General features: G+C 54.9%; 2 protein-coding genes and 1 pseudogene across 2 annotated transcripts; 2 read left to right on the forward strand and 1 right to left on the reverse strand.

The window, feature by feature from the left end:
* Window positions 1-1,191: 1,191 nt before the first annotated feature.
* LOC134509526 (olfactory receptor 14A16-like) lies at window positions 1,192-2,004 on the reverse strand (the record flags this gene model as incomplete). Its single annotated transcript, XM_063322069.1, has 1 exon — window positions 1,192-2,004. A coding segment is annotated over one exon (813 nt), but the record flags the coding sequence as incomplete, so codon positions are not given.
* A 14,073-nt stretch (window positions 2,005-16,077) lies between these two features.
* On the forward strand, window positions 16,078-32,931 carry LOC134509527 (olfactory receptor 14A16-like; annotated as a pseudogene).
* Window positions 32,932-42,365: 9,434 nt separating this feature from the next.
* LOC134509537 (olfactory receptor 14A16-like) lies at window positions 42,366-43,238 on the forward strand (the record flags this gene model as incomplete). The annotated part of the gene is made up of 1 exon (XM_063322079.1): window positions 42,366-43,238. A coding segment is annotated over exon 1 (873 nt), but the record flags the coding sequence as incomplete, so codon positions are not given.
* Window positions 43,239-70,412: the final 27,174 nt, after the last annotated feature.

A 70,412-nucleotide genomic window follows, 5' to 3' on the forward strand; every position in this document is an offset into this window, starting at 1 on the left:
CTCCAGGAGACCTGGCTCTGCCCCACATGCCCACTGGAGCACGTCCTCACATGGTCACACAGCGCCGCTAACATTGGGGTTTTCCTCTCCTGGGCACTTGCCACACCACTCCAGACCCACCCTGTCTCTCTCCCACCTTCCCCGCCATCTGCCCAGCCCAGCCCAAAAGAGCCCCCTGGTCTGGGCTGGCCCCACAGCAGTGCTCCCCACAGGGAACTGCAGAGCTCTGGGCACTCCCCCCACAGCCCCAGCCCCTCTGAAGGGCACCACAGCTGCTGGGGGCAGAGAGGGCTCTCAGCCTCCCCATCACCCCAGGGCTGGAGCTGGCCCCAAGGGCCAGCAGAGGCCACTCGCTCTCTGGCTCTCCTGCCTTCAGCTGCAGCTGATCCCCAGCCCAAACTGCCTTTGCCCCGCTCTGCCTCCCCGCCTGCCCTGCTCCCCAGGACAGCAGGAGACTCCTGGCCCTGGGGCTCCTCAGGCAGCTCCCGCATCTCTCCAGTCTCCTTTCCCTCTGCCTGATGCATCTTCACTGCCTCCCACGGCCCTGCAGAGTCCTGGCTTGTGGGTACCTGGATTTAGTGATTTGTCCTGGGGGGACCTATCTCTGAGACTTAAACTCTTCTGTGTCTCCATTCACTTCCCATCCCAGAGAACATGGAGTGTCCCCGTCCTCTCCTGACCACTCCAGATTCCTTTCCACATGGATTGAAATCTGCCATCAGCCCCATCATACCTGTGACAGCCTGAGAAATGTTACTGGGAGGTCATGTACCGTCTCCACTGCCCCTCTACACCAAGAAGAGAGCCTTCAACTAAGTCTCGGTGTCTAAAATATGCCAGTGCTACTGTGACATTGTTTCCCAAAACAAGGTGGAAAGACACTTGGAAAGTCCAGTTCCTTAGGCTTGTTCGCAGCCAAAACCATATCAAGCAGACCCAGCCATCAGGCACCACACTCAGGAGATCCCCTTTTCTTGCAGAGATGCTCTTAGGGAGGAAAGAGGTGACACATGGTTCTTCAAGAATGAGACAGAACAGGAAAGAGCCTCAAGAGAAGTGCTATGAACCCAAGCAATTACTTCAAAGGATAATTATCAGAGAAAAAAATAATGGCTGAAGCCTGGCCTAGAGTAAACTTATAGCATGACACAGAGAACGGGAGGCACATTACTTTTACTGCCTCAGGATCCATCAGATGAGTTTCTTCAGGGCATCCTTGAGCTCCCGGTTCCTCATGCTGTAGAGGAGGGGGTTCACTGCTGGAGGCACCACCGAGTACACAACAGCCATCACCACATTGAGGGATGGGGAGGAGATGGAGAGGAGCTTCAGGTGGGCAACCATGCCAGTGCTGATAAACAGTGAGACCACGGCCAGGTGAGGGAGGCAGGTGGAAAAGGCTTTGTGCCGTCCCTGCTGTGAGGGGATCTTCAGCGCAGCTCTGAAGATCTGCACATAGGACACCACAATGAAAATAAAACACACAAAGAATAAACAGGCACTAAATACAATTAGCTCAACTTCCCTGAGGTAGGATTGTGAGCAGGAGAGCTTGAGGATCTGGGGGATTTCACAGAAGAACTGGTCTAGGCCATTGCCTTGGCAGAGAGGTATTGAAAATGTATTGACCGTGTGCAGGAGAGCATTGAGAATGCCACTGCCCCAGGCAGCTGCTGCCATGTGGACACAAGCTCTGCTGCGCAGGAGGGACCCATAGTGCAGGGGTTTGCAGATGGCTACGTAGCGGTCATAGGCCATGACGGTGAGAAGACAAAAGTCTGCTGACATCAAGAAGGCAAAGAAAAAGACCTGGGAAACACATCCCATGTAGGAGATGTCCCTGGTGTGCCAGAGGGAGTTGGCCATGGCTTTGGGAACAGTGGTGGAGATGGCACCCAGGTCGAGGAGGGCGAGGTTGAGGAGGAAGAAGTACATGGGGGTGTGGAGGCGGTGGTCACAGGCTACGGCAGTGATGATGAGGCCATTGCCCAGGAGGGCAGCCAGGTAGATGCCCAGGAAGAGGCAGAAGTGCAAGAGCTGCAGCTCCCGCGTGTCTGCGAATGCCAGCAGGAGGAAGTGGGTGATGGAGCTGCCATTGGACATAGTTTCCCTCTGCACATGGGGGCCTGTCCAAGGAGGAAAAGACAGTGAAGAGTGAGGACAGACAGGTCCGAGTAGAACCTGTTGCACTGGTCACAGTAAAGCCCCCCAAATGACCTCCGTCCGTCCAGGAAGGCGTTTGTGCAGATCCTGGTGTGATGCCTGGTTTGTGCTGGCTGAGGGTGCAATGGGGAGCAGGGGACTCTGCTGTGGGCTCCAGAGGAGTCAGTCGTGCTGTGCAGCAAGAGGGAGAGAGGAACCAGGAGTGATTGCAGGGTAACTCTACCCCCGATATAAAAGAGCTTTTGAGCACTGTCACTCCCAGGTCCCCTGGCTGCAGAACAGAGCTGGGGGGGTTGTTTTGTTTATTTTGCTCCGGTTACCCCTGGCCCACTTGAGGAGTCATGTTTGAAGGTAGAAATCCCTGGCATTTCTGCTACCCTACGAGTGCTATTGTGAGAGTCCTGGGAGGGAGTAGGACAGACCCTTAGTGCCGAAGGAGGAGAGCTGGTCTCTCCATCCGTCCTGCTCTCAGCTGCTTTTTGCCAGCCCCGCTTTGGTCTGGAGGATGATCCCACGGAGAGCAGAGGAGTCCAGTTCCAAAGTGCAGATCTCCAAACTCCCCTCCCCAGGGAAGAGCTGTCAGCTTTTGGATGCCCAGAAGATGGGGGGCCCTTTCTGGGAGTTACCTTTATCCCCACCCCATGGACTGCATTGCCTAGAGACCCAGAGGTTAGAAGAGGCCTTGGGCACCAGGGACACATCTGCATGGCAGGACCTGCAGGGTCAGTTGCTGAGCTGCTGATGAAGCCCCCACCCCAGAGAGACTGAAATCAAAGAAGCAGCAGCAGCAGCAGCAGGGACGGGTGGAGAAGCAAGGAGCAATGCCCCGATGCTTCTGCCAAGGGAAACAAGGCCAGGGAGGGACAGAGGGTGCTCAGGAGAGTCCCTTCTGCTGCAGCTACGGCCACAGATGAGGCAGCTGCTGCCCTGGATCCCACGTCCTTGAGGGCAGAAGCTCACTGGGCAGGGTTAGAGTTGGCACTGGCAGGAGGCAGAGTTCCTCTGAAGCACCGGGACCCTGTTCTGAAGGACAGCCCTGGGCACCCCTGCCTGCACACCCGCCTTCATGCCCATGCAACCATCCCCAGGAGAAGGCAGCCACCGTGTCCTGTCCCTCTGACGGTGCTGCAGGGAAGCCCTGCTCTGCAGCACACCCTTCTCCTCCTCTACACCAGAGAAAGATCCCACAGGCCGTGGGCTACGACAGCTTTATGAGAACCCTTCAGGATCGGCAGTGGCATTGCCCTGCAGCCTCACACTTACCGTGCAGAGGGCTGGGAAGCTTCCTCCCACAGTGAGCTCTCAGCTCTCCTCCCAGTCACGACTGCCTTCACGCTCTCTCTGCATTGATGGTCCCATCCTCGCTGCCTGCAGGCAGTGCCCTCAGCCCTGCTGCCCATTGCACAGGAGCTGCTCCTGGGCAGAGCTGTCTCTCTGCAGCACTGGTTGCCATGAGCTTCCTCCATCCCAGGAGGTGGGCTCAGCAGAGGAGCAGCCCAAGGCATTTTAATGACCCCTCGGGTGGGTTTGGGGTAGAGTCCCTGAACCTCAGACACTGAGAGGAAGTTGAAGAAACCGCTCAAGATGACAAACTCAGATGTAAACTCCGAGGTTTCTTGAAGTGTTAATGGGTCCCACTGAGGACCATTACCAACAAAGCCTCCCCAGGGGCTCGTTAGAGCAGAAAACTGGAGGCAATAATGACAGGTAGGTAAAGGGAAATTAAAGGTGGCTCTGATGCTGAGCAAACCTGAAGGTGTTACTCCTTCGGTGTCCCATACCTGCACCTCTTTCTTTGAAGGCACCCAATTGTCTTTTTGATTTCGCCCCAATATCTCACTACCCTTACTGGTATCTCTCCATCCTCCCTGGCTGTTCTGGGAAAGACAAAGCCATGGGCTGGTCCAGCCTCCCCCTGAGTGTCCTCTTGTACCACAGCACTGCCCTTGGAGTGACAGTTTCTTCTGGTCATTTCTGGTCTCAACCTCCCAATCCAAACTTTGTGGCATCCTTCCTTTCTCCTGCTTTTTTTTCCACCATGAAGAAAAGCTCCGGCATCTCTGAAACCACCCTTCAAGCAGTTACAGGTTATGACTGTGACGCTCTGAGCCCCCACTTCACCAGGCTGAAGGAGACCAGGACCCTCAGCCTCCCTTCACGGGGCGTGTGCTTGAGGCCATGAATCCCATATTGGCAGAGCTTCTCTGGACACTCTCCATTCCTCCCCACTTGTCTAGAACAGGAAGCCCCAGTGAGGGGCACACGAGCCCCGAGGTGGCCACTCCAGGTTTCAGTGGAGTGAGATGACAGCTCCCCTGGTGTGGGTGACCCACACTCCTCCTAATGCAGCGTCCTCCCTACAATACGGACCACCTGTCCCCTACAATACCACCTCCAATATAGAAACACCTGCCTTTGAGGTTTCAAAGATCATTTGGTACCAATAATGCACTACTTTTTGCAAAAAGAGATACATCTCAATTGTATTGGTTAGCCTTTATGTCTGTTTAGAATCACAGAATCTTAGAATGTGTTGGGTTGGAAGGGACCTCTAAAGGCCATCTAGTCCCACCCCCCTGCAGTCAGCAGGGACATCTTCAACTAGATCAGGTTGCTCAGAGCCTCATCAAGCCTGGTCTTGAACACCTCCAGGGATGGGGCCTCCACCCCCTCTCTGGGCAACCTGGGCCAGTGTCTCACCACCCTCATGGTAAAGAACTTCTTCCCAATGTCTAATCTCAACCCACCCTGCTCTAGTTTAAACCATTGCCCCTTGTCCTATGGCTACATGCCTTTGCAAACAGCCCCTCCCCCGCTTTCTTGTAGGCCCCCTTCAGGGACTGGAAGGCTGCTCTCAGGTCTCCTCATAGCCTTCTCTTCTCCAGGCTGAACAAGCCTAACTGTATCAGACTGTCTTCGTAGGAGAGGGGCTCCAGCCCTCAGATCATCTTTGTGGCCTCCTCTGGACCTGCTCCAACAGGTCCATGTCCTTCTTGTGCTGAGGGCTCTAGAGCTGGACACACTACTCCAGGTGGGGTCTCATGAGAGCAGAGGAGAGGGGCAGAATCACCTCTCTGGATCTGCTGGCCACAGTTCTGTTGTTACAGCCCAGGATGCGATTGGCCTTCTGGGCTGCAGGCTCACGTTGTTGGCTCATGTCCAGCTTTTCATCTACCAGTACCCCCCAGGCTTTTTTCCGCAAGGCTACTCTCTATCACATCATCCCCCAGCCTGTATTGATAACCAGGATTGTCCCGACCCAAGTGTAGGACGTTGCACTTGGTCTTCTTGAACTTCATAAGGTTTGCTCAGGCGCACCTCTCCAGCTGGTCCAGGTCCCTCTGGATGGCATCCTGTCCCTCTGGGCTGTCAACTGCACCACTCAGCTTGGTGTCATCAGCAAACTTGCTGAGGCTTCACTTGATCCCACTGTCTATGTCATTCACGAAGATATCGAATAGCACTGGTCCCAAGACAGATCCCTGAGGGACACCACTTTTCACCCCTCTGCATCTGGGCATCGAGCCATTGACCACTACTCTCTGGATGCGACCCTCCAGCCAGTTGCTTATCCACCGAACAGTCCTCCCATCAAATCCGTATGGCTCCAACTCAGAGAGAAGGATGTTGTGGGGGACCACGTCAAAGGCCTTGCAGAAGTTCAGACAGAGTATATCCATTGCTCTTCCCTTGTCCACTGATGCAGTCACTCCATTGGAGAAAGCCACCAGGTTGGTCAGGCAGGACTTGCCCCTGGTGAAGCCATGCTGGCTCTCTCGAATCACCTCCCTATCCTCCATGTGCCTTAGCATAGCTTCAAGGAGGATCTGTGCTGTGATCTACCCAGGCACGGAGGTGAGGCTGACAGGGTGGTAGTTCCGGGGTCCTCCTTTCTACCCTTTTAAAAATGGCTGTAATGTTTCCCTTCTGCCAGTCACCGGGGACTTTACCTGACTGCCATGACTTTTCCAATATCATGGAGAGTGTCTTGGCAACTTCATCAGCCAATTCCCTCAGGACTCTGGGGTGCATCAGGCCCCATGGACTTGTGTATGTTCACGTTGCTCAGGTGGTCACAAACTTTGTCTTCACTTACAGTGGGAGGGACTTTGTCCCCCAGGTCCCCGTCTTGAAGTCCTTCAGCTTGGGAGGTGTGAGGAGAGAGGCTGCCAGTGAAGACTAAGGCAAAAAGTTGTTCAGAACCTCAGCCTTCTCCTTGTCTGTTGTTACCAGTTTGCCATTCTCAGTCATCAGGGAGGGCACGCTTTCTTTAACCTTCCTTTTCTGGTTTGACCAGCAGGTCCCAACTCAGCCATGCTGGTCTCTTCCCTTTCTTGCTTGATTTCTTACACCTGGGGATCGAGAGCCCTTGTGCTCTATGGAAAGTGTCCTTGAACATCTGCCAGCTCTCTTCTGCCCCCTTGTCCCGGAGGACCATTTCCCAGGGGGTCCTATTGACTAACTCCACGACGATCCGGAGGTTTGCTTTCCTAAAGTTCAAGGTCCTCACTACGTCCTTGTCTGACACGTATCCCTTAGCACTGTGAACTCCACCAGTGCGTGGTCACTGCACACCAGGCTGCCTCCAATCTTGATATCCCCAATGAGCTCACTCGCATGGGTGACTCTCAGGTGCAGTATGGCATCCCCTCGGGCAGGGCTGTCTATTTCCTGTCTTAGGAAGTTATCGTCGAGGCACTCCAGGAACCTCCTGGATTGTCTACGGCTCACCGTGTTACTTTTCCAGCGGGTGTCAGGGTGGTTGAAATCCCCCAGCAGGACGAGGGCCTTCGAGCGCGATGCCTCCTGTAGCTGCAGGAAGAAGGCTTCATCAGCAGGTTCCCCTTGATCAGGCGGCCTGTAGTAGACACCAACCACCAGGTTCCCCTTGTTGCCTCGGTCTCTAATGCCTACCCATAAGCTTTTGACTTCCTCTTGGCTGCTCTTTAGGGACATCTCTTCACACTCTATCCCTTGCTTAACAGAGAGGGCAACACCTCTGCCCCTCCTTCCTCAACAGCTTGTAGCCATTGATAGCCACACTCCAGCCACAGGATTCGTCCCACCAGGTTTCAGTAATGGCCACTAGGTCATAGCTTTCCAGCAGCATGGTAGTTTCCAGCTCCTCCTGTTTGTTACCCATGTTGCGTGCGTTTGTGTAGAGGCACTTCAGCTGGGCTGTTGCCTGTGTTACCTTCTTAGAGGAGATCACCTTGAGGTGTTTCACGCGTGTTTCCATGTTGACTCCAACAACCTCAGAAGCCCCTGGCTCGTCTCTGTAAGACTTTGACTATGATGCAGTGTCCCCAGCATGCCTCTGGGCAACAGGTCAAAGGCCCATACTAGTGCCCCGTCCCTCTAACCCTGACGTGTTATCCCACAGCTGGTCACAGACCAGCCTGATATTATCATCCCCCTCCCCCTTCACATCTAGTTTAAAGCCCTGTCGATCAGCCCCACAATCTCTTGAGCAAAGACCCTCTTCCCCCTTTGAGAAAGGTGTCTCCCAGGTGATGCCAGCAAGCCCGATGCTGTGTAGGCCATCCCATTGTCAACAAAAATGAAATTGTGGCGGTGACACCAGCCATGGAGCCATGGATTAATAGACTGGATCCGTCTGTTTCTTCCAATGTCACTGCCTGCAACTGGAATGAGTGAGGAAAAAATAACCCACGTCCCAGATTCCCTCACCAACCTTCCCAAGGCCCTGAAGTGCCCCTTGATTGCTCTTGGTCTGTGAGTCGCAGCTTCCTCTCCACCTAAAAGGAAGATCAATAATGGGTAGTAGGCTGAGGACTGTATCAAGCGAGGAAGTTTCCTGGTGATGTCCTTCACCCAGGCTCCAGAAAGACAGCAGACTTCTCTATGAGGAGGATCTACCCGGCATATTGGACCCTCTCATATTACCCGGCATATTCCCTCTCAGGTCTCCAACAAGGAGACCCCCAACAAAGGAGTCACCAACGAGCATAACCCTTCTTTTCTTCCTTGGGGTTGTGGTTGTGATACGGGCTGTACACCATTCTGACTGTGGAGACATCTCTGGTGTGGATTGCCCATCATCCAAATCTTAATTTGACTGGCCTTCCTCAACCAGAACCTCAGATCTGTTCTTCAGAGGTACCGGGGTGGGGGACATGGTGGGCAAGGAGGGAGTTCGCCTGCTGCCCCGACCATGAATTTCCCTCCATTCACTCTTTTCATTTAGGCTTCTGCCTTCTGCCTGACAGGGCAGGATACAGGGGTCCCTGGATCCCGGTGACTTTCTGATAGGTGCTCCTGCTTCTGTTTCAAGGAGGGCAGAGCCTGGCTCCACCAGTCCTTTTCTTGTTCAGCCTCCCTAATGCTCCTTAACCTTTCGACTTCCTCTCACAGCTCTGACACCAGGCTGAGCAGATGGTTCACCTGTTCACAACGCACACAGCAGCTGTTACAGCTGCCCCGCGTTACCAGTGAAAGGCTCTGGCACCCCCTGCAGCCTGTGACCTGGACGGCTGTATGTTCCTGTGGGAGCTCTCTCTGGGTTCCCACATCCATCCTGGCTAAGGTTGAGAGCACGACCTTCTGCCGGGTGGAGAGCAGAGCTAAACTCCATCCGAGAGGGTGATGACCGCCTTGTTGTGGTGCTCCCAGGTGACGCCCTGGGTGATGCCCATGTGCTGCGTGCTTACTCAGTGCGCAGTGACCAGGTCGCTGTGCTCCCAAAAGGCTTCTTTTATGAGGGGGGAAGTGGTCCCAGCGAGTACGCCTCCTTTAGATCTGCCGCCCGTGCTGCTGGCTCTGCCCACAGCTCCTCAGCAGACAACCCACGAGCGGCCGGTTTCCGGCACAGGCTGGCCGCTTTTCCTCACTTCAAAAAGCCCCCAAAGGAGCCCCTCGCTGGCCCTTTTTGCCATGATTCCCTTCCCCAGTGCGGACTTCCCTGCACAGAGATGGTCACCTCAGCGACTTTCTGTGTGTGCAATTCAATTTAGAATACTATTGTAAGTCTTGTGGTTGCGAGTGTCTGATTTAATTCAGGAAAGTGTCGTACCTGTCCCGTGAACCTTTCCTTTTTTGAATCTTTAAATATGTCACTGTGGTGGTTATAGCAAATTTTGATAAATCACTTTGAGAACTGGCAAATGATGAAGTATTGTTAGAATCATATGACTTAACCCCGTGTTACTAAATCTGAAATTGGTGCCACCTCAAAGTGGGGCAGGATCCCAAATCAACATTCACAACGAGACTGGACATGAGGAGAAGGAAATGTCCCATGAAGGACACTGCTGTGACTGCTGAGGTCACCCAGAGGGAGCCTGGATCAGCGCAACGCTGGGTGTTCCAAGGACCAGGCAGGGAGGAAGAAGAGCTGTCAGGAAAGGCGAGGAGATGCCCCAGTGGGAGCAAGGGGAGGAAAGAGGTTGGGTGTCCACAGCCCGCAGGTCTTTGTCCCCTTGGCTGTGGCTGTTGTCTTTGCTACCAAGGCCTGAAAGGAGACACCTTAATCTCATGGAACCGGGGCCTCACTGCTTCCTCGCACCCCCCAGGGAGGCCGGGAGGTGTGGTGCCGTTGTCCTTCACTCGGCATTGCCTACCCCACACCTCACTGCCCCAGAAGGAGCCCTGAGCCAGTGTGAGGGACAGGATCCCCCTTCCCAGGGCTGGCCGCTTGGCGGGATAAAATACATCAAGGCTTTACTCAGCATCAGCTCCACCTGCACAGTGCCTTTGCCTCCCTGTAATCACAGCCTCCAGTTGCCTGCTCGAACAAATCCATGGGGAGGCTTGGTCTGTCATGGCCCTCAGTGGGGACAATTAATGCTCCAAGACACTTTGGCGTTTGCTTCGGACTTGAATTCCTGCACAGGTTGTTCAAGCTCCTCCCAGTATCTGGCATTCCTGGGCTCAGCAGCAAATACCCCATGGGGCTCGTTAAAGTGCAGAAAGCCCTAAGGAGCCACAGCTCTTCCATGATTTTCTTCAGGGCTTCTAGCCTGGTACAGCTCAGTGGAGAGGTCTCAGGAGTCTACTTAAAGCAGAAGGTTTCAAGAAGCACGTAATAAAAAGGTAATTTTTCATTTGGAAAGGGCTTTTCATTAGTCTTTTTATTTTTTCCAGAGGAAATGCTTGCAGCTTTCTCCAACTGATACTGAACCAGAGGGTCTCCTAAGGAGGACTGGAGAGGTAGCAACTGCCATCTCCTCGAGGTCCCCCACTCTATGGACAACTTGCCCCCCCACCTCCTCCTCCCCACCGTTTCTCTTGGGGCTGCCTGGGACTTGCATTCTTTTCCTACATCAGACTTGTGCGCTGAGTCTGCAGGTGAATGTTCACAGCTCCTTTGCACCAATTCCTGCCCGATTCCCCCGCAGACTTGGCTGTAAATAGACAAGGGATTCTTATTCAATTTGAACAGCCAGAAGGACAAAATGATACCAATGAATTGAAGAAACCCAATGCATTCCTCCACTATATGCCAAGGCCAAGCCTCCAATAAGCTCCACCTTCCTCAAACCACCACCATGAAAGAAATATGTTGGAGAGATTGATAGGAAGTTCTAAATATACGCACCGTTAGTGAGTTGGCTAAAGAGACAGTGTGGCAGATTAAGTAAACTTTGCCTTATTCTTGGCCAAATTTCCATCCCAGAGCCTTGTCACCAACTCATGTCTCTAGTGATGTCCCTGCCCATGTTACATTATGTGCTTGTTAAACAAAAGTTTTCTTCTCCAGCAAACTCGGGCAAAACTCTTCCTTGGAGACAGTCTCTCCTCAAAGTCCCCTTGCAACCATACGGTGAATTGAGATGCAAGAATAAACTCATTACAGTTCCTTCACGTTAACGAGCTCCCAGGGGAAAGTCACGCAGTGTGGAGGGCCCTGGCAGGAATAAAGAGCCTTGGAGGTTCAGCAGGGTCTGCTGAGGGCTGTGGCTGACGAAGCTGCTTCAGGAAATTGAAGCGTGCCTCCCTGGGGGCTGGTTGGAGCAGAAAACCAGAGGCAGTGATTTCAGGGTGACAAAGAAAGGAGGCAGAGACATCCTGTGTGCTGTAGCCCCCTGGATGTGCCCTGCCAAGCCAAGGGGCCCAGTGCTAATCCCCAGCTCGTTGCAATGGGGATGCTTTTGGTCATCACCACATGAGCTTTCCCTCTGCTCACCACCAGGGCCCATACACGCCGAGTGCCTTCCACACTCTTGCCCCTCAGACTCGGCACGACGCAGCTCCCCCTAAGCCTTTGCCTGGACCCTAACCCTAATCCCTCACCTGCAGCTCTCCTCTGTAGCCCTTCCCTGAACACCAACGCCAAAGCTGAAACCCTCACCACATGCCTCATGCCTAAAGCTGTTAGAGCGGGTCAAGAGATGGATCACCAACAGTCATTGGAGGGCCAGAAGACCTCTCCTAGGAAGAAAAACTGAGAGAGCTGATGTTGTTGAGCCTGGAAACAAAAAAGGTCCAAGGAGACCTTCTTATATCTTTTCAGTGTACGGTGGTGGCTTATAAGAGAGAGAGAGAGATTTTACCAGGGCCAGTAAGTAATGACAGGACAAGGGGCAACAGCTTTAAACTGAAAGAGGGTCGATTTAGATTGGACATAGGGAAGAAATTTTTCACAATGAGGGTGGTGAGACACTGGAAAAGGTTGCCCAGAGAAGCTGTGGATTCCCCATCGTTGGCGGTGCTCAGGGTCAGGTAGGGCGGGGCTTTCAGCATCCTGATTGAGTCGCAGATGTCCCTAAAAAACGGGGATTGGACTACATGACCTTTAAACGTCCCTTCAAATCCATGGCATGCTGGGACACTATGAGAGCAGATGTGGCCACACCACTGCTGAGTCAAGGGGGACAATAACTGCCCTTTTCTGGGTGTCCACGGCCCTTCTAACACCACCCCATATCCAGCTGGCCTTAATGGTGCTGAGCCTTTACCAGAGGCTCACATGGCATCCCTCAAAATGCCCAGGCCCCTCTCCTCAGACTCACTCCTCACCTCGTCCTCTCCCACTTTGCCCCTTCTCCTTGAAAAACTTGAGCAGGTTTCTGTTGGCCACATCCCCAGGTGTCTCAAGGTCCCTGCGCACTGAAGCTCCAGAACATCAGCATTTAAATTGCATGTGCAGATGGCTCATGCTGAGTCGTGGTTCCTCTAACAAGACAACTTGAGTAGCTGTAGGACAGCAGAGGTAAGAAAAGGGGTTACTAGTGTCATGGATGACATGAGGAGGGTGGAAAGTGCCACTGCCACCATCTCAGAAACACCAAGGGAAGGGCCAACAAGGAAACGGTGAAAAAGAGTTGGCTCTTTGTATGGGATGCGATGAGGATGATCCAAGAGAAGAACTTGACAGTGGAAAAAGAGTGGAAAAGGGCATGAAATCAGAAGAGAAACATCAAATTGCCTTGGTTGGGAGGGACCTTTCAGATCACCTAGTCCAACCACCAACCTAACTCTGACAAAAGCCATCACTAAACCATAGCTCTAAGCACTATGTCTGCCCGTCTTTTAAATACCTCCACGGATGGTGCCTCAACCACCTCCCTGTGCAGCCTGTTCCAATGCTTAATAACCCCTTCAGTTTAAAAACTTTTCCTAATATCCTGTATAAACCACCCGTCACACAACTAGAGGCCGTTTCCTCTTGTCCTATAGCCTCTTACTTGGAGAAACAGACCGAGCCCCATCTCTCTGCAACCTCCTTTCAGGGAGTTAGAGAGTTAGAAGGTCTCCCCTCAGCCTCCTTTTCTCCAGGCTAAACAAGCCCAACTTCCTCAGCCACTCCTCATAAGATTTATCCTCCAGATCCCTCACCAGCTCCGTTGCCCTTCTCCGCACCTGCTCCAGCACATACGTGTCTTTTTTTGTGGTGAGGGGCCCAAAACTGGACACAGTACTCCAGGTGGGGCCTCACCAGTGCCAAGTACAGGGGGACGATCACTTCCCTACTCCTGCTCACCACACTGTTCCTGATACAGGACAAAATTGGGTTGGCCTTCTTGGCCACCTGGGCACACTGCTGGCTCATATTCAGCCGGCAGTTGACCAACACCCCCAGGTTCTTTCCTGCGGGGCAGCTCTCCAGCCACTCCTCCCCAGGCTTGCAACGCTGCATGGGGTTGGTGTGACCCAAGTGCAGGACCCGGCACTTGGACCTGTTGAACCTCATACCACTGGCCTTGGCCCATCGATCCAGCCTCTCCACATCCCTCTGCAATGTGTTCCTACCCTCAAGCAGATCGACACTCCCACGCAACTTGGTGTCATCTGCAAACTTACTGAGGGTGCACTCAATCCCCTCGTCCAGATCACTGAAAAAGATCTTAAAGTGAACTGGCCCCAATACCAAGCCCTGGGGAACAAGCATCAGGGTGACCTTCTGCACACAAACATTAACAGCTGACCAAAGGGAGCTTGAGTCCAGGGGCAGCTGGAGAAACGCTGGGATTTGGCCAACAGAAATTCTTGAAGTCTTTCAAGGAGAAGTGTCCAGTCCTGCATCCCGGGGAAGAATAACCCCAATGCAGCAGGACAGGCTGGGACCTGATGTGCTGAGCAGTGACCCTGCGGAGACGGGGCTGGGCACCCTGAGGGACGCCTCATGAGCCAGTGGTGCACGCTCACTATGAACAAGGCCGGCTGCCTACGGGGCTGCAGGAGGAGGAGCGTGTGCCCCCCAGGCAACTTGAGTCACCTTCCCCTTTGACGCAGCACTGCTGTGGCCCAACGCACACAGCTGTGTCCCAGCGTGCGGCTCCCCATTTTGGAGAAGTGGAGAGGACCTGGAGAGTGTCCAGAGGAGGTCTGCCAACATGGGCTTTAGGGCCCAGTGCACGTGCGCTTGGTGGAGACGCTGAGGGACCTGGGCTCCTCTGGCAGGGTGGCTCGGGGTAGTATTGGAATAGCCTGAAACTGGCTGAAGGGATGTTTGTGACATGATGGATCTTTTCTTTGGTGGGAAACAGCAGGAGAAAGAAATAATGCAACAAAGGGCAGCTTGGGAGGTGGAGACTGGACACCAGGAGAAAGAAATGCCACTGCAAGGGCAGTGCTGTGCTGCAACAGATCACCCAGAGGGAGTCGGGATCAGCCCAAGGCGTTGTGTTTCAGGAACAGCCAAGGACGATAGAGAGAGATGAGTAAAGGCAGTGAGACGCTGAGGGGAGAGCAAGACGGGGAAGCAGGGGGTTGTCTGCAGCCTGCAGGGGAAGAGGAGCAGATGTGGGACACCATAGCACAGACGGGTGCAGACGATCAAGGGAGTTGGCAAGGCTGAAAGCCCCCAACAGTGCTTATGTCTTTCTCCTCTTGGCTGTGGCTGTTGTCTGTGCCACCAAGGCTACCAGAAGACACCTTATCCTTACAGCACTAGGGCCTTAGCGCCTCCTCTTCCCCACCCGGGAGCCGTCATTCTGTCTTTCTGCCCTTGGCATTGCACGTCCTCCCATCACAATGCCCCAGGAAGAGCCCTGAGCTGTGCTTGTGGGGCAGGATCTCCCTTCCCAGGGGCTGGAGGCCAGGGCTTGGCCCTTTGCCTTCCTCTCACACGTTCAGCATTAGCCAGCGTCAGAGACACCTCTCCAGTGCCTTTGCCTACCTGCCCTCACCGCCTCCAGTTCTCCCTCGAACGAGCCCCCAGGAGCCTTTGGCAGTAATGGCCCTCAGTGGGACCCATTAACGCTCCAAGGAACTTTGGAGTTTGCAGCTGACGTTGACTTCTGGAGAGGTTTCATCAGCTTCCCCTGTGTCTGAGCTTCATGGACTCAGCACCAAAACCACCAGAGAGGGCATTAAAATGCCTTGAGCTGGTCCTCTGCCACTAAACTGTTCCAGGCACCTGGGATGGAGGAAACTCATGGCAAAGAGCTCCTCTGCAAAGCGGGAGAGGAGACGAGCAGGCAGAGAGAGGTTAAAGGCAGCTGGGAGTGGGAGGACACTGAGAGCTCACAGAGAGAGAAATCTTCACAGCCCTCGACACGGTAAGTCGTGTCGTACAGGGCAATGCCGCTGCAGTTTCTGCAGGGATCTCCTAAAGCTCTCATAGCCCAAAACCTATGGGATCTCTCTCCTGTGTAGAGCAGGAGGACACGCCCAAGATCAGAGATTCTCTGCTGCACCATCAGACGGAGCAGACATTTCACAGGGACTTTTCCAGAAGCACCTCAAGGCAAGCGCTACCTGGGAGTTGTCCTGGTTTCAGCTGGGAGAGAGTTCATTTTCCTCCTAGAAGCTGCTGTGTTTTGGATTTAGTATGAGACTAATGATGATGAGACATTTTGGTTGAGTTGTTGCTAAGTAGTGTGTATGTTAAGTCAAGGACTTTTTCAGTTTCCCATAGAAAACGAGAGGGAGCAGAGGCAGGACAAGCTGGGCATAGGAATATTCCATACCACAGACGTCATGCTCAGTATAGAAATGGGCGTTGGCTGGGTGGCAGGAATCCGTGTTTGGGTTTGGAAGGCAGGCAATGGGAAGAGATTTGCTCAGAGCTGTCCTGACTTGTGAGTGTGCTTTCCTCCTTTGGCAGTACCTCAGGAACAAAGGGATCCGATGTCCAACGGCAGCTCCATCACCCACTTCCTCCTGCTGGCATTCGCAGACACGCGGGAGCTGCAGCTCTTGCACTTCTGCCTCTTCCTGGGCATCTACCTGGCTGCCCTCCTGGGCAATGGCCTCATCATCACTGCCGTAGCCTGTGACCACCGCCTCCACACCCCCATGTACTTCTTCCTCCTCAACCTCGCCCTCCTCGACCTGGGCTGCATCTCCACCACTCTGCCCAAAGCCATGGCCAACTCCCTCTGGGACACCAGGGCCATCTCCTTCTCGGGATGTGTTACACAAGTCTTCCTGTTTGTCACCTTGATGTCAGCAGAGTTTTATCTTCTGACAGTCATGGCCTATGACCACTACGTTGCCATCTGCAAACCCCTGCGCTATGGGTCCCTCCTGGGCAGCAGAGCTTGTGTCCACATGGCAGCAGCTGCCTGGGCTTTCTCTATGCTGTGCTGCACACAGCTAATACATTTTCAATACCTCTCTGCCAAGGCAATGGCCTAAACCAATTCTTTTGTGAAATCGCCCAGATCCTCAAGCTCTCCTGCTCAGACTCAGACTACCTCAAGGAAGTTGGGCTTATTCTACTCAGTGCCTGTTTAGTCTTTGCATGTTTTGTTTTCATTGTGCTGTCCTATGTGCAGATCTTCAGGGCTGTGCTGAGGATGCCCTTGCAGCAGGGACAGCACAAAGCCTTTTCCACCTGCCTCCCTCACCTGGCCGTGGTCTCCTTATTTGTCAGCACTGGCATATTTGCCCACCTGAAGCCCCCCTCCATCTCCTCTCCATTTCTAGACCTAGTGGTGTCACTGCTGTACTCGGTGGTGCCTCCAGCAGTGAACCCCCTCATCTACAGCATGAGGAACCAGGAGCTCAAGGATGCCCTGAGGAAACAGACCCAATGGATCCTGCACCATCAACAGTAATTTTCTTCCCCTTTCTTTCATAGTGTTCAAATCACGTTTCAGAGAAATCTCAGCTTTTTTTTTTTTTTCCTGATAATCATACTTAGAGGTAATTGCTTGGGATCATAGCACTTCTCTTCAGGCTCTTTGCTGTTGTGTCTCATCCTTGAAGAACCATGTGTCACCTCTTTCCTCCCTAAGAGCATCTCTGCAAGAAAAGGGGATCTCCTGAGTGTGGTGCCTGATGGCTGGGTCTGCTTGATACAGTTTTGGCTACGAACAAGCCTAAGGAACTGGACTTTCCAAGCGTCTTTCCACTTTGTTTTGGGAAATAATGTCACAGTAGCACTGGCATATTTTAGACACCAAGACTTAGTTGAAGGCTCTCTTCTTGGTGTAGAGGGGCAGTGGAGACAGTACATGACGTCCCAGTAACATTCCTCAGGCTGTCACAGGTATGATGGGGCTGATGGCAGATTTCAATCCATGTGGAAAGGAATCTGGAGTGGTCAGGAGAGGACGGGGACACTCCATGTTCTCTGGGATGGGAAGTGAATGGAGACACAGAAGAGTTTAAGACTCAGAGATAGGTCCCCCCAGGACAAATCACTAAATCCAGGTACCCACAAGCCAGGACTCTGCAGGGCCGTGGGAGGCAGTGAAGATGCATCAGGCAGAGGGAAGGGAGACTGGAGAGATGCGGGAGCTGCCTGAGGAGCCCCAGGGCCAGGAGTCTCCTGCTGTCCTGGGGAGCAGGGCAGGCGGGGAGGCAGAGCGGGGCAAAGGCAGTTTGGGCTGGGGATCAGCTGCAGCTGAAGGCAGGAGAGCCAGAGAGCGAGTGGCCTCTGCTGGCCCTTGGGGCCAGCTCCAGCCCTGGGGTGATGGGGAGGCTGAGAGCCCTCTCTGCCCCCAGCAGCTGTGGTGCCCTTCAGAGGGGCTGGGGCTGTGGGGGGAGTGCCCAGAGCTCTGCAGTTCCCTGTGGGGAGCACTGCTGTGGGGCCAGCCCAGACCAGGGGGCTCTTTTGGGCTGGGCTGGGCAGATGGCGGGGAAGGTGGGAGAGAGACAGGGTGGGTCTGGAGTGGTGTGGGAAGTGCCCAGGAGAGGAAAACCCCAATGTTAGCGGTGCTGTGTGACCATGTGAGGACGTGCTCCAGTGGGCATGTGGGGCAGAGCCAGGTCTCCTGGAGAAGGAAGCGAGTCATTGTCCTGGTTCTGGCAGGGACAGGGTTAATTTCCCCGGGCTCCATCAGGGACACAGGTATTCCATGCCATGTGAGCCATGGCCAGGCAGAGCTGCCAGAGGAGGGGCCAGGAAGTCGCTGCTGGGGAGCGGGCTGGGGCGTCCCGGGTCCGGTTGGTGAGCGGCGGTTCCGTAGTCGTGTTTGTACATTCCTCTGTCCGTGTTATTGTTGTTGTTTTCTTGTTCCCTTTGCTCTTCTGTTAAACTGCCGTTGTCTCAACCCACAAGTTCTGCCTTTTTTCTTCCAATTCTTCCCGTATTGGGAAGGCCCAAGCGAGCGGCACTTAGTTCCTTGTTGCCGTCTGAGGCCAAACCACGACAGTCCTTTTTTGGCACCCAACGTGGTGCTCGAAGGGTTGAGATAACAACAGAATCCAACTAGAGCTTGGAAAAACGAATTTGTTGTATGCACTTATTGTATTAGGTAAATAGTCACTGGTCACCATGTTGCTTGGTTTGTTCTCGTGGCTGTGTCATGTAAATTCCTCTGTGGCTTATGTACTCCCTGCAATGCTGTTTATCACCTCTGGGAGAGGGATCAGGATTGTCATTTTACTGTCCTGTGTGATATCGGCTTAGGATATGAGAACATCACTTGTTAGACAGTTACTTGGGGGCGTTTAAGTGGCATTGCTGTCCTGTCCGTACCTTGGGCACCGTCTCTCACAATTTATTAATAATTACACCCAGTCTGTGGGGGAAACGGGGGGACACTTTCCCCAGCTCTTTTGCCTCCCTTTTCTCCTTCGGGTCAGGTATGACAGCTTTTGAGAATTTTGAATATCCTTGGGATGCTCAAACCAGCCTGGTCCTATTGTTATGTCTGCTGAATGTGTTCCAGGTCCTGTTCAGGGTTAAACGACTATTTAAGACGACCACCCAGAGACCTGCTCCGAGGCTGGACAGTCAGGGGTGGCACGGCATGTGGGAGAACACGGGCAGGTACCTAGAGAACTTCTCGCCTCCAATGGTCTGGGACTTCACCCCTGAACAATTACAGGACCCTGACAGAGTGGTAGAATATCTGAAGGGAAAATGCTGTGGCTATTCTGGAGAGGCACAACTCACCGCACTGTGCTGGGCCCTGGCCAGTATCTACCAGGCCCTGCTCAGTGTTACGCAGCACCCTCAGGGGGAAGAGATGGAGACCAGGACGACAGACACTGCAGCTACTCCAACCCCTGCGACAGAGACTGCGGCTACTGCAACCCCTGCGACAGACACTGCGGCTCCTCCAACCCCAGTGGCAGCCACTGCCACTGAACCAGGGAACCAACCCGCGCCAGTATCAGTTGCCCCCATACAGAAGAAGAAGTACATGAAGAAATCAGTTCTCTTAGTAAGGGATAACGATGAACCAGGGCCATCACGAGAACAGGAGGAAGAGGCAGAACCAGAGATAATTACTCGATCCCTATCCTTGAGTGAGCTGCGGGATATGCGAAAAGATTTCAGCCGACATTCAGGCGAGCACATTGTCACCTGGATGATGCAGACTTACCCACAGACCCTGATGAGGTGCAATGCACAAGGCCCATGTGGCGGAAGTTTGTACGGAGCGCACCATCATCATATGCCAACTCACTGGCAGTAATGGAATGGAAAGGCGAAGAGGGACCAATGGTGGATGAGGTGGCTGGCCGGCTCCGGCCATATGAAGAAAGTCTCTCTTCCCGCCTTGTCTCAGCTGTGGAGAAACTGTCGCGGAAGGTCCAGCAACTTGAAGAGAATATGTCCTACTCCCCACCTGTATGGGCCAGCATCTCAGCTATTAGGAGCAGGCGTTTCCCCACTCAAGAGAGAGAGTACAGAGGGTACACACCACGAGGCACCCTGTGGTTCTACCTGCGTGACCACGGGGAGGACATGAGGAAGTCGGATGGACAACCTACTTCGACCCTGCGGACACGGGTACAGGAGTTGCAAGGAAGGACAACCACAAAAGAGGATCCCTCCAGGAAAAGTGCCGCCTTGGTTTCCAGGGGGCAGTTCCCCAGACAGAGCAGAAGGCCTGATCTTACTTCTGATCCTCTTGAAGGAACTTCCAAGTCATTTCTGCAAGAAGTGAGTAACGGATACTATGACCAGGATTAGAGGGGCCCTGCCTCCGACAAGGGGGAGGAAAGGGACAACCGGGTTTATTGGACGGTGTGGATTCGATGGCCTGGCACATCAGACCCACAGGAGTATGAGGCTCTAGTGGACACGGGTGCACAGTGCACCCTAATACCATCAAGCTACAGAGGGGCAGAACCCATCTGTATTTCTGGGGTGACAGGGGGGTCCCAAGAGCTGACTGTACTGGAGGCTGAAGTGAGCCTAACTGGGAATGAGTGGCAAAAGCATCCCATTGTGACTGGCCCAGAGGCTCCGTGCATCCTTGGTATAGATTACGTCAGCAGAGGGTATTTTTATGTGGGTATTTAATGGATGTGATCAACAACATAGCAGCTATGTCTCCACCAACTAGTAAAAAGGAAACACAAGCTTTCTTAGGCATTGTGGGGTTTTGGAGAATGCATATCCCACATCACAGTCTAATTGTAATCCCTCTCTATCAAGTAACCCGGAAGAAGAACGATTTCAAATGGGGTTCTGAGCAGCGACAAGCTTTTGAACAAATCAGACAGGAAAGAGTCCATGCAGTGGCCCTGGGGCCAGTCCCGGCAGGACAAGACGTTGAAAACGTGCTCTACAGCGCAGCCGGGGAGAACGGCCCTACCTGGAGCCTCTGGCAGAAAGCACCAGGGGAGACCCGAGGTCGACCCCTGGGGTTTTGGAGTTGGGGATACAGAGGATCCAAAGCCCGCTACACTCCAACAGAAAAAGAGATCTTGGCAGCATGTGAAGGGGTTCGAGCTGCTTCTGAAGAGGTTGGTACAGAAGCACAGCTCCTCCCAGCACCTCGACTGCCGGTGCTGGGCTGGATGCTCAAAGAAAGGGTCCCCACCACACATCATGCAACTGGTGCCACAGGGAGTAAGTGGATTGCACTGGTCACCCAGCGAACTCGAATGGGAAACCCCAGTCGCCCAGGAATTCTGGAGGTGATCACGGACTGGCCAGAAGGCAAGGATTTCGGAATGTCACCAGGGGAGGAGGTGACGCGTGCGGAAGAGGCCCCACCATACAATAAACTGCCAGAAAATGGGAAGAAAGATGCCCTGTTCACTGCTGGGTCCTGCCGGATTGTGGGAAAGCATGGAAAGTGGAAGGCTGCTGTGTGGAGTCCTACACGACAAGTTGCAGAGGCCAGTGAAGGACAAGGTGAATCGAGGCAGTTTGCAGAGGTGAAAGCCATTCAGCTGGCTTTGGCCATTGCTGAGCGAGAAAAATGGCCGGTACTTTAACTCTACACTGACTCATGGATGGTGGCAAATGCTCTGTGGGGGTGGCTACAGCAGCAGAAGCAGGGCAACTGGCAGCGCAGAGGCAAACCCATCTGGGCTGCTGAACTATGGCAAGATATTGCTGCCCGGATAGAGAATCTGGTTGTGAAAGCACGCCACGTAGATGCCCATGTACCGAAGAATGGGGCCACGGGGGAACATCAGAACAAGCAGCAGGTGGATCGGGCTGCTAGGATTGAAGTGGCTCAGCTGGATCTGGACTGGCAACATAGGGGTGAACTATTCATAGCTCGGTGGGCCCATGACTCCTCAGGCCATCAAGGAAGAGATGCGACATATAGATGCGCTCATGACTGAGGGGTGGACTTGACCATGGACACTGTTGCACAGGTCATCCATGAATGTGAGACATGCGCTGCAATCAAGCAAGCCAAGCGTTTGAAGCCTCTTTGGTATGGAGGGCGATGGCTGAAATACAAATGCGGGGAGGCCTGGCAGATTGATTATATCACACTGCCACAAACCCGTCAAGGCAAGCGCCGTGTGCTCACAATGGTGGAAGCAACCACTGGATGGCTGGAAACATACCCTGTGCCCCATGCCACTGCCCGGAACACTATCCTGGGCCTTGAAAAACAAGTCCTGTGGCGACATGGTACCCCAGAGAGAACTGAGTCGGACAACGGGACTCATTTCCGAAACAGCCTCATAGACACCTGGGCCAAAGAGCATGGCATTGAGTGGGTGTATCACATCCCCTGTCACGCACCAGCCTCTGGGAAGATGGAACGATACAATGGGCTGTTAAAAACTACACTGAGAGCAATGGGTGGTGGGACTTTAAAACACTGGGATGCACATTTAGCAAAGGCTACCTGGCTAGGTAACCCCAGGGGATCTACCAATGGGGCTGGCCCTGCCCAATCAAAACTTCCACGTACCGTAGAAGGGGATAAAGTCCCCGTAGTGCTCATGAAGAATATGCCAGGGAAGACAGTCTGGGTCAGTCCTGCCTCAGGCAAAGGCAAACCCATCCGTGGGACTGCTTTTGCCCAAGGGCCTGGGTGCACTTGGTGGGTGATGCGGAAGGATGGGCAGCTCCGATGTGTACCTCATGGGGATCTGATTTTGGGTGAGAATAGCCAATGAATCAAATTGTGTGTTGTTAATTGCCAAGTAACACTGTCACTGTATGTCCTCATTACTATAATTGCTGTCAGCTGTACTAGGAGTAAGGCACAGGGGTGATGGGATCAGAACTGACCTCAGCAGGTGGTGCCCAGAAACTGTCCTCAAGATCTACATCTTCAGCCCACGGACTGTGTGCATGAGCCACACCGGGTGCACCAGTCACAAGCTCCGACAATACAGCATGCAAGAGGCCAGCACCACCCAGCATCTCACCTGCCCTGAGAGACTGTTCTAACAGATGGAGCCCAGAGCCATGGATGAAATGAACTCAACGGACACTTTGGAGGGATGGCCCATAGACTAAGGGCATTATATCTGCATGAATATATAGGTATATATATACATGACAGGGGAAAGTGGTGGCAATTCACTGGAACCTGTAAGATGTGGGCATGGCATAGATGGTCTGGAATAAGGGGTGGATAATGTCCTGGTTCCGGCGGGGACGGGGTTAATTCTCCCCAGGACGCAGGTATTCCATGCTATGTGAGCCATGCCCACCCTGAGCTGCTGGGGGAGGGGGCAGGACATCTCTGCTTGGAGCGGGCTGGGGCGTCCCGGGTCCGGTCAGGGAGTGGCGGGGAGCGTCGGTTCCATAATCGTGTTTGTACATTCCTCTGTCCGTGTGGTGGTTGTTGTTTTGTTGTTCCCTTTGCTGTTCTGTTAAACTGCCTTTCTCTCAACCCAAGAGTCTTGCCTTTTTTCTTCCAGTTCTTCCCGTATTGGGAAGGCCCGAGTGAGCGGCACGTGGTTCTTAGTTGCCATCTGAGGCTAAAGCACGACAGTGGGCTGTTGGAGTTGCTCATGAACTGCTTGGAAAAAGGGACAAATTAGGAAGAGCGGAGCATTCCTGGTGTGCAGAATGGCTAGGTCCCAAAGAGCAGCTGTCAGCACGGCATGGTGATGAAGAAACTTTCTCGTGTTGGGAGGAGAGGGAGAAGTGGCTACGTGGCCCTGCTCGCCCCATCACCCCCATGGGGCTGGTCCCACCACATCGAGTCCCAGCATCAGGTTGTTCTTGTCTGCTTCCACCTTCGCCATGAGGGCGTCCACTCGGCGGTGGGACGGGTGACAATGGACAATGCAGCGTCCCCGTTGGTAGGTGGCTGCGGGGGGCGGGGCGTCGCCTAGCAACAGGGGACGCTGCCTTGTCCCTTGTCACCCGTCCCGTGTTGGTGTGACCACTCTGCTGCGAGGAGCCAGCAGAGGAGGAGGAGGAAGAAGAGGAGGAAGAGGAAGGCTTCAAGTGCCCATCCCTTCCAGCCATCCCGGGCCCCCCCTCAGGCAGAAAGGTTCCCATCCCCCTCAGGTGCCTCCATGGCTTTGGGCAGGGCAGCAGCCATGGCCCAGCTCAGCCTGTACCAGCTGCTGGACGAGGCCATCGGGACGCCCGAGCTCGGGGCAGTCAACTTCATGGCGTTGCGCAGCCTGCTGCTCGCCATGCTCGGGCACCTGGGCCTGCGGGACCTGCCTGCCCAGAAGCAGGGGGACAGCCTGACCCTGCTCTGGGAGGGGGACCAGCCTGCAGAGGCACCCCCTGTGCTGGAGAAGGAGGGCGACAGGGCCCAGGACAGGGGGCAGCAGCCCCAGGAACCGGGGCAGTGGCTGCCTGGGAAGGACTTGCTCCAGGAGAGCACGAGCAGCCCCCCGCTGGCCTCCGTGGCCACCGACGTGGGCTGGATGAGGGACAAGATCAAAGCCAACGAGAGCGGCATCTCCAAGGTAGAGGCTCTTGCCCATCCCCTGGCTGCTCCCCTGCACGACACCCCATCCTCCGGGGTCCAGCCGCCGTTGTGCTGCCCTTAGACCAAGGGCTGGTATAAGCCTGAGCTGAGGGTGGCACGTGGGGCTTCAGTGAAGGAAAGGGGTGAAGTCTTGGGGAGGAAAAGCTGGGGCCGAAATGCTGCTCCGCTTGCTCTGGGTCTTCCCCACGTTGCCGTCAGCCGGTCCTGGTGGGGCCGATACCCAGCGAGTCCCTGGTGCCCTTGGCTCCCTTGGATGGAGGCTCGGCACCCTGGAGGTCCGGCCCCACCACCCTCTCCAGCCCTCTCTTCCCCGCTCCTGACCTTCAGCCGGTACCGCATCCACTCCTGGGGCAGCTGAGAGGCTCATGGGCCTCATCTCCCACCGCTTGCCCACGGGCTAAAGCCGGCACTGGTGGGGACCGGAGAGGGGCCTCACCCTGCATGGTGCTGAGCCACGGGGGACCATGCATCGCCAGAGCATCCCCTGTGGGGAGAGCTAAGCTCGGGCTGAAGGAAAGAGCCACCGTCAGCACTGCCGGGCCAGGTCCTGCCAGGGCTGGGACACCGCGGGAGATGGCGGCAGGGAGGGTTCCCCGCGCAGCTGGAGATGATGGTGGCCGCTTGGCTAGCAGTGGCTGCTGCTGCCCTGGCCAGGCTGTGCTCGAGGGGGCTGCAGCGGCTCTTTGCCCTTTGGATGGGCTGCAGGGATCTCACTGGGAGCCTGGCAGGGGCAGCAGGGCTGGGGGCGTCCCTGCTGAGCCGGGCCGTGCAACGGGCCCCCCCGGGGCAGGGGTGGGGGTCTCTGGGGAGCTGCTGCCCCATCTCAGCTCTTGAAGATGCGATGGATGGGACGTGCTGCCCGCGCTGCCCTGCCAGCCTGGCACTGCCCCCCGGCTCTGGGCAGGCCACAGCGGCGGCAATGGTCCTGGTCCCCAGGGACCCTCTCCTGGGGCTCACCCCCACCACCCCTTTCTGCCAGGCCACAGCTCTCTCCGAGGAGCTCCTCCAGGAGATGGGCGCAATGAAGGAGGCGCAGTCCCACCTGGAAGAGGAGCTCCGGGCCATGCAGGAGGCCCTCGGCTTGGTGAGCTGCCGCCAGTGCCCCGAGAGGGAGCTGGACCCTCGCCCCCTCCCTGCCCCTCTCCCCATCACCACCCCAGCCCCTGCCCCGCGGCCATCAGCCCTCCCTGTCCCCCAGCAGGAAGGGCACCAGGAGGGCAGAGTGGGAAGGATGTCCCAAGGAGGGCAGCAGGGCAGCTCAGCCACCCCCACCCAGAGCTCCCCACCCTCTGCCCGCCAGCACGGCCCCAGGGAGGGTAGAAACGGGCACCGCTGCCTGCAGCTCAGGCTGGGGCGAGAAGGAACTGTGGCCATCACCCAAAGGGATGCTCAGGCGCTTTGGAACCAAAGAGCCATCAAAAAAGACACCTGGGGGCTGGGAAGGAGGGCGAGAAAGCTCTGCCCCGCGCAACACAGCCACAGCCCCCGGGCACAGCCCTTCCCAGCGCCCCTCTCTCTTGTGCCCAAGGCAATGTGGGGATGCTCCTTTGAAATGTGCTCCCACAGCCAGACTGGTGTCCCTGTCCTCTCCCTGCTCCAGGGGAAACTCCAGGACGCCGCCAGCCAGCTGCCAGGCCCCCGTCACAAGAAGTGTCGTGGTGAAGTATGGCCGCGGGGGGTCCTGGATCCTGCACTGAGACAGGAGGTAGCTGTGTCCCCAGCTCCCCTGGGGGGACCATCCCTCCTGTGCTGGGGCATGGTCCATGGGTGGTGGGTGCTGGGCAGTGATGCTGGGGGGTCCTGTCCCCGAGGGGGCCGTCCCTGCCAGCTACGTGGCCGGGCTGAGCCCTTGATCCCTTCCTTCCCCAGAAAAGCCTGAAGGAAATGCGGAGCCTCAGCCCAGTCCCGCAGGAGGTGCGCAGCATGGTGGGCTGGGAGGTGCTGGGGGGTGGCTCGCCTGGTGGGCAGCGAAGCAGAAGGGGGAGGAGGAGGGGGCAGATGCCAGCATTTGGCACTGTGAGATGGTTTCCAAATCCCGCCGGGGGCTGCTGCTCCTGAAACACCAGCGCAGCCCCTTGGGCTGGGAAGCGGGTCTGGGCAGCAGGCCTGGAGCACCGAATGCCCTTGCTGGAGAGCAAAAGGCCTCGCTGCCGTGGCCCGGGGAGTCAGGGAGGGTTTGCCGCTCCCCAGGCTCGACTGCTCAGACGCTGCCGGCCCAGAGGCCAGCAAAGCACTAAGGGGGCTGGGGAGGTTGCGGGAGGCTGTGGCCGTGGGCCCCGGGGCTCTGTGCGGGGGGGGCAGCCTTTGCCTTGGGGCTCTCGTGGTGTCCTTGAGTTTGGCCCCGGGAGGCGGTGCCTTGGAGACAGGCAGTGGGGACATGGCGGGGGGGCCTGGGCTCTGTCCTTGCCGCTGCATGGCTGCCTGTAACCCTGCTCCCCTTGGCCTCCTCTTCCCAGGAGGGCAGTGGCAGCCTTTCTTCCCCCACCGAGTCCCCCCAGGCGGACGTGGACACCCAGCACGGGGCAAGCTCTGTGCCGGGGATGGAGGAACCAGGGGCACAGCCTGTGCCCAGCGCAAGCAAGGGGGCTCCCGGGACACAGCCTGGCTCCGAGGAGACGCAAGCAGGGACACACAGAGCACCAGTGAGCCCTGAGAAGGCGGCAGGCGCTCCTTCAGATGGCAAGAGCATTTCTGATGCCAGCGCCACAGCCCCCAGGATGCAGCCAGAGGCCCCTGGCACTCCGAGCACCACACAGGGGACGGAGCCAGGATCCCCCGGCACCCAAATCACCACCCCGGGCATGCAGCCAGCGTTCCCTGGCATCAAGACCACCAGCCCAGGAGAGAAGCCAGGGTCCCCTGGCACCTGGACCGCCACCCCAGGGGTGCAGCTAGGATCCCCCGGCACGTCCCATTTGCAAGAGCCAGCAATGCCCTGGGGGTCCTCAGCCTCCAGCAGTGCCTCTGGCCATGGCATGGAGACGGTGGAGGCTCTCCGCCAGTCTGGGCAGCTTGGCCACCCGAAGGAGCAGGTGGCCCACCTGGAAGCCACCAAGTCAGACCACGCCGAGCGTGAGCAGAGGCACCTGCTCTTCCCGGAGGGAGGTAGGAACCCTGAGGGGGCTGGTGGGGGGTGTTTAGCGTGGGAACACCCTGGGCTGGGGGCTCATCGTGCTCAGAGCCTGGCCCCAAGGGCGAGACCCCCTCACTGACAGCATGTCCCCTTGGACCATGTCCCTCTAGATGACAACAGCATCGCCCTCCGGGGTCAGGTGTCCTCCCTGCAGAGCCTCGCCAGCGAGCTGCAGGAGGTGAAGGAGAAGGTGAGCCGGTGGCAGTGCCCGAGGGGGCTGCAGGGATGCCAGGGGGGATTTGGAGAGGGAGGGGGCAGCCAAAGGGCCCCCCCCGGCAAAGGGACAGCACGGGGTGCCATGCCCTGACTCTGCCACCACCGCCGTTCCCAGATCAGGCAGCTGGAGGATGCCCTTGGAAAGTCGTGGGTGGCTGGAGCGGACTGGAGAGCAGATGGCAGCGACCAGATCGCCCTGCAACTGGGGTAAGAGGACGGGAGAGGGTTTGCTACCCCATGGGGCTGCAAGGGAGCACAGTGGCTGGGAGCATCCCAGTCTGGGGGGCGAGGGACACCCCCTTGAGTGGCCCTGATGAGGCTCAGCCTGCCTGTGCACCCATCTTGCTGGCCAGGTCCATGCTGCAGGAGACAAAGCAAGAGGTGTTGGAGCTGAAGGAGCTGGGACTGGAAGACTTAAAGCGAGAGGTGCTGGAGCTGAAGGACCTGAGACTGCAGGAGTTAAAGCAAGAGGTGCTGGAGCTGAAGGAGCTGGGACTGGAAGACTTCAAGCGAGAGGTGCTGGAGCTGAAGGACCTGGGACTGGAAGAGTTAAAGCGAGAGGTGCTGGAGCTGAAGGACCTGGGACTGGAAGACTTCAAGCGAGAGGTGCTGGAGCTGAAGGAGCTGGGAGTGCAGGAGTTAAAGGAAGAGGTGCTGGAGCTGAAGGACCTGGGACTGGAAGAGTTAAAGCGAGAGGTGCTGGAGCTGAAGGACCTGGGACTGGAAGAGTTAAAGCGAGAGGTGCTGGAGCTGAAGGAGCTGGGAGTGCAGGAGTTAAAGCGAGAGGTGCTGGAGCTGAAGGACCTGGGACTGCAGGAGTTAAAGCAAGAGGTGCTGGAGCTGAAGGAGCTGGGACGGCAGGAGTTAAAGCAAGAGGTGTTGGGGCTGAAGGAGCTGGAGTTACAGAAGATAAAGCGTGAGCTGAAGGAGCTGGGAGAACACCAGCACATGACCGAGGCCACGCTGAGGCAGCTGGTGACAGAGGTGGCCGAGCTGATGCAGGCTCAGGTGAGGTCTAGGGGGAGTGCTCCCACTGCCCGCCGGCTGGGTGGGGGGGTCCTGGCAGGGTTCCCGGCCACGGCCCCTGGCCGGCTGCAGCCATCGAGCCTCCACAGCACCTTGGCTTCTTGGCTGCATCCATTCCATCTGAGAGCCGATCCCTTCTCCCCTTCCTGCAGCAGGACAAGCTGAAGGCGATGGAGAGCGCAGGGCAGGAGCAGGCAGAGGCGCAGGCAGCATGCCCTGCCTGCTGTGGGGACACCGGAGCGCAGGTGGGGCAGCTCCTGCAGCGCTACGAGAAGCTCCAGGAGGTGGTGGACTCCCTGATGTCCCGGCGGGCGGTGGGCAAGGTGCCGAGGCAGCTGCCGAGGCAGAGCCAGGTAGGGAGATGGCGGCATGGGGGGCTTGGGAGGGGGCTGCCGGGACTCCCCTGGCTGGTCGTGCTGTGCTGTAACATGGGGGAGCCCCTCGCTGCTCCCCACATTGCCTTGTACAAGTCAGCAGCACGGAAGGAAATGAAAGCCTTGGTGCAAATGTCCTGCTGGCACCGAGAGCCTTTGGCCACCGGCCAAGTAACCTGGCTCTGTCGCCACGGGGCAGCCAGTCCCCCCTTGCACAGCACCGCCCTGTCATCTTCCTCCCGGCAGCAGGATGAGGAGGTGCTGAAGCGCGTCCAGGCCACCCTTGGGCAGGTGCAAGGCAGCTACGAAAAGCTCAGCTCCGTCGTGGGGAACCTCCTGCGTGACAGTCAGCGGCAGCAGCAAGATACCAAGGTGGGTGGCTGAAAGGCCCACGGGGTCAGAGCATCCTCCAGGCAGAGCCTGGGCACCACAAGGAGTTTGTCCCTTTCCCGCAGGTTTTTAAGGGGGGTGGGAGGTGGATGGGGGGCGCTGAGCTGGCCGGGAGGCAGCTGCGACGCTGCCGTGGCATCATGGGGTGCTTTCTGTGTTGGCAGGCTCTGTTCCAGTCCCTGGAGAAGCTGGTGAAGGGCAAAGCGGACAAGAATGACCTGATGCTGGCACTCGATGTGGTATGGCCTGGAGGGTCCCCAGCAGCAGCCAAGGGGGTCCCAGGCAGGGTGACAATCACCCCTTGTCCCTTGGGTGCTTGGTGGCAGAACCTGCCGGGGGGAGGGAAGATTTCCAGACTGGCTGCGCGTCCCTCGCCAGGTCCCTCTGTCTCCCCACGGGTCCCTTTGGCGGCTGGCACCAACCCCATGGGGGTGATGGGGCAAGCAGGGCCACGTAGCCACTTCTCCCTCTCCTCCCAACACGAGCTGGCCCTGCCTAGGCTACCTTCGTCCTTTCCCCACCGCTCTCCTGCCCTTCCCTCTTGCTAGAAAGCAGACAAAACCAGCCTGGCTGGCAAAGTCAACCGCAGCGAGTTCGACACAAGGATGGAGCGGCTGACTGAGATGCTCGAGGAGGTGCTGAGCCGGCAGACGGGCCAGGAGAAGGTCCAGCAAGAGCTTAGTGAAGAGGTGGCCTCCAAGGTGAGGGGTGTCTCGTCTCTGCCACGCAAAACCTGCTCCTTCAGGGCTTGGCATCCCTCCGAGGATCCCTCTGCCAGCTGTCCCAGCCGGGGACCACCACGTCCCATCCCGGGGCAGCTGGCTGAGGGGGGGCACCTGTCCACAGCTGGACCGCCAGGAGCTGGGGGCTCTGCAGAAGCAGCTGGAGGGGCACTGGGAGAGCAACCTCAAGCAGCTCCAGGAGGGCTCACAGGCAGGGGCTGATGATGCAGCTGGCATTAAGAAGTGAGTGCACTGGGGACGGCGGCGGCTTCAGGGACACCTCGCTGCTGCCTGCGAGCTGCCTGCCTGTGTCCCCCCCAGGAGCTCACCCAGCCCTTTTCTCCCCACTCCAGCCCGCTGCTGACCCATTTCCACTGCCTGTCCTGCGACCGGCCCCTCGACATGTCGGTGCCTGGCCCGTGAGTAGCACCTGGCGCTGTGGGCGGGACGGGGGGGCGATGGGTGCTGGCAGTGCCCCGCCGTGCCAGGCACAGGGGTTCGGGGCTCTGCCTGGGGGGTCTGACCCTGCCCAGCCCCCTCGCGGCCCTGCCTGGCAGCAGGGGGACGCAGAGCCCTCCCCAGGGAGCAGGGGGTGCCGTGGGCTACAAGCCCATGGGTTTCAGGGCACTGCCGCGTCACCCATCTACGGCTCCTGCCCTCCCCAGGCACATCGTGACCATCCCATCCCTGCCGCCGCTGTCCCCCCGCCTCGCCGAGCACCCCCGTACCATTCTCAAGCCAGAGCAGGAACAGCAGCACGACCACAGGTAGGGGACACGGGGACCCATCCCCGTCCCACTGGGGTGCAGGGTGGCCTGGCCCCGGCGAGGGAGAGCTCTTCCCCAGGTGGGGGCGGTGGGGTCCGGGCGGACCTGGGCAGGGCAGGGGAGCAGAGCTGTGCTGCAGAGGGTCAGCTGTGCTTACCCCGCCTCTGAGGGGTTTTACAGCCCCCCCTCGCTGCCCGTCTGGCCCAAGTCTCTGTCTCAAGGGCGCTGAAGCCACGTGCGATGAGTTGTGTCTGGTCTCAGCCTGACCTCGGGCTTAGGGAGGTCAGGGTCCTTCTCCCAAACAAGTTGCTGAAATCAAGCGCTGCAGCCGGGACAGCCCAGCTCCTGCCTCCTGCTGTCCTTGGCGTGGGGTGCAGGGACCTGCCACTGCCACGGCCAGCTCCCGGGGGCTGTGGGGAAAGAGCAGATCCAGCAGGACGGCCGGGGGGTCTCCTGCAGCAGGCGGAGGGGAGCCGGGAGGGACAGACCCCAGCGGGGAGCAGCCCCTGGCCCCCTCCCTGCCGTAGCAGGCTGAAGCACGGGCTGCCACGGTGCTGGGCACTGAGCATCCGCGTACCCCGTCCCACAGGCAGCCGCCAGCCGAGGTCAAGTACCCCACCGTGCCGCGGAGCTGCGGGGGCCGCCACACTGTCACCACCCCGCTGCAGCGCCGCCAGGGCCTCCAGCTCCCCCGGCGCCTCCAGCCGCTCCTGCTCCCCAACAAGGTAGGGATGACAAAGGTAGGGATACGGCGGGGGCCACTGAGGCCGAGCCTCTGCGGGGGCGGCGGGGGCATCTGTGCCTCAGTTTCCCCAGGGAGAGCTGGCTGTGGGAGGGTTGCCGAGGGATGCCGAGTTCGGCCCCATGGCTCAGCCAGCCCGCTCTCTCATTCCCAGTGCAACGTGGTGGACCTGTTGGCAAAGGACGGCTGCATGTCCAGGGAGCAGCTGGACAGTCCCGTGCTCACGGACAAAGAGGGTACGGCCGGGGCTGGCTTGGGGAGAGGATCCCATGGGTGTGAAGGGGCAGCGGGGAGGGCAGGGCACCCACGAGGTGCTGGGTTTTCCCCACCCGTGTCCCCCCCAGTGCCCCCACCCCAGCTCACTCTGCTCTCTCCTGCCACCCCTGCTGCCTGACAGGGCCAGCACAGCACCAGCCCGGGCTGCACAAGGCAGCGGAGAGCAAGAGCGACTCGTCCGACTGCCACCTCCCTCACGCACCAAGGCCCCCGCGGGACAGACCCAGGAGCCGGGCAGCTGGGCAGGGACAGCTGCTCTCCAGAAAGTGATTTCTTATTTAACTAATAAAAAGCCCTTGATGTTATTTTGTGTTGGGTTTTTTTTCCCTTTGTTTTGGCCATGAACGGCGGTCACAGGGACAGAGGGGGCATCCCCTTGACAAATCACAGCCCCCAGTTCCGCTCTCCCCCCTCAGAGCCCAGTGGGAAATACAGCAGGCAGTGGGCTTGTGGGCTCCTGTCGCCTCTGCGCGGGAGTTCTGCTCTGGGCTTCCCTGGGATGGTGACGCAGCTTTCTGCCATTGGGAGCCACGATGCAGATTTCAAGCGCTGTCATGGAACGGCGCTGGCTGCAGTGCTGCGCCTGCCAAGTGAGCGCCTCCGACGCACAGGAACACCAGGAGCGACACAACACACTCCCTTTTACATGGCACGGTGATTTATCATCAAAGCGCAACAAATTGCTGCTCCTGAGCACTGCAGCACAGTTTGTACGTGCAAACCAAGAGGTGCCCAGGCAGCTCATCGTGCTGGCCCTGTTCTTGCTCCAGATGCACCAGGAAGGGACGCCTCAGCCCTAACAAGAGGCAGCAGCCACCAGCTGTGCATTCACTGTTGGCAACGTTGAGAGAGCCACCCCCACTCTTGTAGAAGCCGACACACGCACCGCTGGCATCTTACAGACGCGCAGTTAGTCCAGAGTGCTTCCAGGGTGTTCGGGGACAGCAGTTCAGTGTTCAGCTACAGCAGAGCAGAGCGGGAAGAAAAGCAGAGCCAAGTATCAGCTGCTCATTCCCAGGAAGGCCTGGGTCGCTACACACTCCTGGGTAAATTCCTGTGCGAGACACTGAAGCTCGTACAGAAGCTCTGCAGTCACAGCCAAAATTGTTACTTTTCTGACTGAAAGATCCATTTCTTCCTAGACGATATAGCCAGAAAGCAGGGGAAAGAGGAGGTGAGGTATTGATTCCGAAGGTTTGCAAAAGCATTTCTTTGTCAGCGATGGAATAAAAGGACACGGTCTTCTTTTGTAGCTCCAGCAAAACTCCAACCTTCAACGGTTTATCCTTGCAGAATAACGTTTCTTGATCTCTGTGCCACGCTGACAGCTGCTCTTTGGGACCTAGCCATTCTACACACCAGGAATGCTCCGCTCTTCCTAATTGGTCCCTTTTTCCAAGAAGTTCATCAGCAACTCCAACAGCCCACCCATCGCTGACCTGGGGAATTACTTCCCAGTAATTACCAGGCTCCAGATTCCTTTCCACATGGACTGAAATCTGCCATCAGCCCCACCATTTCCCAGGCGGTCCTATTGACTAACTCCACCACGATCCAGAGGTTTGCTTTCCTAAAATTCAAGGTCCCGACTATGCCCTCGTCTGACACGTATCCCTTAGACTGTGAACTCCACCAGTGCGTGGTCACTGCACACCAGGCTGCCTCCAATCTTGACATCCCCAATGAGCTCACTCGCATGGGTGACTCTCAGGTGCAGTATGGCATCCCCTCGGGCAGGGCTGTCTATTTCCTGTCTTAGGAAGTTATCGTCGAGGCACTCCAGGAACCTCCTGGATTGTCTACGGCTCACCGTGTTACTTTTCCAGCAGGTGTCAGGGTGGTTGAATCCTCCAGCAGGACGAGAGCATTCGAGCGCGATGCCTCCTGTAGCTGCAGGAAGAAGGCTTCATCAGCAGGTTCCCCTTGATCAGGCGGCCTGTAGTAGACACCAACCACCAGGTTCCCCTTGTCGCCTCGGTCTCTAATGCCTACCCATAAGCTTTTGACTTCCTCTTGGCTGCTCTTTAGGGACATCTCTTCACACTCTATCCCTTGCTTAACAGAGAGGGCAACACCTCTGCCCCTCCTTCCTCAACAGCTTGTAGCCATTGATAGCCACACTCCAGCCATAGGATTCGTCCCACCAGGTTTCAGTAATGGCCACTAGGTCATAGCTTTCCAGCAGCATGGTAGTTTCCAGCTCCTCCTGTTTGTTACCCATGTTGCGTGCGTTTGTGTAGAGGCACTTCAGCTGGGCTGTTGCCTGTGTTACCTTCTTAGAGGAGATCACCTTGAGGTGTTTCACGCGTGTTTCCGTGTTGACTCCAACAACCTCAGAAGCCCCTGGCTCGTCTCTGTAAGACTTTGACTATGATGCAGTGTTCCCAGCATGCCTCTGGGCAACAGGTCAAAGGCCCTTACTAGCGCCCCGTCCCTCTAACCCTGACGTGTCATCCCACAGCTGGTCACAGACCAGCCTGATATTATCATCCCCCTCCCCCTTCACATCTAGTTTAAAGCCCTGTCGATCAGCCCCACAATCTCTTGAGCAAAGACCCTCTTCCCCCTTTGAGAAAGGTGTCTCCCAGGTGATGCCAACAAGCCCGGTGCTGTGTAGGCCATCCCATTGTCAACAAAAATGAAATTGTGGCGGTGACACCAGCCATGGAGCCATGGATTAATAGACTGGATCCGTCTGTTTCTTCCAATGTCACTGCCTGCAACTGGAATGAGTGAGGAAAAAATAACCCGCGTCCCAGATTCCCTCACCAACCTTCCCAAGGCCCTGAAGTCCCCTTTGATTGCTCTTGGTCTGTGAGTCGCAGCTTCCTCTCCACCTAAAAGGAAGATCAATAATGGGTAGTAGGCTGAGGACTGTATCAAGCGAGGAAGTTTCCTGGTGATGTCCTTCACCCAGGCTCCAGAAAGACAGCAGACTTCTCTATGAGGAGGATCTACCCGGTATATTGGACCCTCTCATATTACCCGGCATATTCCCTCTCAGGTCTCCAACAAGGAGACCTCCAACAAAGGAGTCACCAACGAGCATAACACTTCTTTTCTTCCTTGGGGTTGTGGTTGTGATACGGGCTGTACACCATTCTGGTGTACATCTGGTGTACACCCATCATCCACATCCTCATTTGACTGGCCTTCCTCAACCAGAACCTCAGATCTGTTCTTCAGAGGTACCGGGGTGGGGGACATGGTGGGCAAGGAGGGAGTTCGCCTGCTGCCCAGACCATGAATTTCCCTCCATTCACTCTTTTCATTTAGGCTTCTGCCTTCTGCCTGACAGGGCAGGATACAGGGGTCCCTGGATCCCGGTGACTTTCTGATAGGTGCTCCTGCTTCTGTTTCAAGGAGGGCAGAGCCTGGCTCCACCAGTCCTTTTCTTGTTCAGCCTCCCTAATGCTCCTTAACCTTTCGACTTCCTCTCACAGCTCTGACACCAGGCTGAGCAGATGGTTCACCTGTTCACAAGGCACACAGCAGCTGTTACAGCTGCCCCGCGTTACCAGTGAAAGGCTCTGGCACCCCCTGCAGCCTGTGACCTGGACGGCTGTATGTTCCTGTGGGAGCTCTCTCTGGGTTCCCACATCCATCCTGGCTAAGGTTGAGAGCACGACCTTCTGCCGGGTGGAGAGCAGAGCTAAACTCCATCCGAGAGGGTGATGACCGCCTTGTTGTGGTGCTCCCAGGTGACGCCCTGGGTGATGCCCATGTGCTGCGTGCTTACTCAGTGCGCAGTGACCAGGTCGCTGCGCTCCCAAAAGGCTTCTTTTATGAGGGGGGAAGTGGTCCCAGCGAGTACGCCTCCTTTAGATCTGCCGCCCGTGCTGCTGGCTCTGCCCACAGCTCCTCAGCAGACCACCCACGAGCTGCTGGTGGGACCACCACCCACGAGGTTTCCGGCACAGGCTGGCCGCTTTTCCTCACTTCAAAAAGCCCCAAAGGAGCCCCTCGCTGGCCCTTTTTGCCATGATTCCCTTCCCCAGTGCGGACTTCCCTGTACAGAGATGGTCACCTCAGCGACTTTCTGTGTGTGCAATTCAGTTTAGAATACTATTGTAAGTCTTGTGGTTGCAAGTGTCTGATTTAATTCAGGAAAGTGTCGTACCTGTCCCGTGAACCTTTCCTTTTTTGAATCTTTAAATATGTCACTGTGGTGGTTATAGCAAATTTTGATAAATCACTTTGAGAACTGGCAAATGATGAAGTATTGTTAGAATCATATGACTTAACCCCGTGTTACTAAATCTGAAATTGGTGCCATCTCAAAGTGGGGCAGGATCCCAAATCAACATTCACAACGAGACTGGACATGAGGAGAAGGAAATGTCCCATGAAGGACACTGCTGTGACTGCTGAGGTCACCCAGAGGGAGCCTGGATCAGCGCAACGCTGGGTGTTCCAAGGACCAGGCAGGGAGGAAGAAGAGCTGTCAGGAAAGGCGAGGAGATGCCCCAGTGGGAGCAAGGGGAGGAAAGAGGTTGGGTGTCCACAGCCCGCAGGTCTTTGTCCCCTTGGCTGTGGCTGTTGTCTTTGCTACCAAGGCCTGAAAGGAGACACCTTAATCTCATGGAACCGGGGCCTCACTGCTTCCTCGCACCCCCCAGGGAGGCCGGGAGGTGTGGTGCCGTTGTCCTTCACTCGGCATTGCCTACCCCACACCTCACTGCCCCAGAAGGAGCCCTGAGCCAGTGTGAGGGACAGGATCCCCCTTCCCAGGGCTGGCCGCTTGGCGGGATAAAATACATCAAGGCTTTACTCAGCATCAGCTCCACCTGCACAGTGCCTTTGCCTCCCTGTAATCACAGCCTCCAGTTGCCTGCTCGAACAAATCCATGGGGAGGCTTGGTCTGTCATGGCCCTCAGTGGGGACAATTAATGCTCCAAGACACTTTGGCGTTTGCTTCGGACTTGAATTCCTGCACAGGTTGTTCAAGCTCCTCCCAGTATCTGGCATTCCTGGGCTCAGCAGCAAATACCCCATGGGGCTCGTTAAAGTGCAGAAAGCCCTAAGGAGCCACAGCTCTTCCATGATTTTCTTCAGGGCTTCTAGCCTGGTACAGCTCAGTGGAGAGGTCTCAGGAGTCTACTTAAAGCGGAAGGTTTCAAGAAGCACGTAATAAAAAGGTAATTTTTCATTTGGAAAGGGCTTTTCATTAGTCTTTTTATTTTTCCGGAGGAAATGCTTGCAGCTTTCTCCAACTGATACTGAACCAGAGGGTCTCCTAAGGAGGACCGGAGAGGTAGCAACTGCCATCTCCTCGAGGTCCCCCACTGTATGGACAACTTGCCCCCCCACCTCCTCCTCCCCACCGTTTCTCTTGGGGCTGCCTGGGACTTGCATTCTTTTCCTACATCAGACTTGTGCGCTGAGTCTGCAGCTGAATGTTCACAGCTCCTTTGCACCAATTCCTGCCCGATTCCCCCGCAGACTTGGCTGTAAATAGACAAGGGATTCTTATTCAATTTGAACAGCCAGAAGGACAAAATGATACCAATGAATTGAAGAAACCCAATGCATTCCTCCACTATATGCCAAGGCCAAGCCTCCAATAAGCTCCACCTTCCTCAAACCACCACCATGAAAGAAATATGTTGGAGAGATTGATAGGAAGTTCTAAATATACGCACCGTTAGTGAGTTGGCTAAAGAGACAGTGTGGCAGATTAAGTAAACTTTGCCTTATTCTTGGCCAAATTTCCATCCCAGAGCCTTGTCACCAACTCATGTCTCTAGTGATGTCCCTGCCCATGTTACATTATGTGCTTGTTAAACAAAAGTTTTCTTCTCCAGCAAACTCGGGCAAAACTCTTCCTTGGAGACAGTCTCTCCTCAAAGTCCCCTTGCAACCATACGGTGAATTGAGATGCAAGAATAAACTCATTACAGTTCCTTCACGTTAACGAGCTCCCAGGGGAAAGTCACGCAGTGTGGAGGGCCCTGGCAGGAATAAAGAGCCTTGGAGGTTCAGCAGGGTCTGCTGAGGGCTGTGGCTGACGAAGCTGCTTCAGGAAATTGAAGCGTGCCTCCCTGGGGGCTGGTTGGAGCAGAAAACCAGAGGCAGTGATTTCAGGGTGACAAAGAAAGGAGGCAGAGACATCCTCTGTGCTGTAGCCCCCTGGATGTGCCCTGCCAAGCCAAGGGGCCCAGTGCTAATCCCCAGCTCGTTGCAATGGGGATGCTTTTGGTCATCACCACATGAGCTTTCCCTCTGCTCACCACCAGGGCCCATACACGCCGAGTGCCTTCCACACTCTTGCCCCTCAGACTCGGCACGACACAGCTCCCCCTAAGCCTTTGCCTGGACCCTAACCCTAATCCCTCACCTGCAGCTCTCCTCTGTAGCCCTTCCCTGAACACCAATGCCAAAGCTGAAACCCTCACCACATGCCTCACGCCTAAAGCTGTTAGAGCGGGTCAAGAGATGGATCTCCAACAGTCATTGGAGGGCCAGAAGACCTCTCCTAGGAAGAAAAACTGAGAGAGCTGATGTTGTTGAGCCTGGAAACAAAAAAGGTCCAAGGAGACCTTCTTATATCCTTTCAGTGTACGGTGGAGTCTTATAAGAGAGAGAGAGAGATTTTACCAGGGCCAGTAATGACAGGACAAGGGGCAACAGCTTTAAACTGAAAGAGGGTCGATTTAGATTGGACATAGGGAAGAAATTTTTCACAATGAGGGAGGTGAGACACTGGAAAAGGTTGCCCAGAGAAGCTGTGGATTCCCCATCGTTGGCGGTGTTCAGGGTCAGGTAGGGCGGGGCTTTGAGCATCCTGATTGAGTCGCAGATGTCCCTAAAAAACGGGGATTGGACTACATGACCTTTAAACGTCCCTTCAAATCCATGGCATGCTGGGACACTATGAGAGCAGATGTGGCCACACCACTGCTGAGTCAAGGGGGACAATAACTGCCCTTTTCTGGCTGTCCACGGTCCTTCTAACACCACCCCATATCCAGCTGGCCTTAATGGTGCTGAGCCTTTACCAGAGGCTCACATGGCATCCCTCAAAATGCCCAGGCCCCTCTCCTCAGACTCACTCCTCACCTCGTCCTCTCCCACTTTGCCCCTTCTCCTTGAAAAACTTGAGGAGGTTTCTGTTGGCCACATCCCCAGGTGTCTCAAGGTCCCTGTGCACTGAAGCTCCAGAACATCAGCATTTAAATTGCATGTGCAGATGGCTCATGCTGAGTCGTGGTTCCTCTAACAAGACAACTTGAGTAGCTGTACGACAGCAGAGGTAAGAAAAGGGGTTACTAGTGTCATGGATGACATGAGGAGGGTGGAAAGTGCCACTGCCACCATCTCAGAAACACCAAGGGAAGGGCCAACAAGGAAACGGTGAAAAATAGTTGGCTCTTTGTATGGGACGGGATGAGGATGATCCAAGAGAAGAACTTGACAGTGGAAAAAGAGTGGAAAAGGGCATGAAATCAGAAGAGAAACATCAAATTGCCTTGGTTGGGAGGGACCTTTCAGATCACCTACTCCAACCATCAACCTAACTCTGACAAAAGCCATCACTAAACCATAGCTCTAAGCACTATGTCTGCCCGTCTTTTAAATACCTCCACGGATGGTGCCTCAACCACCTCCCTGTGCAGCCTGTTCCAATGCTTAATAACCCCTTCAGTTTAAAAACTTTTCCTAATATCCTGTATAAACCTCCCGTCACACAACTAGAGGCCGTTTCCTCTTGTCCTATAGCCTCTTACTTGGAGAAACAGACCGAGCCCCATCTCTCTGCAACCTCCTTTCAGGGAGTTAGAGAGTTAGAAGGTCTCCCCTCAGCCTCCTTTTCTCCAGGATAAACAAGCCCAACTTCCTCAGCCACTCCTCATAAGATTTATCCTCCAGATCCCTCACCAGCTCCGTTGCCCTTCTCTGGACCTGCTCCAGCACCTACGTGTCTTTTTTTGTGGTGAGGGGCCCAAAACTGGACACAGTACTCCAGGTGGGGCCTCACCAGTGCCAAGTACAGGGGGACGATCACTTCCCTACTCCTGCTCACCACACTGTTCCTGATACAGGACAAAATTGGGTTGGCCTTCTTGGCCACCTGGGCACACTGCTGGCTCATATTCAGCCGGCAGTTGACCAACACCCCCAGGTTCTTTCCTGCGGGGCAGCTCTCCAGCCACTCCTCCCCAGGCTTGCAACGCTGCATGGGGTTGGTGTGACCCAAGTGCAGGACCCGGCACTTGGACCTGTTGAACCTCATACCACTGGCCTTGGCCCATCGATCCAGCCTCTCCAGATCCCTCTGCAATATGTTCCTACCCTCAAGCAGATCGACACTCCCACCTAAATTGGTGTCATCTGCAAACTTACTGAGGGTGCACTCAATCCCCTCGTCCAGATCATTGAAAAAGATCTTAAAGTGAACTGGCCCCAATACCGAGCCCTGGGGAACAAGCATCAGGGTGACCATCTGCACACAAACATTAACAGCTGACCAAAGGGAGCTTGAGTCCAGGGGCAGCTGGAGAAACGCTGGGACTTGGCCAACAGAAATTCTTGAAGTCTTTCAAGGAGAAGTGTCCAGTCCTGCATCCCGGGGAAGAATAATCCCAATGCAGCAGGACAGGCTGGGACCTGATGTGCTGAGCAGGGACCCTGCGGAGACGGGGCTGGGCACCCTGAGGGACGCCTCATGAGCCAGTGGTGCACGCTCGCTATGAACAAGGCCGGCTGCCTACGGGGCTGCAGGAGGAGGAGCGTGTGCCCCCCAGGCAACTTGAGTCACCTTCCCCTTTGACTCAGCACTGCTGTGGCCCAACGCACACAGCTGTGTCCCAGCGTGCGGCTCCCCATTTTGGAGAAGTGGAGAGGACCTGGAGAGTGTCCAGAGGAGGTCTGCCAAGATGGGCTTTAGGGCCCAGTGCACGTGCGCTTGGTGGAGAGGCTGAGGGACCTGGGCTCCTCTGGCCCAGTGGCAGGGAGGCTCTTGGCACTATTGGAATGGCCTGAACCTGGCTGAAGGGTTGTTTCAGAGACAATGGAGCTTTCCTTTGGTGGAAAACAGCAGGAGAAAGAAATAATGCAACAAAGGGCAGCTTGGGAGGTGGAGACTGGACACCAGGAGAAAGAAATGCCACTGCAAGGGCAGTGCTGTGCTGCAACAGATCACCCAGAGGGAGTCGGGATCAGCCCAAGGCGTTGTGTTTCAGGAACAGCCAAGGACGATAGAGAGAGATGAGTAAAGGCAGTGAGACGCTGAGGGGAGAGGAAGACGGGGAAGCAGGGGGTTGTCTGCAGCCTGCAGGGGAAGAGGAGCAGATGTGGGACACCATAGCACAGACAGGGGTGCAGACGATCAAGGGAGTTGGCAAGGCTGAAAGCCCCCAACAGTGCTTATGTCTTTCTCCTCTTGGCTGTGGCTGTTGTCTGTGCCACCAAGGCTACCAGAAGACACCTTATCCTTACAGCACTAGGGCCTTAGCGCCTCCTCTTCCCCACCCGGGAGCCGTCATTCTGTCTTTCTGCCCTTGGCATTGCACGTCCTCCCATCACAATGCCCCAGGAAGAGCCCTGAGCTGTGCTTGTGGGGCAGGATCTCCCTTCCCAGGGGCTGGAGGCCAGGGCTTGGCCCTTTGCCTTCCTCTCACACGTTCAGCATTAGCCAGCGTCAGAGACACCTCTCCATTGCCTTTGCCTACCTGCCCTCACCGCCTCCAGTTTTCCCTCGAACGAGCCCCCAGGAGCCTTTGGCAGTAATGGCCCTCAGTGGGACCCATTAACGCTCCAAGAAACTTGCAAAATTACATCTGACGTTGACTTCTGGAGAGGTTTCATCAGCCTCCCCTGTGTCTGAGCTTCATGGGCTCAGCACCAAAACCACCAGAGAGGGCATTAAAATGCCTTGGGCTGGTCCTGCTCAGTATAGAAATGGGGGTTGGCCGGGCGGCAGGAATCCGTGTTCGCTGCTCGGGATGGGCATCGGGTGGTAAGCAATGGTGCAGCATCACTCCTGGTTTCCTATTTTCTTTTACAATGATTGTTAGTTTCTTTCCCGTTACTGGTCTATCAAACTGGCTGTATCTCAACCCATGAGATTTTTATTCCTTTTTCTCCCTCTTCTCCCTATCCCTCTGCAGGGGGTCGGGGGGCAGTGAGTGAAGAGCTGCGTGGTCTTTACCCCCCGTCAAGGCTGAGGAGTGAGCTGGCTCTGCTCATGTCACTGCAGTTTGAGGACAACCAGGAGTTTCCCTGAGGTTTTCCTGCAGGAATATGCTGAGCAGCTCCTCTGCGTTACAAGTGGATCACAGATGAGGTAACTAGTGAATGGCAGAAGCTGTAACCCCTTTCCCCAATCCCCGCTGCTGTGGAGCAGGGATGACTCCTTGGGAGCCCACAAGCAGAGCTCTGCTCCTCACGGCACACTTGGCCAGCAACAATGAGAGCTCCAACAAGGGCAATGCAGAAAGCTCCCGCAAAAAAGGACACAGGCAAAGTGTGTTTTCGGGGCTTGGGTTTGGAAGGGCAGGCAATGGGAAGAGATTTGCTCAGAGCTGTCCTGACTTGTGAGTGTGCTTTCCTCCTTTGGCAGTACCTCAGGAACAAAGGGATCCGATGTCCAACGGCAGCTCCATCACCCACTTCCTCCTGCTGGCATTCGCAGACACGCGGGAGCTGCAGCTCTTGCACTTCTGCCTCTTCCTGGGCATCTACCTGGCTGCCCTCCTGGGCAATGGCCTCATCATCACTGCCGTAGCCTGTGACCACCGCCTCCACACCCCCATGTACTTCTTCCTCCTCAACCTCGCCCTCCTCGACCTGGGTGCCATCTCCACCACTCTGCCCAAGGCCATGGCCAACTCCCTCTGGGACACCAGGGCCATCTCTTACACTGGATGTGTTGCACAGCTCTTTCTGTTTCTCACCTTGATGTCAGCAGAGTTTTATCTTCTGACAGTCATGGCCTATGACCGCTACGTTGCCATCTGCAAACCCCTGCGCTATGGGTCCCTCCTGGGCAGCAGAGCTTGTGTCCACATGGCAGCAGCTGCCTGGGGCAGTGGCTTTCTCTATGCTGTGCTGCACACAGCTAATACATTTTCAATACCTCTCTGCCAAGGCAATGGCCTAGACCAGTTCTTCTGTGAAACTCCCCAGATCCTCAAGCTCTCCTGCTCACAATCAGACTACCTCAGGGAAGCTGGCCTTCTGGTGGTTAGTGCTTTTGGCTTTTTGGGATGTTTTGTTTTCATTGCGGTGTCCTATGTGCAGATCTTCAGGGCTGTGACGAGGATCCCCTTACAGCAGGGAAGACAGAAAGCCTTTTCCACCTGCCTCCCTCACCTGGCCGTGGTTTCCCTCTTTATCACCACTGGGGTGTTTTCCAACCTGAAGCCGCCCTCCGTCTCCTCTTCATTCCTGAATCTAGTGCTGTCATTTCTGTACTCGGTGGTGCCTCCAGCAGTGAACCCCCTCCTCTACAGCATGAGGAACCAGGAGCTCAAGGATGCCCTGAGGAAACTGATTGGACATTTTTTCATCAGCCATAGACTGTGTACCTTCCTCTGCAAAGGATTCACAGCATCTGGTGTGACAAGCATTCACTATTCCTCCTCTCCTCCTTGACTTTTCACTTCTCATCTGTGACAAAAAAAATTTATGTAAATGAAGAGTCAGTAAGCGTGTTTCAGTCAGTGTGTGTTTAAATAAACAAAAAATGAACCAGCTAACACTTTTTCTGAGACCCATCAGCAGCAGGGCTGAATAAACGGGAGATGAGAAGACCTTTGTGGCTGCAGCAGCCTGGGGCAGGCTGTCCCAGTGCCACTCTGTCACTGGGGCGGCAGGAGCTGCCTGAGGGTCCCCAGGGCCAGGGCTCTTGTACTGGCCTGGGGAGAGGGGATGGCAGTGAGGGGCTGCAGACCCCTCAGAATATCCTGGGGAGGAGGACACAGGGGCCCACTGACTGCCTTTGCCTTGTGCCCACATGCCCCCCATCTCTGGGGCTGACCCTCCTCTGCCCCCCAGCAGCTGCGGTGCCCTTCAGAGGGGCTGTGGCTGTGGAGCGAGTGCCCAGAGCTCTGCAGCACCCTGGGGCAGGCTCTGCTGTTGGGCCAGCGCAGACTGGGCTGGGATGGAGAGAGGGCAGGGGAGGTGGCAGAGCTTGGAGGGAGCTGGGCTGGGCTGGAAAGTGCCCAGGAGGAAAAATCCTCGGAGTGCAGCTTGTACCGTGTGCCCACGCGGGGTGAGGACTCACACCAGAGTGTTTGTGGTGCAGAGCCAGGGCTTGTGGAATTGGTGTCCATCTCCAGGGTTTGGTAGTGGTGGGGCTGAAGGGATGGTCCTCTGTGAGAAGAGACCAGGGGCTGCTTCCATGCCAGACAGAGCTGGTTCCAGACGGCTCCAAAAGAAACCCACCGCTGGCCAAAACTGAGCCCATCAACGAGGGTGGTTGAACCTCCGTGAGAGTGTATTTAAGAGAGGACACAAGTGCTCGAGTGGGAGAGGAGTGAGGGAAAAAGCAGTGTGAGAAACAGCCCTGAAAACACCAGGGTGAGTGAAGAAGGAGGGAGAGGAGGTGCTCCAGGTGCCAGAGCAGATGGTCTCCTGCAGCCTGTGGAGAATACCACAGTAGAGCAGGTATTTCCCTGCAGCCTAAGGAGAGGAGCACAGCAGAGGAGGTAATCCCTGCACTTGGTGGAGGACCCAACACTGGAGAGGTTGGATATTTCCTGAAAGAATTTCAGCTTGAGGAGAGCCCATGCTGTAGCAGGTTTATCTCGAAAGACTGTAGCCTGTAAGAGGGACCCCATGGGAAAAGTGGTAGAAGGAAGGAGCAGCAGAGAGGAATTGTTATGGACTGACCAGGACCCCCATTCCCCATCACCCTGCACTGCTCAGGGGGAAGGAGGGAGAGGAATTGGGAACGAAGCAGCAAAGTTCAGCAAGGGAAAAAATGTGTGGGAGGAGGCTTTCCAGGCGATAAGGTCTTCCATCGGTCCTATGCTTCTTTGGCCCTCAGCCTTTGCAGCTGCACATGCCTGGCCTGCCCACTTACCTTCACTACTGTCCCCTTTGTACGAGGCCCACACACATCTTGGCACGCCCAGCGTAACGTGGCCTCCACCAAAGCTGGAGCCCACCTGGGCTTGGAGGCAGGGAGGGACCCGGTCCCCTCTGTCTGCGGCTGGGCACAGCTTTTCCCTGGGAACCTCCCTGAGGAGAACTCCTCGTCTGTGTCAGCCTGGGGCCCGGCAGGGGTGGCCCAGGGACAAGGGCTGCTGGGGCAGGGATGAAGGAGCTCAGCTGGGAGAGCGTTAGACTGAAGATCTAAAGGTGCCTGGTTCAGCCCTGGCCTTCAGCAGTGATTTTTCTCCCTCTGCTTTTTGCAGAGCCCGTCTGCCGCCTTCCAGCCTGCCCCAGCCCTGCTTGCTCCTTCACCTCTTGCCAGAGCACTGTCCCTGCCCTGGACCTGCACATCTGCGCCTTAGAAGGAGCCTTCCTCCAGCCCCACAAGTCCCCAGCCTCCCCCTGGGCAGGACTCTCCACTCAGGGCTGCTTTGGGGTGGTCTCCAGCTGGGCCTCCTTCCCTGCTCCACAGGATCGGGATGTGTCCTCTGCGGGGTCTCTGAACGACCCAGTTCCTCTCCTCTTTGTCATGCTCAATGGTGCAGAGTCTGTTCCCCTCCTCAGGCGCCTCCTGCACCTTGTCTTCAGTTCCCAGAGCAGAGGCCACTGGACCCATAGTCCCAGGGAGAGGCACTCCCTGGAGCTGCGGCCTGAATGGCAGCATCCTTCCCCCGGGGGGGTGTTGCAGTGAGACCTCTGATGTGCCCAGGACAGCTGACAAAGCCACGCTGAGGATCACCCACCGGAGTGCATGGCCATCGGTATTGTTTAGTCACACGCTGTCCTGAGCAGAATTTCTAGACGTTCCTTAAATACCTCTGGGGATGGTGACTCAACCCCCTCCCTGGGCAGGCTGTTCCAGTGCCTGACCACTCTGTCAGTAAAGTCATTCTTCCTAATATCTAACCTAAACCTCCCCTGCCGCAGCTTCAGACCATTTCCTCTGGTCCTGTCATTATTCACCTGGGAGAAGAGGCCAACACCGACTTCTCTACACCCTCCTTTCAGGGAGTTGTAGAGGGCAATGAGGTCTCCCCTCAGCCTCCTCTTCTCCAAGCTAAACATGCCCAGCTCCCTCAGCCTCTCCTCAGATGCCCTGGTCTCCAGACCCCTCACCAGCCTGGTCGCTCTCCTCTGGACACGCTCCAGCACCTCAATGTCCCTCTTGTACAGAGGGGCCCAGAACTGAACACAGCACTCGAGGTGAGGCCTCACCAGTGCCCAGTACAGAGGCACCATCACTTCCCTGCTCCTGCTGGCCACGCTATTCCTGATACAAGCCAGAATGCTGTTGGCCTTCTTGGCCACCTGGGCACACTGCTGGCTCATGTGAAGCTGGCCGTCCACCAGCACCCCCAGGTCCTTTTCTGACGGGCAGCTTTCCAGCCACTCTTCCCCAAGCCTGTAGCGTTGCTTGGGGTTGTTGTGACCGAAATGCAGGACCCAGCACTTGGCCTTATTAAACCTCACACAGTTGGCCTTGGCCCATCGATTCAGCCTGTCCAGGGCCCTCTGGAGAGCCTTCCTACCCTCCAGCAGATCAACACTCCCACCCAGTTTGGTGTCATCTGCAAACTTACTGAGGGTGCGCTCAATCCCCTCATCCACATCATTGATAAAGATATTAAACAAAACTGGCCCCAAAACTGAGCCCCGAGGGACACCACTGGTGACCGGCCGCCAAGAGGATTTCACCCCATTAATCACAACTCTCTGGGCACGGCCATCCAGCCAGGTTTTTACCCAGCGAAGAGTACACTTGTCTATGCCAGGATTCACCAGCTTCTCCAGGAGAAGGCTGTGGGGGACGGTGTCAAAGGCCTTGCCAAAGTCCAGATAGACAACGTCCACAGCCTTCCCCGCATCCAGAAGGCGGGTGACGTGGTCATAGAAAGAGATCAGGTTGGTTAAGCAGGACCTCCCCTTCCTAAACCCCTGCTGGCTGGCCCTGATCCCTTGGCTGCCCTGCGCTTGCCGTGAGAGCTCACTCAGGGTGATCCTCTCCATGATCTTTCCTGGTACCGAGGTCAGGCTGACAGGCCTGTAGTTCCCCGGATCCTCCTTCTGGAATAATTACTGAATTGGCCAAGAATACAAAAATACAGCATTGTTCACACATTAAGGAAAGTCATAAAATCAAGAGGCTTCTGAGGTAGAATACAGCCGCAGCTAGCACACGAAGAATGCCACATCTGTGATTCCCTGTCTCATGTTGTTTGTGAAACTACATGAGGGATGGAACGGAACACGCTTGTTCTGTGGCCTTTCCTTGTGACGAATAGCAGATATGGGGACGAGATGGTACTACAGAACAGATAAGCGGCCTACGCACTACCCAAGCCAACATTTCATCAAATGTTGATGAAATGCTGTCCTTTGTGCGAACTTTGCTCACCACAATGTACCAAAACACACCTCCATCCCGGAGGCTATCCGCCCCCGAGGTGTGAACACTCCTCCTTGAATACATTAATCATAATAAAAGTACGTATGACTAAAGTCACTCAAACTCCACTTTGAAGATAAAAAAATAGCATAAAAATAGCCCAAGAGAGAGGGGATGTCAGGGAAGACACCATCGCGAAGAATTCCACCGCTGATTTCCGGGATCAGTCGACGGGCTGAGCCTTTCCTTCCCCCCATAGGGACGCCTTTGGGTAAGACTGCGATTACACCGAGTGCTTTCTCGGGACTTAGAAATTTCTCTAGAGAATCTCTACCCTACATTTATAGCCAGGCTGTATCGTTTATAATTTTGTCGCGCCTTTGTATACTTAACAATATCTTTATTTGCACGTGCTTTGTAGACAGTGTATTTATCACCGGCAATCCTAAAGAACCTGTATATCTGTTGTTTAAATAAACTGCACTATTTAAGTAGCTAGTCGTTTTGCTTTCTCACTGAACGCGACCAAAACTTGAGAGTGGCCGTGCTAGTTCAGGAGCACGACTAGACTGAAGGTGCAGTCCACTATTAGTGTATCCAAATCGTAATAGTTTAATACATATTAAAAGCGATTGGGCTGATAGTGCTGAATTGGGCATCACTCAGAACTTAAACCTAGCCGCACCTGGCCTCCCACCTCGGTGAGGAGTATTAGAACGCAAGGGGGTTTATCTTCTGCCAAAACCGCTTGGCCCCTTTTCGCACAACACTCCTTCTGACCCTTCTTGTAGATGGGCGTCACATTAGCCACCCTCCAGTCATCTGGTACCTCCCCTGTTGACCAAGATAGTTGATAAATGATGGAAAGGCTGGAGCTGGAGCCTCTGGTCCTCTGCAGGCACTGTGGGCCTGCCCTGCCCAGCCAGGGTCTGGCTGTGGGGTGAGGAGGGCTGTGTGCGCTGCCTCTTTGGAGCCCCCTCTCAGGAGAGAGGTGGGCAGCTGTGCTGGACCTGAGCTCAGCTCACTGCCCTGCACCACACACCCACCCAAGACGTGTCCCCTCCCCACCACCATGTCTTTGGGCTCTGGTTTCCTCCAGCCACCGTCGGGGAGACACTAAAGCACCTGGGCAGGCAAGCACAGCTCTGGCTCAAAGGCTTTTAATAAGAACCGATATGGGGGCCCCTGTGTAAAAACAGGGGAATCAAAATCGAGGAAACCCCTGGCAGTTTCTGCTGCCCGTGGGAAAAGGGAGAGGGTTCCCTGGTGCTCAGGGCTCTCCCAGCTGCACAGACCTCTCCTCCCTCCTGGCTGCCCCCAGCTGCACTGCAGGGACGGGCTCTCCTGGCCCGGGGCTCAGGGACTGTTGTGCACTGAGCTCCGGTGTCACAGCCTCTGTGTCCTCAGGGGGATGTGCCACAGGCACCCCTTCAGCATCGTCATAGCCCGTGCTCTCTGGGGACAGGGATCAGCCATCCCCCTTAGCTCCGGGGGCACCAGCACCTCTCTGGGAGAGCAGGTTTGGCCCTGCAAGAAGCAAGGCAGGCCATTGCATGTTCACCCCATGGGGTGCCTCTCCTGGGCTGTACGTCACCTTCCTCCCTTCTCCTCACCAGTCTTGAGACGTTCAGCTCCCTCTCCCGCCCTGGGGCAGGTTCCCCCACCCCAGCACATTGGGCTCTCAGCGTGACAGTGAATCATCCAGCACCGGGGATGCCACCCCAGGAACCAGCAGCTCTTTCTTTCCCTCTCACCTCCAGGGGTATCCGTGGGTCCGGATCCTTCCTCTGCCACCCTGGGCATTTCCCAGTCTTCCTGCCCAGGGGAAGGATCCTCCCCAGGGTCAGAAACCTCCCTGGCATCATCATAGCCATCAGCTGGGTCACCTCCAGGCAGGACAGGGACGTCTGAAAGGAGAGGAGAGCTGGTGACAGTGAGAAGATGCGTTCTGCAGAGCAGAGGATGGGAGGATGCGCAGGGACGTGGGGCTCCGACGTCGGTGTTTGCAGCCCCACAGGAGATCCCGCCCGTCCTCCCAGCTCCGAGCATGACGCTCAGTGACACTGCTGTCCATCACATGTCTGCAGGGAGGAGAGATCCACCCCTTCCTGCCCCCATTAGCTGGTGCTGACCCCAGACCATCCTCCTCCTCGCTGTCCCCGGGGTAGGGCTGCAGCTTGCTCAGGGACCCCTCTGAATAGGAGCCTGGAGAGAGGCCCAGCGGGTGTTAGGGGAGTGCGCTCTGCTGACCCAGCTTGTGCTCAGTGCTGCTGGGGACATGGGACCCACAGAGCCACGGCTGCACGGGGGCGAGGGCTCAGGACTCACCCTGCTGCCCTGGGACAAAGCCCATCTCCAAGGGCCTGCCAGAGCTGCCCTGGGACAGCCCCTTCCCTCACCCCTCAGGTGTCCCCCAGGGTGCAGGGGCAGGCAGAGAGGGGCTGTCCCCAAATGGGACGCGCAGAGCAGGTGGGGAGAAAGCTTCTCTCCTGGGCCCAGGACATGGGTGCTCCCCACACAGATCCAACAGCCCCACAACCGCACGAACCATGGGTTAGGGGGCTGCAGGGGTCAACCCTGGGTGGCAGCCAGGGGAAAGAGCACTGTAGATGTGTCCTCAATGAGGGACGCACACCAACCTGAGCCGCTGAACCTTGCCTGCTTCTGCCATGCTGGGCTGGAACCGATCTCCTCCTACATGGCCTCGGGGAAGGGCTCCTGAGCTCTCTCAGAGCCCGTGGACAGAGGCAGGGCTGGCCCAGGGATGGTCAGAGAGGGGATGGGATCCCGCAGAGAGCACGCACTCTTGTCCCCCAGCTCTGCCTCTCCCGCTCACTGACACCCCACGGCACCCCTGGCCTTGCCAGCAGGCATCTTCCCCTGGGAAGGGACCCACCTCTGCGCCCAGCCCTGGCGCTTCGCACTTGCCCGGCCAGGAGGGCCAGGAACAGGCAGAGAACGGCTTTCAGGATGATGCAAATGATGACGGGCAATGAGACTCTCCTGCTGACGGTCAGACGGCCCCGCGTGGGATCTGCATGGCAGGAACACAGAAAGGGCAGCACCAGGCCTGGGAGAAGTGAGGGGCCGGCACACCCCAGTCCTGACCCCCATTACATACCGGGTTTCAGGGGATGAGGGATGGGGAAGCTCCCACCTGAGTGGGTGAATGACAGCCCTCCCCAGCCTCCCGCCCCACCGCTACCCCGGTGCCTCCTCCTGGGAGTTTCACAGCCCAGCAAGGAGCCCCTTCCCTCCGGCTGTGGGTCACAGCCTGGCCCCAAGAAGACCCGGCGCTGGTGGGGAGGACGGGTTACCTGCTGGAGGGGTTGGTGCTGCCGTCCTGGGCGCATCTGCAGAGGAGGAGAAGGAGAGCTGGGCTGAGAGGGTGGGGGTGCAGGTACCAGGGAGCCTCCTCTCTGACACACCGTGTGTGTGTGTGCGCACGTGTGCATGTGCAGACATCCCTGCCACATCCCACCCAAATCGCCCCTCCTGCCCGACTGGTGAGCATGGCCAGGAAGGAGCGCAGGGCCCAGAGCAGGGACAGAGCCGGCAGCCCGGGAGGTGCCCCTGGGGGCTGCAGGGCCCTGCGGGCAGAAGCTGGAGGACATCCAGCCCCACCGAAGCTGCTGCCCACTCGGCAAAAGGCTCTCCTGCTCTGCAGGGATGGCCTTGCTCTCAGGAGCTCTGGAGCCGTGATGGCAGCCAATGGGGAAAAGGGCTCCCTGTGAGGTGTCCCAGCCCTGCCGCTCACCTGAGCAGATCACGGCCGCGTCCTCCTTATGGCGGCAGGCACCGCTGTCCCCAGGCCGGGCCCAGCAGTCCTGCAGAGATGGCTCTGTCCCCCGGCACTCCACCTGCTCCAGCCAGATGGGGCCGCTCCCCTCCCCAAATGCAGCCTCGGCCAGGGCAGACACCGCAGGGCCACAGCCCAGCTGCCTGCATGCCACCTCGGCATCCCGCATGTCCCAAGAGTCGTCACACACCGTCCCCCAGGAGCCGCGGTGCCACACCTCCACTCGGCCAGAGCACCCCTTCTCCCCTCCCACGGCACGAATCTTCTCCCTGTCTGGAGAAGGCAGAGAGCTCCCAGGGCCGCGGGACAGCAGGCAGAGCCCTGCCAGGCGAGAGGGGCATGCAGAGGAGCAGCTGCCTGTGCAGCTCGGGGTGCTGGGGCACGCAGCCATTGGGGCCGGGGGCGTTTCTGGCTGACTCCCTGCAGAGGGAAACGCTGTGGTGAAGGGGCTGCTGCAGGGGGGGCGTGCAGCAGAGAGCGGGGCTCAGCTCAGCTCGTGCCACCCACCCATGGCAGCAGTTGAACCCCGGTCCTTCAGGGGACACACACTCGGCAATGTGGGGGACCCTGACTGCTCGGCCCCAAAGGGACCCTGGGTCACAGAGCAGCAGGAGGGTGTCCATGGAAGGGACACTCCTCAGAGCCCTGGCTGTTCCCTTCTGGGACCTTGCCTCGAGAAACCTCTGCCTCAACCAGGCGAAGCTGGGAGCCCGGCTGGCAACCGCTGGTGAATGTGTGGGGCTCCAGGAGAGGAAGTCCCATTTTTGGTACCAGCAGCAGAAGCGTCTGGCTTGGAAACGAAAGGCCCCTGCAGGCCCAGGAATTTGTCCATGCCCAGCCAGGAGCAGGATCGCAGGGGATGCTGGTGCCCGGCTAGCTCAGAATTACCCTTGCAGGTGATGTGGGTCTCATCTCGCAGGTCGTCGCATGACTGCGGGTGCCAGGGAGCGGAGGGACACTGCCAGAAGGAGCTGTTTCTCTCCCCACACTCCACACGATCCAGCCAGGCCGTGCCAGACAGCCTGCCGTGGGGCCGTTGTGTTTCCAGGGACCCTCTGTCCCCGCAGCCCAGCTCCTTGCATGCCAGCGACACAGTTTCAGGAGTCATGGAGTTGGAGCAAACGCTCCCCCACGTCCCATTGTAGAAAACCTGCAGGCGCCCGGAGCAGTTGGTGCTGTTCTCCAGCCTCAGGGCCATGAACTCTGGGAGGAAAGGCAGCGAGGGGGAACAGGCTGGGCTGGGGCTGGGGGAGCAGGGACACCCCTGCACCCGCCAGGCCCTCAGACAGGCAAAGGCACGTCCAGCAAGTCCCCCTTGCACCCACGGACAGAGAAATGTCCCTGATGGACAGACACCCCTGCCCTCCCTGCTGCCCGTCAGGGACAGTGGAGCGCCCCAGGGACCCCCGGTGGGACTGAGGGCACCTGTGCATGGGTGTCCCCACAATGGCCTTTGTCAGGGGCTCAGAGCTGGCCAGGAACAGCCTCGGCCGTGTCCGGCTCTCCCCTCGTCCCGGCCTGCCTGGGCGCTGGGCTCCCACCACAGCTCCCGGCACACACCTGAGCAGACGACTCCTGCGTCCTCTTTGTGCCCGCAGCCGTGCTGCCCCCAGGACCCTGCCGGGCAGTCCCAGAGAGCAGCTTCGGCCCCGGAGCAGTTCACGCTCTCCAGCCAGATCTGAGCGGAGCCTTCCCCGAAGCGAGCGGAGCCAACCGCCTCCAGCGCCCCTCCGCAGCCCAGCTGGCGGCAAACGACGGCAGCATCAGACAGGTCCCAGCCGTCATCGCAGACGCTCCCCCAGCTGCCCTGGTAGTAGATCTCCACTCTCCCAGCGCAGCGCCCAGGCCCGTTCACCAGCCGCACCTGACGGCTCCCTGTAGCAGGAGGAAACCCCGGCTGCCGTCAAGGGCCGGCTGCCCACCCAGCCCAGAGCCTGGGGGGGCCGTGCAGCGCCACTCACCCCGGCAAACGACCCCCACGTCCTCGGCAATCCCTGCTTCCAGCGCACTCTCAGGCAGGGAGGTGTTGCAGAGGGTCAGGTTGGCCTCGTGCCCTGCACACCGCACCCCGCGCAGCCCCACGGGACCCGTCCCTCTCTGAGCCTTCGGGGGGTTGTAGGCTGCCTCTGCCTCTCCACACTGCAGCTGCCGGCACACCACGCTGGCCTCCTGCACGTCCCACTGCTCATCCAGGACTCTGCCCCACCTCCCGTGCTGGAAGATCTCCACTCGCCCGTCGCACGGGCTTCCTCCACCCACCAGCCGCAGGGATGCGAAGCGAGCTGGGCCTGGGGAGAGCAGCCATGCCCCAGCCCTTGGCGGCATCGGGGAGCCCGGCAGCCTGCAGCATGTCTCCAGGCTCTGGCACCCTTGCAGGAGGGCCTTGGAGCTCACCTGCCTGCTGCCAGCCCTCTGTGGGGACCTTCTGAGCCAGAGCCTTGCACTGCCACAGGGTCCCCTGCTTTGGGAGCATTTAAGAGGAAAACAGAGTAACCGAGTGTTTTCCTGCACTCACCTGAGCAAATGACAGCAGCGTTGTTCTCATGGGAGCACGGCGAGGCCCCCAGGGCAGTCACTGGGCACTCTCCCAGGTGGGCTTCAGTCCCGTCACAGTGGAAGGAGTCTCTCCAGACAGGGCCGCTTCCTCTCCCAAAATGCCCTCCTTTAGGAATGGACTCAGCAAACCCGCAGTTGAGGTGACGGCAGAGAACGTGGGCGTCCAGGAGGTCCCAGCGGGAGGCACAGAGGGTGCCCCAGGTCCCCTGCACATGGACCTCCACCCTCCCCTCACACGCCGTGCTGCCGTTCACCAGCCTGAACCCTGTGAACTCGGGACAGAGAAGGATGAGACAGGGCAGACTTGTGCTTTTGCTGCCTTGGGTGGTGGAGTAGAGGGCAAACGGACACCCTGCCTTTCTCCTCCTTCTGCACCCTTTTAGGGCTGCAGACAAACATTCAAGGTCAGGTCTAACGGGGCTCTGAGCAACCTGATCTAGTTGAAGAGGTCCCTGCTGGTTGCAGGCAAGTTGGACTAGATGACATTGAAAGGTCCCTTCCAACCCAAACCATCCTATGGTTCTGTGATCACCCCTTCTGTCCTCACACCCAGCACAGCACAGTCCCGTCCCTGCTCCCCCATCATCGGCACACCCCCGGTGGTAACACCCTGCCCTGAGTCCTTACGTGTGCAGGTGACACCGGCAGCATTCGCGTGGGGGCAGGGCCGGTCCCTGGGGGACCCCGTGGGGCAGGAGCTGAGAAGGGATTCGTTCCCCACACACTGCAGCTCTCTGTCCCACGTGGGACCAGCCCCTTCTCCAAAGTGAGCTGCCCCGGGACCAGACAGGGCTGTGCCACACTGCAACTCTCTGCAGACCACGTCGGCAGCTTTGGGACCAAAGTCGGAGTCACAGACAGTTTTCCACTGGCTCCCGTCATGGATCTCCACTCGTCCTGAGCAGGGGTTGTCCCCTCCAACCAGCCGGACAAATCCTGGAGTAACCAAAGAACCCTGTGAGTTCCCACAGCCCTCTGGCAGTTACATACCCATGTCCCACCTGCCCTGCAAGGTGGCCACAGGCAAAGAGCCCCACGGCCCTCCCAGCAGCTCCCAATGGGTGCTGATGGCACAGATATACCAGGCACACCCTGCTCCTCTGCCCAAGGACAGGGCTTTTTCCCTTTGAACGGCCCCTTTGCTTTGGTTGAGGGACTTGTGTCTGCCAGAAGGCACAACCCAAAAGCCACTGGCCACTCTGCACCCTTCTCTGGGGCTGTGGGTGGCCACGTGAGCAGCTCTCGGTGCCTCTGGCACAGGGGAACCTGGCCCTCAGCAATGCCAGACAGGTGCTGGCTGAATTGGAGAAGAAAGATGAGAATCAACAAAAAATGCGGGGCATTGAGGGGGATTCATCTCCCAGCCCCAGGCACCAACCGACGGTGGGATGAACCATCTTGGGGCCCGGCGGTGGGTGGAACCCCACTGGTCTTTCCTCAGGGACCAGGGACACCAGCAATGAGAGTCCCAGCTTGGCAGTGTGACCAGCAACACAGGACCCTGCCCTGGCAGCCGTTCATTGCTCCCTGAGGGCACAGCCAGGTCCCTTCTCCTGTCCCAGTCCCAAAGGTGGGGAAGAGATTGGCTCCTTACCTGAGCATGTCACCCCAGCATCCTCACCATGATCACAGTTGCTTTGACCCCATCCATTGTGTCTACAGTCAGACAGGGCCAACTCTGTGCCGTGACACTCAACATCATCCATCCAAACGGGGACAGATCCTGGCCCAAAGTGTGCTTCAGCAGGAGCTTTGACAGCGGACCCACAGCCCAGCTGCTTACAAACCACTGCAGCATCATTCGTGTCCCAGGAGTCATCACACACGGTCCCCCACTGGCCCTGGTGTTTTACCTCCACTCTCCCAGCACAGCGTCCGCTGCCATCCTCCAGTCTCACCTCCGCAGCCCCTTCAACCACCAAGATGGGACTGGTCAGGAGAGCGCCGAGTCCCAAAGTGCAGCTCTGGGGTCCTCCCTGCCTGTCACAGGCACCAGGATGGGAGCCCTCTCCCCTCCAGGCTCTCCCTGGGGATGTGTGGGCGTCCCCCCACTCCCCATGGGCTGTGCAGGCTGGGGGTGCTAACTCCAGACCCGCCCGGCCATTTTCTGTCCACAGCCCTCAGCACCTCCTCCCACCTCAAAGGGCCCCTGCCCATGCCCACCCAAAACCTGTATCGCCAGGCCGTGCGCAGGGCACCTGCTCCTCCCCAGCCCAGCACCCCTTAACAGCATCATGGAGACACCCTCTCCCACCCACATGGACACAGGCAAAGGCACAGGGTCCATGGACTTGAGCTCCTTCTGACCCTCATCTCAGTGGCACTTGGAAAGAAACCCTCTTCCCAAAGGGCTCTTGATGACCCCACTGGTACCCGATGGCCCTGGGCTGTGGGAAAAGGGACCCGGCACTTACCTCTGCAGAGCTGCACCCAGAGGAGCAGCCACAGCACCCGAGGGGACAGGAGTCCCTCCATTCCCATCCTGAGCCTCCTGCCCTGCTGGCACAGCCCTGCTCTTCCCCACTCCCTGTCACAGCCCCTGGGGACTCATGGGGACATTGATGATGGGAGGGTGATATATCTCTGCAGATGCTGACCCAGCTGCGGAAGGAGCCAATCGAAGCAGCGGCACCTTTTTAGACGTTATCGGGAGCTATCTCCCCTCCGACACAGCCCAGCCCGCCAATGAACTTCTCCAGCGCCGTTCATGACCATATATGAGGGACATATATGTCCCGCTGCCGGTGTCATGGTCGCTGTGGTGGCAGATGATCATGGGACAAGCTGGGTGTGCAGGGCAACTTGGTTAGTCACCCCTTGCACCCTGCTGTGGGCCTGGAAGCACTGAGCATCTCCTGCGCTGGGCTCATCCAAGAAGCCATGAGGCAAGTGTCCAGCTGCCCCCAAGCTGCAGTGACCATGGAGCGGGGACTGCACCAGGGTCTGTGTCAGGATGGGGAGGAAACAGCCCCTGCCCCTGCTACGGACCTCACTGTGCTGGGAGCAGCAGCTGGGAGAGGTCTTCATCCAGGGCAAGGGCTCCATCCCAGGAGTGTTGGCTTGTCCGTCCCTCCCTGCAGGGCCCCACAGTGAGTCCCTCGCAGGAGCCGCAGCTGGATCATGTCCCTGCCCTGGCAGCAGACGGGAAGCCCAGAGGCTCAGACGTGTCCCTGACTCTCAGTGTGTCACCCAGGGGCCGTTATTCCCCACGGGCGGAGCGGGAGCTGGAGCCTGCAGGTGCACAAACCACAGCCCACGTGGCCTCGACGCGCTCCCCCCGCTGCCCCCGCAGCGCCCGGGCAGGAAGTCTGTGGTTTCCTCCTGGCACCGTGCCCAGGCACATCCCTGGGGTGCCCCCGAGCCACCCCCACCCCGACTGCTCCAGCCAGGGCTGCAGGGGCTGCTCCTTCGGCCTCGCAGACACGGGGACAGGCAGCTCCCAGCCCCCGTCATGCCCCTGTCATGCACATGGCCGCTCTGCACCGAGCCCCACGGGCACGGGGTGACATCGGTGACGTGACTTCACATCCTTCCTACTGCCAAAGCTGTGTGTTCGTGGGTTATACTGACGGTGACCTCACACTCTCCTACTTCTGCTGCCGTGTGCTCATGAGTGGTACCGACAGTGACCTCACGTCCCTCCTGCTGCCACCACCGTGTGCTCAGGGGTTACAGTGACCATGACCTCACACCCTCCTGCTGCTGCTGCTGCGTGCTCAGGAGTCCCGCTGTCACACACGTGTGTGCGTGTCGCGTACAGGCTTCTGATGATGACGGTTATTCCAAAAAGCCATGTTGGGGTGGGGACCAAATATTATTTTAACGGCATCAGAAGCGGCCACACAAGCCATATGCCTGCTCCTTGCCCAAAAGCTACACAAGCAGCGGTGAAATCACAAGAGTGACATTCACCCCTAGGGTCACCCCATAGACCTGCCCCAGCCCCACAGGGCCCCGCACCGTGATGGTGACCAGGATGGGTTTGGGGTTCGGGCGCAGGTCGGGGTCCAGGGAGAAGACGCGGGACCGCACTGGGGAGGGACGGGATTGTAGGAATGTATCTGAGAGAAAACGGTCATGTGAGCCAGCCTCCCTACTGTGAGAGATTAGATTAAGGGCAAAACAGGTGGTAGAAGATGGAATTAGTACATGGGAAAAACGGGAACTGAAAAGGCAGGAAACATGTTGTGCTAATGACTAAACAATTGACTATGCGAATTCTTGTAACCAATCTGATGTGTGAATGAACTGCATGCACCGCGCGTGGACAGTGTAACGAGCTAATCAGAAATAAGCGAGTTGCGTGTACGGCTACAACGCAGGGTATAAAAGATGATGATCTGTGCTTAATAAACGGCTTCTGTTGATTCACGTTGGATCGTCTGGAGTCCAGTTATTCCTCCTCAGTTTCCTAGACTGTGACAATGCATATGTGAATCGCCTTAGGGTGGCACATAAGGGAGCAAGAATTGTAACACGGGGTCCTTCTCGGGCTCCCAGCCGAGAGGCGCCTTTACGGCTGGCAATAAGAAGGGGGTTTAGCTAATGTGTACGTCTGCTGCCTTCTTCCCTGTACCCACGCAGGAACTAGAAGAGAAGAGAAGTGCAAGCGTTTTACCGTTTCTGTAGAAGTTCAGGTCAACATTTAAACAGCCAAAGCTCTGAAGAGTTACGCTGACCCTTACTTAGGCACTTCTTTTGTCTCCCTTTGAGAGATAACTAAGCACATTCCCTCCTAGCCACAGTCTAGCATCCAGAAGCATGCAGAACACGCAGACAAACCTCCACCATTTTTTCAGGGATGTTTCAAGTCACGCGATACTTAGTGCAGGAGTTCACCAAATGTCACTAAACTCGGAGACTTTGACCCAGCCAGCCACGGCCACGGGGCTTCAGCTCACCATTTGTGTGTCAGAGCCATCAGACGGACGGCCCCGTCCTCCTTGAGACACCCCTTGGGGCAGCCGTACCCAGCGCCGGGTGGCTGGATATGGCCTTTGCTCCATGGGAGGCGCTTCCTGGGAGCAGGATCTCTCACTGGGGCACTGGGAAGCCCTCCTGAGGCCTGCATGCCTGAGGGACGGCTCTGCACTGCTCCATCGCTCACCAAAACCAGGGGCGGAGGAAGGCTGCCCTGGTGGCCTCCAAAAGAACCAGCTCCCCTGGGCTCCTCTGCGGCCACCGGGCACCTTTGCTGTCAGGCGGCTCTCCGCGCTGCTCTGCCAGCTTAACCAGCATCTCTTGCCCTCCATCTCTTCCCGCTCCTCACCAGCACTTCTCCTCCCGCAGCTCCCTGACCAGCTCCCCCCTGCTCTCCCCGGCCCTCTGGCCCTTCCCGCCCCTCTCCCCCCACCCCGCCGCCCTCTCCCAACCTTCTCTCCCTCCCTGACCTCCTCCTCCCGGCCCCAGCCCTGCTCCAGGGCCTGGCCCTGGGCGAGGGCAGCCCCGGGGAGGCGGCCATGGTTCCCGCGGGGTCAGAGGGCAGGAGGGGGCGCCCCGGGGCACGCTGGGAGTTGTGGACCCGGCACGGGGCTCCCGGCGGCCATCTTGTGTGGGCTGAGGGGAGGCTGGCACAGGCCGACAGGACAGATCTGCAGAGCCGGGAGCTGCGGTGAGTCCTGGGCCCTTGGGCTCCTGTCAGCCCTCTTCTGCCTCCCTGTTCCTCCCTGCCCTTCCCCTTTCCCTCTGGGTCCTGTTTTTCGCCTCCCTGTACCTCCCTTCCTCTCTCCTGCTGTGCTCTGCTCCCTCTCCGCCCTTTCTCTTCTCTCCAAGTCCCTCTCTCTCTCTGTCATCCTTCCTCTCCCTCTACTTTCCCCGTCGCCCTTCCTTCCTGCTCCCTGGGCCTCTTGGTTTCTCTCTCTCTCTTCTGCACAGAGGCCCCAGGCTGAGTGTGCAGCTCGCACTGTGCAGTGAGGTCAAACCCATGTGGCTACTGGACAGACCTCTCTCTCCCTGCTGAGCACAGAGTAACTAGGTTTGGGGTGTTTTTAGCTGCCTCAATTAAGCAACTCCGGTTAGATAGGACGAACCCTGGCTTCAGAGTTTTACTCTGTGACCAGTTAATGAAGATATGCCACTATTATGTACTGGTAAACAGTGGGTTCACTCATTTGTCTTCCTATGATGTCCACAAGGAACAAACAGGCTCTATTAAGACTAGCTATATAACACGAGCTTTACAAAGTAGCTTGACTAGTCCCTGTGAGCCAAATCATGCTTGCTTTACTTACAGGATTGTCCCCCCAATCATTCTGCTTGCGTGAGAGGCCCTTCAGATGAGCTTCTATTTTTGCATTTTCTCTGAGCTGTGCCATTAGCTGGGATTTGTTTGTTAAGTGGAAGATTAATGTCAGGCAATTTTAACACGTAATCTGATCTGGAATACTTGTTTACTGGAATTGTTTACCCAATGGTAGATCGTGGACAAGATCAAATCGTTTATTGTTCTATTCAAAAAAAAAAAAAGGTTCTGAATGTGAATGGAAAACCGTTTTCTGTATTCACTTACCTTTCTGTTCTGATGTATTTACTGATGCCTGTCTTTATTCCCAGTCATGGAATTCCTAGAGTCGGTTCTGTGTGAGTCGCACGCAGTCAGTTTGGTTTGAACTAAGCCGTGGGCAGAGCACTAGCGTAAGGTTTGGACCCAGAAATGTGCACTCTTGTGGGCCTTGTGTCAAATCATCTCTTTGTGCACAGAAATAAACCACACAAAATCATTTTCTAAAAAATTTCAGGCTGCTCTTAGTTTCACCTTTGCCTCTTCTCCGCTAATCAACATTATTTTTCTTGCTACAAGGTGTACAAGGAGTTACATTCTGGGTAAGAGCTAGAGTCAGGGGGATTTGTGTTTTCATTGCTGTTTTGCCCTCAGAGGGCTGCTGAGAGTCATGGTCACCGTCTTGTCAATCTTCTCAACCTCTCCTCTTCTGGGGAGGAGCAAGTAAGCGAGCCAGTATCAGGATGTCTTTTTAAGGGAAGAACCTTAGTTGAAGACAAGAGGATGGATTTACACTGAGACTGACACAGGCCCTTTTCTGTGCCTTCATTAACTTAAACAAAGTCTGAGCTGAGCGGAACAGAGCATGTGCCTCTCATGGTCCTGCACAGGGGCTATAGGGTAGAAAGGCGTGGAGTTCACAGCACCAGGAGGGACAGTGCCTGACAAGAGAGTGGGATTTTCCTGAAAAGGGAGGAATGAGCTGAGGAAATAAATAAAAGTGGAGGGAAGGATGGGGCTACTCCCACAAGAAACCTTTCCCTTTTGTCAGATCTACGGGTGCAAGTAAACAAAACCCAGATCCTTCGGCAAGTTGGAAGGCACCTTGTGACCTTTCACTACCACAAGTTTTATGCACGGTTTTGACTTACTTAGGGGGTGGATGATGAGAGGGAGTAGACAGCTGAGATCAGATTTAATTTACTTATTAATTACTTGCTAAACTTTGTGTCAATTAAGAAATAGCGCTGTTGTGAAGACAGAGGGGTCTTGTGGCCAGAGAGGAGGCTGCTAAACTAGGTTGATAGTCTCTCCTAATCGGTCTTCCTTGTCCTTTTCTCCTTTTCACTGATTTCTCTGACTCTTCCTTGTGCTACTTCCCTCTTCTTAAAGCAAGGATCATTTGAATTCGTATTCTTGCAATGCCAGTACCTCTTTCTGTGATGTTCTTCAATGGAAGGGTTTGAGGCAGGTGACAAATACCACCATGCAAAGTATATATGCAGTGGCGTTATGCACATGCCTGGAATACTGTTGCCATTTCTGTCGTTATAGGTACTAGATATGGGGAGTGTCTGTTGCCAAGATCACATGCATAGTTAGCATCTTCTATTTTGCCTGTAATCAATCATCTGTCCTACGAGGGTATTGCATGGACCTTTCCAGTGCGTCTCTAATTGTGGTGTTTAAAGCCTGGGTAGCTCTCTGTTGGAATGGGAGCCATCGCTGGCAGAGCAATCACTACCTTTGTTTGATAGTATTTGCGCTTGACATTTAGGATGAAGGGTGTTTGGCATTTCTCGCCAGCTGGATGTGTTGGAAGTGTGGACAGCTGTAATGTGGTGGTGCAAGCCTAAGAAACTGATCAGTCGTTTTGTTTGTTATAGCAACTGCGTGGGCTGATGGCTGAGCACAAGCCTCATATAGGTAAGATGGACAAAACTGGGCCTCAGTTGCTGGAGCTGAGCCCAGGGGAAGGTTTTTCTATCCAAGTGGAATATGTGGCAGCACTACGTATCAAAGGCACCCCATAACCTATGGAGCCAGAATGAGAGGTTGTAATGACTTGCATTTTCTTCCTTTTAAGTTCTAAAACACCTCGTCTCATTCATTGAAATACGAGTACAAGGAAGCCCACTGAATGTGCCAACAATTTTAAAATTTAATATATATCTCTCCTAAAATTAGACCTGAATAGTGCCAATTTAATTTCCGTCTTTACCACTTTTGTAAGGTTTTGTTGCTGCAATCAGTTTTCCAGAAGTCCGGAAGGTGGGAAGGCTACTTATCTTCCAGAACACATTTTGCTGTCTCGTATGATATTCGCACTTCTAACAAAAACACTGAGTCCGTAACGTTGGTCACAGTGTCTGATTTGAAGTGGGTTGTGTGGTGGGAAAAAGTCATTCCATTCGCATTGCCTGTATTCCTTTGCATAGAAAGGATGTAGCTATTTGTTCCCATCAGGCAATCTTGTTTTGCTGTGCTCTTTCTGGCACCTTTCCCAAGTGTAGTCAAGAGTGCTTTTTGTAGATCCCGGAGGGATTGTTAAATGCACCCAAGGTTTACTAATTTCTGTAAATTGAAAGGGGCACGGTGGTGAGGTGTTTTTAGGATTCTCTAGGGATCCAAAAGCATATAGTAAAGGCTATCTTTGGACCTATACCAAAGGGTGAACCATGTTACAGAGCTGTAATTGAGTTTCTGGACACCTCCCTGGGCTCGGTCAACTGTGGGTCAACATAACACAGGCTGTTGTGTGCTTTTAGTTGCAGAAAGTAACGTTCCTTTACTGCAGTAACAAGCATCACCTGGGCACTAGCAGACGTCTTTTTGAATGACCATACATACCGAATCTTAACCAGTGGTTATATGCCAGTGTATTGGTCCTGATATGAAAAAGTATGTATTTACTACTCAGGTAAAGAGCTTGCTAAAATGATGAAACGGCTCATGAAAGAGCCAACGAGTCATGGCTCTCCAAAATAAGGTACAACCTACTGTATGAATGACACAGGACTAAAGGCAAGTAGATTCTGCTCTATGTATAGTATCTTCAGATGGAACGTCTCAGGACTGAAACCGGACTTCATAGTAAAATTCTTCAATCTGAGAGGAAGTACCATTTTGCAAGGTCATTTTTGTAATGTAGATATTGAGAGAGGGGAAGAACCACGAAGGGCAGTATTGCAAGCGGCACATACGTCTGTTGGCTAGAGATGTTAAATATGTTAATTTTAAAGTACATTTTTCCAAGACAATTTCAAATGCCATTTTTCAGTTGGTTTTTTTTTTCCTAATTTCTCTGCCACTTCTTTCTGTCCTTTACCACCCTACCAGTTTCATGACAAGACAGATTTGACTCTTGAGAGTCTGAAGGGCACAGCTGAACGTCTGAGGCAGCCACCTTCAATCTCAGCAGAGGTTGAGAAGATTAAAGAGCAAATCAGTGAAGATAAGAACGTGTCAGTGGATCTGGAAAAACTTCAGCCCGTGTATGAGACGCTTAAACAGAGAGGGAAGGAAATGATTGCTCGCTCAGAAGGAGCCGATAAGGATATACCTGCTAAAGGTAATAATAGATGGAGGAAAGTTTCACGTAGTGGAAAGGCAGCAAGCTGCAGCATATAAAAATGTTCATTTCTGATGACCACTGATCTGGGGATTGTGTTCTCCTGGAGAAGCCGGAGAGGATGTATAAAAGCAAAGTATTTGTTTAAAATACTTCATCGTGGATACGACCTTTGTTTTATTTTTTAAGGTTATGGTGGTTGTTTCCACTTAAGGTTATGAGTCGTCCTGTAAAGAAACAATTTTACAGTCTAAATTTTAAAAGATACCCATATGTTTCTGCTGTAGAACTGTAGAGAGATTTTTGGCCAAGAATCGTTTGCCAAGGTCGTAATCTAGTTCCTCTGTTGTTTAGCTGTTCAAGATAAACTAGACCAAATGGTCCTCATTTGGGAAGACATCCAGACCTTGACTGAGGAGAGGGAGGCCAAATTGTCGGATGTAATGAAACTAGCCGCAAAGTTGTGGTGTAGTCACGTGGCTCTTGCAGCTGCTATTAAAGATACTCAGGAGCTCACTGGAGAACTGGAGGGACCTGGAGTGGACCCATCTGTAGTCAAGCAACAGCAAGAAGATGCTGAGGTCAGTAGAAAGTATTTTGTTGACTTGAAGTATTTTATTTACGGTATGCGGAGAAAAGACAGAATTACTCTGAAATACCACAGGAGGCTATTTTTTTAGAGACCAAGAGGGATAATTGTGTAGGAATTTACTATAGTGATATCTCAAGAGTCTGTGGTAAATAACATGTACCAGTTCTGAATTGCAATGAGCATGCAACATGTGCCTGTCCTTATATTTGCATATCTGCTTATAAACACGTATATAATAAGCACGTCACTGAGACTTCTGAAAGTGATACGTACTTGAGATTCCCTGAGTAATAGGTAACATCTAAATGAAAGGTGTACGCATGTATCGTGCTCTATGTATTATGCTCTAAGCCTGTGATTATTCATGCTGATAGTTAAAGATTTGAGGGTTGACTGACAACCTCTGAAAAAGAAAACACTCTGATTAAAGAAATCTAATTGAAAACTTCCTGTTTATTTTTTTTCATCTCATGCAAAGTGACATCATAAGCCATTGTTCTAATTTAGACTGGTGTCAGTTGATTTCACTCTGACCCTGCAAAGGGATGCTTGTGTTTTAAGCGTCAGATTGTAAGTCCAAGGGACTTTAAAGAAACCACAGGCCGAATCCTGCCATGTCCTATCTTGAAAACAAGCTGTACATAGATTATTAAAGTTAGTGTGAGCGGCGTTGATTTTTTTTCTCTTTGTAGGCTGCTGAAGAAGAAATTGATGGACTACAAGAGGAACTAGCAACAGTTCTGAGCCTTGGCTCTGACCTTGGAGCTGCTTGTGGAGAGCCTGACAAACCTATTGTCCACAAGAGCATAGATGAGGTATGGGAAATGCAGGTGCTTGAATCTGCTACGCCAGGTGCTTGTTCAGCTGAAATTGTATATCCTCCCTGCCCCCAACAAATTTTGCAACTAGACATTTTGCGGCAAATGCAAGATAGCCCTGAAGCTTTTATGATAACATAAGGGTTGCTTTTCAAGTAAACGGATCTTGGCTCGTATTCGTTTAGAATGTATAGACAATTTTATTGTATTGATTTATGGCTTAAAAGTTCTGTAAAAGACAGAAAGGGTTTTTGTGGAAATAGTCACTGATTACTGCAACAGATGGCTACTTTTTGCAATAGGAATGCTGGAATAAATTTGAAACGTATCTGGTTTATGCCAAGTGCAACATCTTGGCTGAGACAATCCTGCTTGGATGGCTACAGAGTACTGACAGTTTCTCCAGTGTTCAGCAGGGTATGTTTCTTTTAAGCTACCTTTTTGATAAGGATGCAGTTCCAAATGATTTAATGATACTATTTCCCATATTGACTGTAATCCGTAGGTTAAGAAAACTATGCAGTATCAGTATTGAATTTTACAGCTTTTGTCATCCAGAACATCGAGTGCATTCTGAAGGAAAGTAACTATGCAGTGATAAGGAGAACAAGAGTTTTAACACGGAATTAATGTGAACTATGCATGCTTAGTTTATTGGTGTTATTGATGAGTGAATAATGAGTGAACGCACATTATACAGCAGCAGTAACATTCTTTTGTCCATTGGAGTAAATTTCACCTATTTGCAGCTGAATTCTGCCTGGGATGCCTTAAGCAAAACAAGGAAAGAACGGGCAGAGAAGCTTGTTGGAGCTCTGCAGGCAGCTGTTCCATACAAGAAGGACTGCAGGTAAGATGGTGTGATACACCTAACCCAATCTTGAGTCAATAGGACTTAATGTGGTTGTAGTAAAAACTGTTACGGGATTGGGAAGGTGACATGTGTCACTGATTCTAGCGACTGTTTTCTTCAGTAGGCAGATATTTTTTCTCGGGGTTGGTTGGGTTGGAGGTTTTTCTTCCATTAAAGACTAAGTCTGTTTGGGTTGTTTTCTGCATGTAGTTGTTCACATACTCCTCTATGTATAGATTCGAAATTGATGTGCCCTTTATTGGTAAGACACAAGTTTATAGTAATCCTGCTCCCATTTCCTGGTGGCAGTCAGTACGTAACATAGTAGGGGAGTTGAAGGTGTGACATGTTTACATGATCCAAAAGGAACAGAATACAGGTCCGTATACTCACCTGCAGCTGTTTTCTTTGAGTGGAGGACAGTGAAAGAACTTCCATTTTATTCCACCTTTTTTATAAGTCAAATATTTAATAATTTTTTTTAATTATTTAATAATTTAAATTTTTATAAGTCAAATAATTAATTGCCCAGAGTGCTATAGGTGTTCTTAATCTTTAACTGGAGTGTTCTTGAGGTCGTTCTGCATTATATCAGGAGTAAGGGAAGTACCCACAAAGCCTCAGAACTGGGGAGACTTCATTGGTTTTTTGAAGTTCCAACTGCCTTATCCTGAGGAGATTCAGTCAAGCTCAGGTATTGGCCATCACTGTCTAATCTGTACTGAATGGGTCGTGTTCCATCTTCCTGATACAGATACCGTTATCCTTCAACAGAAGTTCTTTTGTCATCATCATTTAAAGTGTGTTATCATTCAGCTACCACCTTCCATCTTTGCTCCGAAGGAGTGCAGAACAGAGTTTGTCTTGTATTTAACCTTTCGGGGTATTCATAAAAATTGCTGATTTTACTCCAGAAGTAGAGTACTAGTCCGCATGAATAGTACTGGCAGGATATTGCTGCTAATAGGGGTTCAGTCTTGCAGCATGTACATTCTCGTAACCATTCCGTGGAATACTTTAGTTAATACTGGATCCCTCGTATTGCAAAAAACCCCTAGGTTCCGCTGAAGAAAGCTGTTTGGTTTTGTTTTGCTTTGTTTTGTTTTCAAAGCGCACAGCAATATTATTCTCTGGAGTAAAAAATTCTGGTATTTTACTTAATGCAACTTTGAAATCTGACACTATTTCTCTGCTCATGCTTCAATTCCATACTCTGATTTTCAGGCAATGTTTGACTGGGTGGACATTGCTGGCAGCGGGTTGGCATCTATGTCCCCAGTGGAACAGGTCTGGAGACAGTGAAGCAGCAAACTGAGGAACTTAAGGTATGAACGAGCAATTGATTTCATTTCTATTTTCATCGGTCTGCATTTTCCTGTGGTGTTTAGTATTTTTCTGTATTTTTCAAGAGTCAAAAGCAATTTTCAACTTCTAGTAGAAAAGAATCTGTATGAAAATTTCAGATAACATTTCATTGCACACTTTTCATTTTAAAATGTGTTTAATTTTAAAATCTATTCCAAATTTTGGTGAAAGTACATTTTATTTTGTGAGTGTGTTCCGACAGCGGAGAAGTACTTGTAGTGGCATTCCTTGTCTTTCACAGGCTGTAAGGTTATTATGTGCAGGGTTCTTTTGCTGTGACTTTTACGTGTTCTGGTTTCTACCGTGAACAGCTTCCTTGAGGCTCTGAAAGAATGCCTCCACAGCTTCACTTCTGCAATTGCAGGCTTTACCTAAATGCTCACACAGATCACAACATTCCCAGTACATTAGTAAGCTGAAAATCAAAATTTCAGGCTAACTTAGACCTTCAGAAGCCAGTCTTTGTGGATCTGTGACTTGAGCATGCTCCTGACGTCGGTAGGCTGTTATGCGATATATAAAAACCAGGGATGTATAACGATCAGGTAATGTCCTTGGTTTCATGGCTCGCTTATACTTTTTTTGGCTGTGGGCAGGTTGTTTAGTCTATCTATTTTATGATGTAACTTCAAATGACCCATAATCTTACGTACTTCAGAAGAACACACCTAGGCGAGTTGTTCAGAGTGCTGTCCCAGTTGCGTGTACCAGAGAGGGTGTTCTACTGAAGAAGATTTGCTTTCCGGTCTTCTGAAAAACAATTCTATCTGAAGTTTCACGGATGGTATTATCACAACCCCCAGAGCTAGAAGTGACTCCAGATGCATTCTGCCTTTTGTACAGACCAGAGAGATCGTTGGAGAACACTTTCCTATTAGCCATCTTTGCCGTTCTGTGGTCACAGTTAGCAATACCTGCTAGAACATTAAGACACTGCTGCAGCTTCTCAGTTTGCTGCGACCGTCGGGGTGATCGGTGTCTTACAAGCATTTTTACCCTGGATGACAATCCCCCAAACGTACGAAAGCTGAGAGGGATGCATTGGTATTGCAAATACTGCTGTACTGTGCTGTATTCCAGAAGGTCATTACTTGTGATAAGTTTATGTGTATTCTTTTTCTATTTACCATAGCAATTTAAGACAGAAGCTTATCAGCAGCAGATAGAAATGGAAGGACTGAGCCGTCAGGCAGAGCTGTTGCTGCAGAAGGTAACAGAGGAGAGTGACAAGCACACAGCTGAAGACCTTGTCTCAGAGCTCAAACTAATGTGGGAGAGCCTAGAAGAAAAAGTCATCAATAGACAGGTAAATAAACTTGAAGGTGGGGGCTTTCTTCATGACTTAGATTTTTGAGAAAAGCTTCTTAGTGTGTATCATGTTTGCATCAATTTACACATTTATTCCTTTTGGTTTGGAAATTACAGAGCTATAATCCAAAGGGAAACTTTGAGGGACCTGCTTCAGCACCTGGAGGTGCACAAATCTATGGGGCCGGATGGGATCCACCCAAGGGTACTGAAGGAGCTGGCGGAGGTGCTCGCCAGGCCACTTTGCATCATTTATGAGCAGTCCTGGACAACCGGGGAGGTCCCAGCTGACTGGAGGTTGGCAAATGTGACACCCATCCACAAGAAGGGCCGGAAGGAGGATCCGGGGAACTACAGGCCAGTCAGCCTGACCGCGGTGCCTGGGAAGGTCATGGAACAGATCATCCTCGGTGCCATTGCACGGCACATGCAGGAGAACAGGGTGATCAGGCCCAGTCAGCATGGGTTTGTGAAAGGCAGGTCGTGCCTGTCAAACCTGATCTCCTTCTATGATAAGGCGACCCACTTAGTGGATGAGGGAAAAGCTGTGGATGTTATCTACTTGGATTTTTGCAAAGCTTTTGACACTGTTTCGCACAGCATCCTCCTGGAGAAACTGGCTGCTCATGGCCTGGAGAGGTGTACTCTTCACTGGGTAAAGAACTGGGTGGACGGCCATGCCCAGAGAGTGGTGGTAAATGGAGTTAAATCCAGTTGGTGTCCGGTCACAAGTGGTGTCCCCCAGGGCTCGGTGCTGGGGCCGGTTCTCTTTAATATCTTTATCAATGATCTGGATGAAGGGATCGAATGCACCCTCAGTAAGTTCGCAGGTGACACTAAACTAGGCGGGCGTGTTGATCTGCTTGAGGGTAGGTTGGCTCTGCAGAGGGATCTGGACAGGCTGGACCGATGGGCTGAGGCCAATGGTATGAGGTTCAACAAGGCCAAGTGCCGGGTCCTGCACTTGGGTCACACCAACCCCATGCAGCGCTGCAGGATTGGGGCGGAGTGGCTTGAAAGTTGCCTGGCAGAAAAGGACCTGGGGGTGTTGGTGGACAGCCGGCGGAATATGGGCCAGCAGTGTGCCCAGATGGCCAAGAAGGGCAACAGCATCCTGGCCTGTATCAGGAATAGCGTGGTGATCTGGATAGGGAAGTGATGGTGCCTCTGTACTCGTCACTGGTGAGGCCCCACCTCGAGTTCTGCCTTCAGTTTTGGGCCCCTCACTACAAGAAGGACAGTGAGGTGTTGGAGCGTGTCCAGAGACGGGCTACAAAGCTGGTGAGGGGTCTGGAGGACAAACCTTATGAGGAACGGCTGAGGGAGCTGGGGTTGTTTAGCCTGGAGAAGAGGAGGCTGAGGGGAGACCTTATCACCCTCTACAACTCCCTGAAAGGAGGTTGTAGAGAGATGGGGGCTGACCTCTTCTCCCTGGTGACAAGTGATAGGACAAGAGGAGGTGGGTTCAAGTTATGTCAGGGGAGGTTTAGATTGGATATTAGGAAACATTTTTTCACTGAAAGGGTTATTAAACATTGGAACAGGCTGCCCAGGGAGGTGGTGGATTCACCATCGCTGGAGGTGTTTAAAAAAAGGGTAGATGTGGTGCTTAGGGACATGGTTTAGAAGTGGTTTTTGTCAGGGTAGGTTAATGGTTGGACTTGATGATCTTAAAGGTCCCTTCCAACCTCAGCGATTCTATGATTCTATATAGAATATAATTTGAATTTTAGAATTTATTGAGTTGCTTTTGTGGTTTTTAAACCCTTAGCAGTATTTTTTGTCACTTCCTTTGTCAGCAGTGCCATCTTGAATCATTATTATTTCCTTTTGATTAGTTGATGATATCTTAAGTAGCGTTTGAAAACATGTTTATATGTGCAAAAGTAATATTAGCTGCTGAACTGAGCAGTTTAAAAAAAAAAAAAAGACACAACTTAATCCTTAACTGTTTCAGTGCTCTTTCCTTAAGTTATCCAAGTGAAAGAGAGATTTAAAGATGCAGTGCTTTGAAGTGTATTTTTTTTCCTAAATGGAATCATTTCACAACAAAGAAAAGGTTTTA

The sequence above is a fragment of the Chroicocephalus ridibundus genome, unplaced genomic scaffold (assembly GCF_963924245.1).
Source record: "Chroicocephalus ridibundus unplaced genomic scaffold, bChrRid1.1 SCAFFOLD_105, whole genome shotgun sequence".
Lineage (NCBI taxonomy): Eukaryota > Metazoa > Chordata > Aves > Charadriiformes > Laridae > Chroicocephalus > Chroicocephalus ridibundus.